This window comes from Halichoerus grypus, chromosome 7 (assembly GCF_964656455.1).
Source record: "Halichoerus grypus chromosome 7, mHalGry1.hap1.1, whole genome shotgun sequence".
Lineage (NCBI taxonomy): Eukaryota > Metazoa > Chordata > Mammalia > Carnivora > Phocidae > Halichoerus > Halichoerus grypus.
The window spans coordinates 42,942,982-43,015,070 of record NC_135718.1 but is presented as its reverse complement, the minus strand read 5'-3'; positions in this window follow the sequence as shown (position 1 = coordinate 43,015,070).

Here is a 72,089-nt window from a genome sequence, read left to right as displayed (position 1 = left end):
AAGGGGGAGAACTATGTTAACTGCTTGATATATGAGAGTTCATGAAGTCAGTTTTTGAATCATGAAACAACTCACTGTTATATTGCTCAATTTAGTGAAAACAACTTTTTAAATAATACTCATGGGAGAAAGAGAGACCGAATCGAAGAATGAAATACTGAGTGCCATCGCATGGAGAAGCCTGTTGGTATCACACCAGATTAGGTCATATCAGATTAGGTTCTCCCTTGGCCCCACACCAAACATTTTAGCCTCTCTCTCTCTCTCTCCCTCCCTCCCTCTCTGCTCAGGGAGTCTTTGCAAATTAGGAAACCTCCAGAGGCACCTGGGCCATTCACAGATTGGTGGTGTAGTAAGTAGATTGAGACAACAGGAGAGCTGATTGATTATTATGATATATGAGTTGTTACAGTGATGGTAGGGGGAGAGAATTGGGAGGAGAATAGAGATTTTGTTGCATTTTGACAGAGAGCCTAATTCCTACTGTCTCAGCTAAGCCTGGCACACCCCCAAGCTTGCTTCCCCATGTCGATGGGCTTAAACTAGGTGACAAGATACCCTAGTTCCTGATAGTCAAGATGACCTCTTTCTTTACTTCATTACCACAATGCCTCAAATGTCCACATCAAACTAGAGTAAGTACTGATGCTGGAGAAAAGTTCCTAAGGTCATGTGATTCTAGAAATTTTGCTGGGGATGTATGTGGCCACCCCACAAGCATCATAGAACACTTCTCTGGTTGGCAGATGGAAATGTTTTTTAGTTTTGAAATCTTTACTTTCTAGTACGGTCTCTCTTATTTTCCTCACTATTTTCTTCCTGTCGCAAGTCTCATAGCAGAGAGAGAGAAAATCAGCAAATACAGAAATGAATCTGCTCTTGAGTAGGTGAGATTGCGTGAGAGAAAGGAGTTTATTTTAATTGGGGTTAGCAGACACCAGGGTTTTGTTGTCAAATGTGAAATCATACAGTGGGTCAGCTGCTCAAGTGTGGGTCCCTCAACTGCACAGACCAGGCTGTCTACCTGGACATGGTGTGTGTATCTGGGGGTGTGAGTCAGAGAGAAGAGATGCATCAAAGTTTCAGGCATAAGCCTGTGGGTGTTGGAGCCTGAGCTCCAGCTGCCCTTCAGGTGTCACATTCTGTGCAGCTGGGATGGGACACTCTTTCTGGGCTGTTGTATAAGATCCACGGGAATCCTATAGGGGGTGAAAGACCTTTCCAAGAGAAATCATTCCTTCTTGGTGTTGGGGATTTGCCTGGAAGAGACTGAAAGACAGTTAATTTAGTAAAGGTTTCTAGCCATATCTCTCTGAGATGGGCTTTCTTCTTCTGTGGAAACACCATCCTGAGGACGTCCCCAGTAATGGGGAAATCTTAGCAGGCATGCAGAAAAACATCTTTCAAAATCTGAGGTAAGGAAACATTTCTTAGTTAGGGTACAAAGAACACAAACCATGAAAATAAAGTGATAATTTTGATAACATTATAATTACAGTTTGTTTATTAAGAAATTCACACATGCACAATGACAATTCAAGAACTGGAAGAAGGATACTTACAACACCTATAAACTCCTTATCCTCCAAACAAATCATATACAGAATAATACTAAAGTCTACAAAGCACTACGAAATCAAATAAGCTGGGCAGGGCTCTTATTCCCTTTCCTTTAGAGCAAAAGATCGCTTTCAGGAACATCCTCCACACTTTTCCCAAAGCTATAGAATCCAAAGATATAACAAGAAAACTGGGGGAACAAACAACAAATAAAAAACCCATTTCACACTGGGAAGACACTATGCCACAGCTAAGGGCTCCTGACCACCATATAAAGAGGACATTCGTTTTTGTCACGTGTGTGTTTAACCTTTTTATTAAATACCTTCGTTTCCCTCAGAAGGACTCTTCTTCCTCGGATCTCGAGCCATGTGTTTGCATAGACCTGTGTGGAGGGTCTGACCTAAGTCAAAGCTAGTTGCCAGGCTACAGTTACTGATTCAAGGATATGGTCTCATCAAAGTCAATGACATTCAAAAAACTTTGCAGGGAGTCATTGGAAAGGGACTCTTGCTTTTTTCTCTCTCACTAGCTGAGACCTAGAGAGAATGCAAGCTCCAAAGCTGCCTAAGCCTCTTTGTGACTAGAAGTCTCTCCAGCTAGTCTGGGGATGAAGGCTGTGAGGAGGAAATCTAAGTGAATAAGCAGAATGGGAGAAACTAGGTCCCAGATGATCTATCAGACCTTCCAATCAAGCTCTTTGACACCAGCCCCTCCTCTGAGCTCTTCAGAACTGAAGGTTAATACACCCACCTTATGAATACGATTTGAATTTTCCCTTTCTTGCAACCAAAATGATCCTAACTGATAAATCTTTCATTACTAATAAAATGTCAAGATGAACCCTCCTCTTAGCAATACAAGCAATCACAATTCTGGCTGAAAGGAGAACACTCTGCCCTCCATGCTTACCTAGCTCCCACCTGCCAGGTCCTCATTTCCCCTGAAAGCCTTTCCTAACCCCTTCAGCAGCTAATAAAGGAAGCACAGCTGGCTGCACTCCGATCCAATACCTAGTCCTTTTGTCATAGAATTGCCTAATCAAAACAACTAAAATTGCCTTCCCAGAAATTAAATCCTTCTTTTGACTGGAGACACTTATGCCAGCCAAAAACACTTGATGAAGACCCAGTGAGGGGGTCATTGTTATCCTCACTTTGAATATCTGAGAAAAATGAAGGGAAAGGAGAGGAGTCCATGAGGAGGTAATTTGTTTCTTCTGTCAGATGTTTCACAACACAGGTGATGGTCTAAATTTAAAGATTCTTTAAACAGCATGTACCCAGACTAATGAAAATCAAAGTTCAAGGGCTTATTTCAATTCTGATGAACAATCCGCCCATTTGTAAGGATTTATTGACTGGCTGGGGAATATTTAAAATTTGCATTTCACTTGCCACTTTAGATTTTTTTTCCAAGAGCATTTAATCTTCTTTCCTCTTTTTCTGTTCTTTAAAAGGTCTTGACTTGCTATTCTTAAATGAAATTATCCTTGTCTGCTTCCTCTTCAGTGAAATGAAACCAACTTTAAATAACTCACCTAGACAGCTGAGTTTTAAAACTTTTTGAACAAATACTTTCTCTCAAAGTCCCTACATGTTGTGATGTTCTATTCTATCCTATTCCATTCCATTCTATTTTAAAATGTCTTGGTCAAGATCCACTAAATTGGCTACTACTGAAATAACTTCTCTCTTCCAGAGTTGTTTGATATTTGTTTAGGAAAATCTTTTTTTTTTTTTTTTTTTGGTAGCTTCCTTCATGTTACTTCTAATCTAAGAATATTTTCAGTCAGTGAACGAAGGTAACGGGACGTGGGAGTCTTGTGAGTTCAATCAGTTTCCCTGCACCTGGCTTTAAAGGGATTTTTCCAGTCTTTTGCCTTTTGCATTTAGGTGCATTTACTATCCTTCTTCTGCTCTGCACAAAGAAGACTGGTTCTACATTTTTCAGACTCTTCTCAACTACCAGTTAGTTTTATCCAGAAGGATGCATTACCAAGGCAGGCAGAAAGTCACATTTGTTTCTTTCTTCTTGGCACTGGCTGCATCTCCCATGTGATCTCCACTCTTGTTGGAAGCCTCTGTTCTGATTCTGGTGTCTATCTGCTAGACTTGGCTCCTGGCCCCTGCAAATGTCTCCTCATATTGTTCTCCTGCTTTAGGAATAGAAGCAGTTTTCTGTTGTTGCTAATCTTTGGATTGCTTTCCCATCCCCTATTTTGCTTTATGAGATTACAGTAGCTTTGTTAACTATCTCATACTAAATTTCTTCCCTTGCATTATTGGATATTCACTTTTTCTTTAGTGAAAGAAATTCACTATATCAGGATTGGGTTACACTATTATTAATTTGACCCACATCTTGAATTTTAGTTCTGGGAATGGGTAAATTTTAGGGTCCAAAATCCTGGAGAAAGGGTTATCAGAAAGGTGAGCCCAACATTCTGCATGAAGTTTTCTCTTGAGGCATTTGCCAATTCCTAATGGACTGAGAAGCTGAACAGATATTAAAACATTAAAAAGGTACGAGATTTATGTAATCTCAGGGTGTGTGAGAGAGAGAGAGAGAAAAGAATTTTAAGGTCAGCCATCAATGAGGAATCTTGCAAGCAACACAGACATCTAGTTGAGGCCCCTGAATGCTTCCTCCTAGGAATAAGAGCAAACCAGCTCTCACAAAGAAGCAAGTCAAGCCTCACAAAGCCTGAAACAAAACCTTAAGCCATCTTAATTCCTAATTAAATCAAGGAAGTCTTCCCAAGGTAGCCTGTCAGAAGAAAATTAAATTCTGTCTGGAGGCATATAAATCATCCCAAACCTCTACATTTTAAAAATATAAAATAAAACTAACTAAACATGACAGAAAAAGTGGCCATATGGCTGCAAATCAAAAGAAAAAAAGAGAAAAGGAACAGAGTTATAATGTAATAAAACTCTGGATATACAATGTAACTCTAAAATTTAAAGTTATCAGCCAGATATTTTTAAGAAACCATAGTTCACTTGTTCAAGAAAATAGATAACAAATTTCAATGGAGAAGTGGAATCTATAAAAAGAGTAATCTATAGAAATTTTAGAACCGAAATAATTCCCATAGATGGGTTCAACAGAAGTTTGGTTACAACAGAACTGAGTAATAGTGAACTAAAATATGTAGTAGAAAAAAAAATGCAGATGGAATTATGTAAGGAAAAAAAGGGGGTCATGCCAAAAAGTCTAAATATGTGTAATTGACGTCTCAGGAGGGAAGGGGAGAGAGAGAGAGAGAAACAGGAAAGGCAGAAAAAAAGTTAGAAGAATTATAGGCTAAGAATTTTACAAAATCTAATGAAAGACCTCGAGACCAAGTTCAAGAGACTGCAAACCATAAGCAAAATGAATAAAAAGAGACCTACACTTGAACACAGTACAGTAAAAATGCTGTTACCAAAGTCAAAATGAAAATCTTGAAAGCAGCCAGATTGAGGGGAAAAAGGCTCATCAGCCTCAAAGGAGCAACAATAAGACCAACACACACAAAAAGTAAAACAAGAACACGTTCTGAAAGAAAGAGTTGCTAACTTAGAGTTCTATATTTCAAAAATGATGGTAAAACACATTTCTGATATATAAAAAGAATTTATTGCCAGTAGTCCCACACTGAAATAAAGAATATGTCATATTTAAAGGTCTTATTTGGAGTGCCTGGGTGGCTCAGTCGGTTGAACATCAGACTCTTGATCACAAGAAGTCAGGAAAAAAGATACAAAATATGTGAGTATTTTATTTGTAATACCTGAATAAAAATCAATAAAACCAAATATTATTTCCTCAAAAACACCATTTAGATATATATTCTTCTGGCAAGACCAAACAGAGTAGAGAAGAATTATATTACCAATATCAGGAATGAAAAAGAGTGTATTACTGTAGATTCCACAGCTATTAAAATGATAATAAGAAACACAATGTAAAGTTTTTTCCAAGGATGTCTGCTAACTTCACTTGTATTTTGCTAACGCAAAACCATTGTATTGAAGTTCCTAGCCAGTGCAGTAAGGGTAAAGGAAAACCAAAATGTATTTAAATAGAAAAAGAAGAAATGCGTTTGTCATTATTTCTGTACATATGGAAAATTCAAAATAATCTATAGATAAATTATTAAAATGTATAAATTTATCATCCAGGCTGTTGGACATAAAGGGCATATACAAACAGTCAATTTCTATATACTAATAAGAATGATTTGGAAGTAAAAATGTAAAATGTCATTTAGTATCAAAAATGTCAAACATCTAGGAATAAATGTTATAAACTATATGCAAAATCACTATACAAAAAACTAAAAACTGCTGAAAGAAATTAAATAAAACAAATAAGGGAGGAATATACCATGTTATAGAATGGAAGAATGTTATTTCCCCCAAATATACCTATAGAGTCTACCACTAAGCAATCAGTTAAAATCACCAAAATCATCAATCAAAATCACCAGTTGTTTTAATGGAAAGTGACAAGTTGATTCTATAACTGATAGGGGAATGTAAAGGAATGAAAATAGCAAAAGCTTTTCAAAAGAAACATAAAGCTGGGCCCTTTGTATTACCAGAAACCAAGTATGATTATAAGGCTACAATAATTAAAAACTGTAGTATTGCACAAGGATAGAGAAATGCACCAAAGGGACACAATGGAGAATTCAGATGTATGACTCTATTCCCTAAATGATGATGAAACAAATCAAGATCTAAATGCAAAAAAAATTAACCTCTCTTAGACCCATATAAAAATAATTATGGATGGATTATAGCCAAATATGAAAGGTAAAACAAGAAATCCTTTGGAAGATAACATAGAGATGTCTTCAGGACCATTAGGAAAGCCAGGATTTCTTAAACAGTATTTAGAAAGCACTTACCATGAAGGAAAAGATTCAAGTAGATAGATTCATTTAATTAGGAATTCTGGTTTACAAAATACACTATAAAGAAGAGAGTGAAAAACGCAAGGTAGCATAATATATTTGTTTTTTAATATATCTCCCACATGTTTCAGATAGATACATAGGTAGATAGATAGATATCTTTTAAAAGGGATAGATAGATGATAGATAGATGATAGATGATGGATGATAGAGTTTATATATATATGCATATATATGTGCAGATAGATAAATGATAGGTATATAAGATAGATATCTTTAAAAAGGGGTTGAATGCTATAAGCTTTAAAACAGCATGTTGGAAAGGGCTTCCAAACATCAATAAGTATAAGAAAAAGTGGTCAATATCATTAGTCATCAGGGAAATATAATTTTAGGCACCAACCTAAATGGGCAAATTTGTATATTATATGTGGTACCTGTGAATCAATAATAGGAAAATTAACTCATAGTACAAGTGCTAGTAAAATGTGAATACATTGCTGGTGGGCATAGATACCTGTAAAATACTTTAGGAAAATCTTCGATAAAATCTACTAAGGCTAAAGTTTTGTATACCCTTTGACCTAGACATTCCAATCTAGCTTTATATCCAACAAAAATGTGTATGTACCAGTATGCATGTAGACAATGAATAAGACATGAACGAGTGTTCCTAGCAACATTAATCACAATAGCCTCAAATGATAAAATGCAAATGTCCATTAATGGTGGAATAAATGAAGACTGTAGTATATATTTAAAAGATTTTATACAAATTACAACTACATAGTGTATCTGATAGACATTGAGTAAAAGAGGTCAGACACAACAGTGAATGTCATATGCTTCTTATTCATACAATGTGCAAAAAAACAAAAATAATCTATGGTGATAAAAGTCAAAATAGTCATTATTTTTGGAGGTGTAATGATGTGAGTGGCCATGAGGGGGATTTTTGAGGTGCTGGTAATATTCTATAATGGGTTGGCAACTTCTTCAGTAAAGGACCAGATAGTAAATATTTTAGGTTTTGAGAGTTATATGATCTCTGTTGCAACAGCTCAACTCAGCCCTTTAGTGTAATAGCAGCTATAGTCCATATATGTATAATGAGTATGAATATTTGTGAACATTAGAATTTGAATTGCATATAATTTTCCTGTGAATTTTGTGAAATGTAATTCTCTTTCTGATGTTCCCAACCATTTAAAAATGTTCCCAACCATTAAAAAATTTCTTAAATTGGGAGCCGTATAATAACAGGTGGCAGGTCAGATCTGACCCCAGGTTGCAGTCTGTTTTTTAAATCTAGTTTGTATGTAAGTGGATATGTTCACTCTGTACTAACTCATTAAGCTGAAAACTTAAGATTGGTGTACCTTAAGGCTGTATATTGTATTTCAATAAAACTCTTCATTAAAAAGTGCTGAGAAAATCTAGGTGACCTTGGGTTTGCTGATTAGTTTTTAGGTACAACTCCAAAAGCACTATCCTTGAAAGAAAAATATTTATAAGGTGGACTTTTGAAAAATTCAGATTTTCTGCTCTGTAAAAATCTTTCTTAAGAGAATGAAAAGACACACCAGACTGGAAGAAAATATTTGCAAAACATATCTGATAAAGAATGTGTGTCCAAAGTACACAAATAACTCTTGAACTCAACAATATGAAAACAAACAACTCATTTAAAAAATGGATAAAAGATCTGGACAGATACTAATCAGAGAAGATATACAGGTGGTAATTTAGCACATAAAAGTATGGTAAGTATTATGTTATTAGGGGATTGCAAATTAAAAGACCAATGAGGTGCCACTTACGCTATTAAGACGGCTAATATTAAAAAATCTGACAAAACCAAATGCAATTTCCTCTTTTTCTATTTAAATACATTTTGGTTTTTCCTTTACCTTATTGCACTGGCTAGGAACTTCAATACGATGGTGAATACAAGTGAAGTTAGCAGACATCCTTGGAAAAAACTTTACATTGTGTTTCTTATATTATTAATATATAATATTAATATATAATAAGAGCAACAGGAGCTCTTACTCATTGATGGGAGTGCAAAATGATATAACCACTCTGGGAGATAGTTGGGCAGTATCTTATAAAGCTAAGTATATTATTACTATATAATCCAGCAATCATGCTCCTAGATATTACCCAAATGTGCTAAAACCTTATGTCCACACACACAAAAATTCTGCATACAGATATTTTTAACAGCTTGATTCATAATCGCCCCAAACTGGAAGCAACCAAGATGTTCTTCAATAAGTGAATGGATAAACAGACTGTGGTACATTCACGCAATAGAATACTATTCAGTGATAAAAAATAAATGGGCTATCAAGCCATGCAAAACCATGAATGAATCTTAAATTCCTATTACTGAGTGAAAGAAGGAAGTTTGAAAAGGCTACATACCATACAATACCATTTGTATGACATCCTAGCAAAGGCAAAACCCTAGAGATGGCAAACAAATCAGTGGTTGCTAATGTTTTGGGGGTGAAGTACAGGGGAATTTATAAGATGGTGAAACTATTCTGTATGATACTATAATACCATCCTATTCTATAGGATATGTGACATTTGTTCAAACTCACAGAACTTTGCACCAAAAAGAATGAATCTTAAAGCATGCACACTTAAAAAAATTACTTAGGAGGTCATAGATGAGCATTCAGACTATGACAAAATAATCTAACTGTATTATAAATGCATGTAACAAACTCATCGTAACAAATGGAGGGGGGGAGTTCCTGACATAAGTAACTTGGGAAATGAGTGGAATCTGTAAGACCAAAGATAAAGGGAACTCTATATAAGCCCTGCACCCTAGTTGATAAAAATATTTCCCACAGGGGTATAATTTAATTAATATGCAAGTGCCCCACATGTATACTGGAATAGAATAATTAAGTAAATGGATGGCTAATGGTGCAAACCAGGTTTCTGACTGTTGGAGTGGGAAGTTCAGATAAGTAAGGGGAGAAGTCAAGGTAGGTCCTCAACCATGCTCCTTTGTTTCATGCTTCTGGGTGAATCATCATAGTGGGTCATGGGAGTATTCCTGGAAGTCATTTTGACACATGGTGGTGAGCAGTAGAATTTTACAAAGAATGGACTGTGAACAATGTAAATATTTCTGATTGAACTCAAATTAAAAGTATCCCTAATTCAATGTCTTTTGAGGGGGACTCTCAAAGAGATATAGGACATCTTCAATATCACCTGATCTAAAATCAAATGCCACTGAGATCAACAACAGAACACTTGGTCTTATGAATTTTACAAGAAGGCTTTTTCCTGCAAGCCTTGCCAGAGCCTTTCCTAAATCCTTGGAAAGGCTTGTAAAAGTGTAGCTAAACTTTAGTTTCATGGTAAATTTATCTCTGTTGCTACTTTTTCTTATTGTGTGGCTTGCCTTTTGACACCTATAATGCTATCTTAGGATGAATGGATTCTTAATTTTTATTTGCCCAAATTATCAATAATTTCCTCATTAGTTAATGCTTTTGTGTCCTGTTTAAAAAATATTTACCTCTCCAAAGTCATGAAAATATTTTCTTATATTCTTACAGAGGATTTATTTCCTTTAAATTTTTTTTCTTTAAAATTTTTTAATTTAAATTCAATTTAGTTAACATATAGTCCTTCCAGCAACCCTCAGTTTATTTCCTATAGTTGAGTCTCTTATGGTTTGCCTCCCTCTAGGTTTTTATCTTATTTCATTTTTCCTTCCCTTCCCCTATGTTCATCTGTTTAGTTTCTTAAATTCCACATATGAGTGAAATCATATGGTATTTGTCTTTCTCTGACTTACTTCATTTAGCATAATACCCTCTAGTTCCATCCATGTAATTGCAAATGGCAAGATTTGATTCTTTTTGATGGCTGAGTAATATTTCATATATATATGATGAGTAATATTCCATATATATAATATTCCACTTTATATATATCTATCTATATCTATATCTATATATAATCTTCTTTATCCACATCTTCTTTATCCATTCATCTGTTGATGGACATCTAGGCTCTTTCCATAGTTTTGCTATTGTGCACATTGCTGCTATAGATTTGTTCCTTTTATATTTTGGTCTACAATCTGTGTGAAATTAATTATTGTAAATTGTGTGAAATGGGGTCAAGATTCATTTTTATTTTTATTTATTTTTAAAAAGATATTTATTTATTTATTTATTTATTTATTTAGAGAGAGTGTGTGTGAGTGGGGAAGGAGCAGAGGGAGAGGGAGAGAGAATCTCAAGCAGACTCCACACTTAGCACGCAGAGGTCACACAGGGTTTGACCTCACAACCCTGAGATCATGACCTGAGCTGAAATCAAGAATTGGATGCTTAACTGACTGAGCCACCCAGGCACCACAAGATTCATTTTTTTTATAAAGATTTTATTTATTTATTCATAAAAGACAGAGAGAGAGAGGCAGGCTCCCCACTGAGCAGGGAGCCCGATGCGGGACTCGATCCCAGGACCCTGGGATCATGACCTGAGCCGAAGGCAGACGCTTAACCATCTGAGCCACCCAGGCACCCGCACAAGATTCATTTTTGATATATATATTTGAAATTGTAGGTATCATTCATTGAAATGCATATATTAAAACATGAATACAAAGCTGCATTAAAATATATATATTCATAAATGTATGTATTAGAATACACTAAAAGCACTTATTTCATGCATTTATAGCTATACATCATCCTATAATTGCAGGTTTTTAAAACCGTAAATATTAATACACCTACTTTTATTATCACTCAGTTTAAATTTTTTTTTTTAATTTTATTATGTTATGTTAGTCACCATACAATACATCATTGGTTTTTGATGTGGTGATCCACGATCCATTGTTGTCGTATAACACCCAGTGCTCCATGCAGTACGTGCCCTCCTTAATACCCATCACCGGGCTAACCAATCCCCTCTCCCCTCTCCCCTCTAAAACCCTGTTTGTTTCTCAGAGTCCATAGTCTCTCATGGTTCATCTCTCCCTCCAATTCCCCCCCCATTTTTCCCTTCCTTCCCCTAATGTCCTCCATGTTATTCCTTATGTTCCACAAATAAGTGAAACCATATGATAATTGACTTTCTCTGCTTGACTTATTTCACTTACCATAAGCTCCTCCAGTCCCATCCATGTTGATGTAAAAGTTGGGTATTTATCCTTTCTGATGGCTGAGTAATATTCCATTGTATATATGGACCATATCTTCTTTATCCATTCATCTGTTGAAGGGCATCTCAGCTCTTTCCACAGTTTGGCTATTGCGGACATTGCTGCTTGAACATTGGGGTGCATATGGCCCTTCTTTTCACTACATCTGTGTCTTTGGGGTAAATACCCAGTAGTGCAATTGCTGGGTCATAGGGTAGCTCTATTTTTAAATTTTTGAGGAACCTCCACACTGTTTTCCAAAGTGGCTATACCAACTTGCATTCCCACCAACAGTGTAAGAGGGTTCCCCTTTCTCCACAACCTCTCCAACATTTGTTGTTTCTTTCCCTGTCCATTTTTGCCATTCTAACTGGTGTAAAGTGGTATCTCAATGTGGTTTTGAAATGGATTTCCCTGATGGCTAATGATGATGAACATTTTTCCATGTGTCTGTTAGCCATTTGTATGTCTTCTTCGGAGAAGTGTCTTTTCATATCTTCTGCCCACTTTTTGACTTATTTGTTTTTTGGGTGTTGAGTTTGAGAAGTTCTTTATAGATCTTGGATACCAGCCCTTTATCTGTAGTGTCATTTGCAAATATCTTCTCCCATTCTGTGGGTTGCCTCTTTGTTTTGTTGACTGTTTCCTTTGCTGTGCAGAAGCTTTTTATCTTGATGAAGTCCCAAAAGTTCATTTCTGCTTTTGTTTCACTAGCTTTTGGAGATGTATCTTGAAAGAAGTTGCTGTGGCCAATGTCAAAGAGGTTACTGCCTATGTTCTCCTCTAGGATTTGGATGGATTCCTGTCTCACATTGAGGTCTTTCATCCACTTTGAGTTTATCTTTGTGAATGGTGTTAGAGAATGGTCGAGTTTCATTCTTCTGCATGTGGCTGTCCAATTTTCCCAGCACCATTTATTGAAGAGACTGTCTTTTTTCCATTGCGTGTTTTTTCCTGCTTTGTCAAAGATTATTTGACCATAAAGTTGAGGGTCCATATCTGGGTTCTCTATTCTGTTCCATTGGTCTATATGTCTGTTTTTGTGCCAGTACCATGCTGTCTTGGTGATCACAGCTTTGTAATATAGCTTGAAATCGGGCAACATGATGCCCCCAGCTTTGTTTTTCTTTTTCAACATTTCCTTGGCAATTCGGGGTCTTTTCTGATTCCATACAAATTTTAGGATTGTTTGTTCCAGCACTTTGAAAAATGTCATTGGAATTTTGATCGGGATGGCATTGAAGGTATAGATTGCTCTGGGTAGCATAGACATTGTAACAATGTTTATTCTTCCGATCCATGAGCATGGAATATTTTTCCATCTTTTTGTGTCTTCTTCAATTTCTTTCATGAGTGTTCTGTAGTTCCCAGAGTATAGATCCTTTATCTCTTTGGTTAGGTTTATTCTGAGGTATCTTATGGTTTTTGGTGCTATTGTAAATGGAATCATTTCTCTAATTTCTCTTTCTACAGTTGCGTTGTTAGTGTATAAGAAAGCAACTGATTTCTGTGCATTGATTTTGTATCCTGCCACATTACTGAATTGCTGTATGAGTTCTAGTAATTTGGGGTGGAGTCTTTTGGGTTTTCCACATAAAGTATCATGTCGTCTGTGAAAAGAGAGAGTTTGACTTCTTCTTTGCCAATTTGAATACGTTTCATTTCTTTTTGTTGTCTGATTGCTGTTGCTAGGACTTCTAGTACTATGTTGAACAATAGTGGTGAGAGTGGGCATCCTTGACGTGTTCCTGATCTTAAGGGAAAGGCTTTCAGCTTTTCCCCATTGAGGATGATATTCGCTGTGGGTTTTTCATAGATGGATTTTATGAACTTGAGGAATGTTCCCTCTATCCCTATACTCTGAAGAGTTTTAATCAGGAAAGGATGTTGTATTTTGTCAAATGCTTTTTCTGCATCAATTGAGAGGACCATATGGTTCTTCTCCCTCCTCTTATTAATGTGTTCTATCACATTGATTGATTTGCGAATATTGAACCATGCTTGCATCCCGGGGATAAATCCCACTTGGTCGTGGTGGATGATCCTTTTAATGTATTGTTGGATCCTATTAGCTAGGATTTTGTTGAGGACTTTCGAATCCATATTCATCAGGGATATTGGTCCGAAATTCTCCTTTTTGATGGGGTCTTTGCCTGGTTTGGGGATTAAGGTAATGCTGGCCTCATAGAATGAGTTTGGAAGTTTTCCTTCTGTTTCTATTTTTTGAAACAGCTTCAGTAGAATAGGTATTATTTCTTCTTTGAATGTTTGGTAGAATTCCCCAGGGAATCCATCAGGCCCTGGACTCTTGTTTTGGGAAGGTTTTTGATCACTGTTTCAATCTCGTTACTGGTTATTGGCCTATTCAGGTCGTCAATTTCTTCCTGTTTCAGTCTTGGCAGCTTATAGGTTTCCAGGAAGGCCTCCATTTCATCCAGATTGCTCAGTTTATTGGCATATAGTTGTTGATAATAATTTCTAATAATTGTTTCTATTTCCTTGGTGTTAGTCATGATCTCTCCGCTTTCATTTATAATTTTATTCATTTGGGTCCTTTCTCTTTTCTTTTGGATAAGTCTGGCCAGTGGTTTATTGATCTTATTAAATTTCTTTCAAAGAACCAACTTCTAGTTTCATTGATCTGATCTACTGTGCTTCTGGTTTCTAATTTATTGATTTCTGCTCTAATTTTAATTATTTCTCTTCTAATGTGTGGCTTAGGCATCATTTGTTGCTTTTTCTCTAGTTCTTTAAAGTGTAGAGTTAGTTGGTGAATTTGGGATTTTTCTATTTTTTGAGTGAGGCTTGGATGGCTATGTATTTCCCCCTTAGGACCACCTTTGCAGTGTCCCATAGGTTTTGGACCGATGTGTTTTCATTCTCATTGATTTCCATGAATTAAGTTCTTCTTTGATTTCCTGGTTGACCCAAACATTCTTGAGCAGAGTGGTCTTTAGCTTCCAAGTGTTTGAATTTCTGCCAAATTTTTTCTTGTGATTGAGTTCCAGTTTTAGAGCACTGTGGTCTGAGAATATGCAGGGAATAATCTCAATCTTTTGGTATCAGTTGAGACCTGATTTGTGACCCAGTATAGTGGTCTATTCTGGAGAAAGTTCCATGTGTGCTCAAGAAGAATGAGTATTCTGTTGTTTTAGGGTGGAATGTTCTGTAAATATCTATGAGGTCCATCTGGTCCAATGTATCATTCAAAGCTCTTGTTTCCTTGTTGATTTTCTGCTTAGGTGATCTGTCCATTGCTGAGAGTGGAGTATTGAGGTCTCCTACAATTAACGTATTGTTATCAATATGACTCTTTATTTTGGTTAACAGTTGGCTTCTGTAGATGGTTGCTCCCATGTTGGGGGCATAGATATTTACAATTGTTAGATCTTCTTATTGGATAGACCCTTTAAGAATGATATAGTGTCCTTCTATGTCTCTTATTATAGACTTTAGTTTAAAATCTAATTTGTCTGATATAAGAATTGCTACCCCAGCTTTCTTTTGAGGTCCGCTGGCATGGAAGATGGATCTCCATCCCTTCACTTTCAGTCTGGATGTATCTTTAGGTTCAAAATGAGTCTCTTGTAGGCAACATATGGATGGGTTCTGTCTTTTTATCCAATCTGCAACCCTGTGCCATTTTATGGGAGCGTTTAGGCCATTCACGTTGAGAGTGATTATTGAAAGATATGAATTAATTGTCATCATGTTGCCTGTGAAGACGTTGTTTTTATAGATTGTCCCTGTAAATTTCTGTTGTATATCACTCTTGGGGTCTTTCTCCTTTTATAGAACCCCCCTTAATATTTCTTGCAGGGCCGGCTTAGTGGTCACATATTCTTTCAGTTTCTGCCGGTCGTGGAAGCTCTGCATCTCTCCATCCATTCTAAATGACAGCCTTGCCGGATAAAGTATTCTTGGCTGCATGTTCTTCTCATTTAGTACCCTGAATATGTCTTGCCAGGCCTTTCTGGCTTGCCAGGTCTCTGTGGATAGGTCTGACATTATTCTGATGTTCCTCCCTCTGTACATAAGAAATCTCTCCCCGCTAACTGCCCTTAAGATGGTTTCCTTGGTTCTAAGATTTGCAAGTTTTACTATACATGCCGGGGTGTTGGCCTGTTTTCCTTGATCTTGGGAGGGGTCCTCTCTGCCTCTAGGATGCGAATGTTTGTTTCATTCCCCAGATTAGGGAAGTTCTCAGCTATGATTTGCTCAAATACATCTTCTAGTCCTCTGTCTCTCTCCACTCCCTCCGGGATTCCAATTATTCTGACATTGGAACACCTCATGGTGTCACTTATTTCTCTGATTCTATTTTCATGGATTCTGAGTTGTTTTTCCCTGGCCTCCTCTTTTCCCTTTTTATCTATTATATTGTCTTCCAGGTTGCTTATTCTCTCTTCTGTCTCAGTTATCCTAGCTGTTAGATTATCTAGATTGGATTGGATCTCATTGATAGCATTTTTAAGTTCTGCCAATTCACCTTTTATTTCTGCCCTTAGAGACTCTATGTTGCCATTAATTGATTTCTCCATTCTAGCCATTGTCTTCACAATTGCTAGCCTGAATTCCATCTCCGACATCTTGGTTATATCTGCATCCATTTGTAAATCCGCAGCATAAATCATAATCTCTGAGTCTTTTCTATTTTGGGGGCTCCTCCTCCTAGTCATTCTGTTGATGGGTGTTTGAGGGAATGAATAGAGTCCAAATTATTGACCAGAACCCAAGCAAGATGCACCTGTTTTCTCAGGACCTTAGGGTTGCTGGCCTCTTGTTTTCCCAGCCTGTCTTCTGGGGGAGGGGCCTGCCATGCTGTTACTCAGGCAACCCTGTTTGGGCGGAGTTGCCCTGCGCCCCTGTGGCGGGGGATGGGCTCAGCCGGAATCAGTCTTTGGGGCTTTTGTTCTCTGGCGGCTTTCCCTGGCAACTTTTGGCATCTCTTCCGCGAGTCAGAGCAGAAGAGACCGTTTCCAACCCTCTGTCTCAGAGCAGAGAGACAGCAGTCTGTTCAGTGAGCTCTCCAGGCCATACTCTCTCCGTTTCTGTCCGTGCTGCTATAAACTGCAGCGGCCTGGGTTGTGCACCCCTCCGCAGCGCTCCCAGTCCTGCCTCCAGGTCGGGGTACTTCTCTGCCCTTTGTGCTTCTAAAACTGCCAGCCGCTCCCAGTTCGCAAGCTCGACCCCGCCGCTCCGGGTTTCCGCCCCCCGGGGGCTGCAGTTCGCAGGCGCGACCGCCCCCCCCCCCCCCCCCCCCCCGGTTTCTGCCCCGGGGGCTGCCCTAAAGTCCTTTCCCCACTGCTACTGGTCTGCGAGTCTGTTCCTGTCCCCAGTGCGCGAGGCTGTCGCTCACCGCGGTGTAGGATCCCCACGGCCGGGCACCCTCCCACTGCCGTTTATCCTCCGATATCTGCCCGCAGAATCACGGCTCCCCGATTCGTACCTCGAAATCAACCGCCTGCGATATTCTGTTTGTAGAGATCCAGATCTTCTTACATCTCAGGCTGGTTTCGTGGGTGCTCAGAGTGGTCTGGTAGATATCCAGCTCAATTCCAGGGACCAGTTGAAATAGGGTCCCCTACTCCTCAGCCATCTTTTCAGTCTCCACTCAGTTTAAATTTTTAAAAAAATTTCTCCTCTGATTTCTTCTTTTGCCTTTGGGATATCTAGAAGAATATTACTGTATATTTGAAGTCAGCAGTCCTTCATATTTCATTCTGTTGAAAGTCCTTCTGTGGCTGATTTTAATCCTATTTTTCTCTGTTTTCAGTAGTTCTACTATCATGTGTTCCAGTATGGTTTTGTTTATGTTTATTCTGGTTATATTTGTCATGCTTTTTAAATCTATCACTTGATGTCTTTCATATATTTTAGAAAATTCTCAGCAATTAACCCTTTATATATGGCTACTGCCTCATTTTCTCTCATCTCTTTCTAGGATGACAATTACACCTATGTTAAACCTTTCCATTCTTACTATATGCTTCTTATTCTTTTTTTCCATGCTTTTAAATATTTGTGCATCATTATACTTTCTTTTGACCTATCTTCCTTTTCCCTAATTCTGTCTTTACTGTCTGACAGTAACCCTATTTGTTGCATTCATAACTTTTAGTTCATTTATTTCACTTCTGATTTTTATTTCTTGTTTTTTGCATTATCAATTTGTCAATATTCTCTATCTTGTGTTTTCATTTCTAGACCACATTAAGCACAATTAGTGTAAAATACTTATTTAACATTCATATTAGAATATCCTGAGTGTCTATTTATTCACCTGGTTTGGGTCATTTTTTTTTTTTTTTTTTTTAGATGCCAAGTTATTTTTCATATAGATTCAGTCATTATATATAAAAACTTGGAGAGGTAATGTGAGGATCTGGACAATATGTTCTTTTCCTCTATGTGCTTCTCTAGTCTCTAGATTGTTAAACTACAAAACATAATTGTCTTGGTAATTTTCTCATTCCACCGAGCTGATTCTTCCATATTTTGTCAAAATGTTTTAGTTGTTCTGGACGAGAAGATTGATCAAAATTCAGCTAATTCCTCATTGCTTGTAGTAGAAGTAAGTTGATCTACTTTTCAAAATTGGATCTAGTTCTGGATCCTGTATTCTTTACTGATTTAGGTTTTGTTATTTATAAAGAATAATATTATTTTAATTAATATTGCTTTATAATACACTTAGATGTAGATGGCAAAAATGGCCACAAATTTTCTTATCTCTGTAGTCATGATTTTTAAAAAAAATATATATATATATTAGTCAGAGAGAGAGAGAGAGAGCACAAGAAGGGAGAGGAAGCAGAGCAGGCAGGGGAGAAGCAGACTCTCTGCTGAGCAAGGAGCCCAATGCGGGACTTGGTCCCAGGGTCCTGGGATCATGACCTGAGCTGAAGGCAGATGCTTAACCAACTGAGCCACCCAGGTGTCCCATGTAGTCATGATTTTTTTTAGTGTGACTTTGAGGCTCTTCCCACCCAGAAATGAAACCTATTTCTGCATCCTTGAATCCAGGCTTGTCCGTATGAGTTTCTTTGGCTAATGGAACATTAAAAGACATGATACAAACAGAGATTTGGAAAGTACTTGTACACTGAAATGTCCTGTCTTGTGTAATTACCACTATTCACCATATGATTGAGCCTGGGGTATTTTGCTCAATGATGTGAGACATGGCAGTTATCACCCTAGGTGACATTGAGCCAGCCATCAGATATTTGTCCATGCAGTCCCAACTACCTAAGAAGAGAATCATGAAAAGAAATGCTTATTTGACGCTTTAGACCCTCGAGTTTCATTGTGGTTTATTATGTAACAAAAGCTAACTTTTACAATAATTAGTACCTAGAAGTAGGTGGCTACCATAATACAAACATAAAATATTTAGCATTGCTTTTGGGACTGGGTGATAGGTGGAAGCTCAACAAAGTGACATGAGACCAGATGGGGAAGGCTGGAGAAGTTGTGAACAAACCATTCAGTGGAGAATAGGAAATTTAATGACAGGAGGCTATAACAAGATGGAGTGAGGTCTTACATGTCATGTAGCAGCATAAAAATAGGCAAAACTATTGTTTTTGGTAATTAGAAGATAGAAAATACACTTAATGAAATTTAGGTAAGTGCTTTTAGCAAGGTAGAATGTAAAAAGTGTCAATTAGCTTATTTTAGCTGCATAAGTAAGTTATAGGAAGAGAGATGAGCTACGAAGCAAAGTAATCTACAAGCATTTAGAAGAAATGGAGAGCTCTTGCTGGTTTTTAAAATAAAACTGTTTCTGATTTCTAGTTTATTCAGGCAGCAAAATAAGTGAGGAAAGACCTCACTGTAAAGATCAAATAAATGATGTTAAGACCCTGTGTGAAGATCATAGATAGATAAGGTGGTGCCTAGTGATCCTCTCTGCGATACCAAAGAGCTTCCAAGATTTGCTACAGTGTTCTTATACAGTACTCCGACAAACCAAAGAAGAGAGAAGCCTATCTCAAAAATAATTCTGGGTGTGACTTCACTGAATGTAGTCAGATACATAGGAAACCCACAAAGTTGTCAAAATAGCTATAATGCCTCAAGCGCTGACAGTTTGAATTAAAAGGGATTGTGATCGTTCATATTGAAAAAAGGATTCTGAGCCCTCAACTTTCTACAGGTAACAAGAAGGTCAAAAACCTATTTACCTGCACAGAGAGGCTATAATATTTAGAAAAGGAAGATTTTTCATACCAGAGTCAAGAGTTAAGGAGAGCAATATACTTCTATGGTGAAATAGTGTATAATGGAATAGGGAAATACTGGCCCATTTCGGTTACTACTTCTTTTTTAGGGATCCACTAACTCCTCTGCTCTCATAATATCTCTTCCATCCCTCTCTAACTCCTAGCCACCCTTTGGCCTATGAGGCTTCTGGTAGGAGAATACTATCTCCCATCATGCTTCTTCCATATATGATGCTTATGGAGAGACTCTGCTACACCACCTAAGACTAATGTTATTGCAAACCAAAGCCAAGAATTTGGCCCTAACTCATTCCCACTTTGTCATCCCATCCCATTCTTTTCTCAACACAATGAATGCACAGTCTATCTGCTTGAATGAAGAGGGGAGGAAAAAGTGAATTACCTGGAGGAAAGAAAAATGATTAACATCTCATTAATAATCAAACTTGGCTTGACACTATCTCTTTTCAAGTCTTGTTTTATATCTCTATATATAACTAATATAGAGAGTTCATTAATTTTTTTATACTTTTAAATGGAGTTCCTGCTGTGCAGTTGATAGTAGAGTGTCCTTAATGTGATTGTGACTCAAGAACTTCTTAGATGAAGATGCCATGTGAAAACATTTGCCAGCAAGAGAATAGGATTTCGAGAGTCATATTTAAATATAAGTCAGGCCAGATATTTTTTTAATCATCCGTGAAATTCAAGATTTTGCTTGTTTGTTTGCTTCAGAAGATTTTATACATGTTTCAGTGGGATTTAAGGGGAAGATATTCAGGACATGTGTTAAATCCATGATTTCTGGTTGCTTTCCTAAATGGTATTGTCTCACTTCTCCACAATTAGGAAGCCTCAGTAGTAGTAAACTTCCCTACCAAGAAATAGTTTTCAAATGCCTTGAATGTAAAACATAAATCCTTACTCTGGCCTACCTCTGTTTATTTTTATAGAATTATTCTTTTATTGTGAGCTAATTAGAAATGTAATTTGAGTTTGTTGTTGCCATCTATGTATGCCCTAGGCCATATTCTCACTGATTGCATTGAGTACTTAATTTTATTGGAGCAGTAGGACACAATTCCTATTTTCTATCTCAGACTCCTAGTCTGTTTACTTTGGTCCTTAGAGTTAAGATGATATGGTGATTACAGTACGCAGATGGACATTAAATGTGCAGAAACTTTTATTCCCCATCTCTTACTTTTTCATCTTTCCCAGATGCCAGATAGCAGTCTGCACTTAGATGTGAGAGAGGCTCATGGGATCTGTCTGTCTTAGCCTGCAGATATAATGAATCAAAAAGCTGGGCTTCCTCCTTTTTCATCCAGAAACCTCTCTTTGGTGACATTCTATTTAGCTAAATAAGCTTCTGCTAATCTCTTCTTGTTAAGACTCTGCAAAGCCTAGAGATGTTTGAGTCTTCAAACCACCTTCCTCAACCTCCAAGGACTATGGCACGAATCTGAAGTGAGAAAGCCAAATAGTCTTCCCAATAAAGGAAAAAGCATCTGCTATCAAAAATGGATGGTAATATTCCTGACAAGCTATTGTCTAATCTACATTCCAATGCAATTTTACCATGGCTATACATGTTTCATATCTCCAATGGCAGCTCAGGTATGAAAATTTAATTCCAGGCACACAAGATGAAAGCTTCAAATGAGAATTCTATTGAAGTTTAGTTTTCCTTGGAGCATAGGACAAAAGAAATAGAGTTAATCCAGGTAAACAAATGTGCCAGGAAAATCTGCTTACTATGGTGCATCTAGAATTATTCTAGTTACTACAAATTACCCTAAAACTTAGTAACTTAAGACTACCTTTTTATTTTTCTCACAATCTTGTGGGTCAGATATTTGGAAGGGGCTCATATTAGGTTCTTTCTTCTAGGCACAGTCAAATGTTGACTGGTGCTGCAGAATTTGCTGGACCTGCAAAACAGCTTACTCACAAGACCGGTAGGTTATTGTTGGTTTTCTGCTGGGAGATCATTGAACTGGAGTGCCTACACCTGGTCCTTCCATTATGTTGCTCTCAGTGTAGGTGGATATTTTATACAAAGATTCAGGCTCCAAAAGTGAATGTCCCAGCTCATGAGATGGAGGCTACATCACCTTTTATGACTTAGAAGTCACACAGCATCACTTCTGCCACATTCTATTCATTCCATGTGAGCCATATTCTTGCCCAGATGTAAGGGAAGGGGAATTAGAATCTACCTCTTGAGAGTGAAAGGCAAGGTCAGAGAAAAGGATGTGGGATGAGAGCGTTGCAATCAACTTTGGGAAATATAATCTACCTGAGAGATAACACAAGATTGGAATCTCCAGGCAAGCCAGCAAGTGCAAGAAAAGCCACTGCTGAAAGTATAACTGAAGAAGGCCCCTGGGACTCCAAAAAACATACTCAGAGGCAAAATGGAAGCTGGACATGGAGTCAGGAGGATGGCTAAGGCTTCCATGTGGGTTTTTTCTCTTTCAGGAAGTACATGAGCACCAGCAGGTCAAGAAGTTCTCTTTGTCTCCCACTTTCAGTCACCCTTGAGGATCTAACCAGGAGGGCTTTATATCAGATATCAGAACGAAGGAGAAAGCACTCATTTTATCACCAGTAGATTAATAGGAAACATTGATGAAGGTTGGTACCTACAGACTACAGCAAAGATGATGTTTCCCTGAATATTCTGGGGAAAAATGGAGAGAACTGGGTAGATCCTTCATAAAGTAACCAGGAACATATCACTGTGAGTAGAGAGAGGGAAGATAAGGCTTGTGACAAAGTGGGATGATACGGTTTCATTGTATTTTATTTTCAGAGGTTGTCTTAGTAAGTAGTATTTAAACACTCTCTAAGTAGTATTTACAAACTCTCAATTTCTCTACAATGGGAAAGAATGTTTTCTGTAATGCCTTAGAGACCCTCCTCCATTGAGTCACTGCACAGGCAGGAATAGAAATTTCCTGAAGACTTCTACTCCTACAACTGGAGATGAAGAGTGAGCTTTAAAGACTATAGAAGGAGTGAAATTAATGTCTTCTTGAGTGAGATACTGTTTCGGATGTCCTACTATCTCTTTTTATCTTCAAAACAATCCTAAATGTTAATAGTATTATTCTCCCTTGACAGATGAATATATACTCATCTTTCAAGGATAAATTTTGAGTAAGCTCCTCACAGTTAGTACACTGAGTCATAATTTTAAAAAGGTATGTCAAATGCCAAAGCTCTGGTCTCCATACTGCTCTTCAGTGCTTTTTAAGATCCTAGTGAAATTCTGAGGAAGTTATTTGCCATTAATATTTTTGTTGTTCTTGGTCTTCTCTAAAGTGCTATTTTTATTTTCTCCAACCTACAGAAGAAACCTCAACATAAAGAAAAACCAAGCCTGTGGCAGAAGGGAAGCTATAGACATTTCCCCTTGGAATCATTCTGAGATCCAAAGCTGGGCAGCCAATCCCAGTAGTCAAAAGTATCTTAAGACCGTTTGAATGAGATAGCGCTACAGTTGTACTTGTAAGACTCCAGTTGAGAGACAAAAGAGAAGGGCCTAAGGCCTTCTCCTTCACAGACATTACTCCTGTGTAGATGAAAACAAGTGACAACACAGACAAATGGGACTAACAGAAAGCTCAGTAGACAAAATAATTTTAGGCCTGAAAATGGCAGAGAATGAAAAGAAAACATTCTAGGATTCTCCGCATCTGTACTCATATATCAATTTATGGTATCTATAAAATTAAATATCAGAAAATGAAATTTGATTTAGCCCTACCAGTCATTTTATTCATTTACTAATTTGTTCATATATCCAAAAATGTGTACTGAGCTTCTACTATGTGCCAGGCAATGAAGATATATTGGTACACGAAGAAGGTGTGATCTCTGTCTTCATGGATAGTCTAGTTGGGAAAACATACAATACACAATTGAAAAAAAAATTACTGTGAAGTTACCAATTCCAGTAATAGAAAAACTCATAGAGTGCAATGATGGGGATTAATATGACCTATTACAAGAGGATCAGCAGAAAATATCTTGCTATGAGGCTGAGAACTGAGTGATACTAAGAGCCATGAGAATAGAGATCTAGGCAGATACAAGGTCTATGGGGATGGAAAGTCCAGAAGAGGGAAAATATGTATTGCCTTTTAAGGGCTAGAAGAGAGTGATTGTACTGGATCGTGGAGCTCAAGAAGGAACGTGGCAAGGGTGCGCTGGAGGAGATAAATCAGGCCCAGAGCATGCAGCGCCTGTGGGCCATGTGCAAAGTTTTGATTATACTCTCAGTGCAGCAGGTAGCTGATACAGACTCTTTGAAAAAGAGTGATAAGATCTGATTTACATTTAAATAGTCATTTGTGGATAAGATGGGTGTTTGAGCCTCAGCACTTTTCTGAAGGCTTAAATAATAATGAAATGTACGGTTACTCTTTCCCAGGGAGCCAATAATGGAGTAATCACCTATTATTCCAATAATGGAATATCACCTATTTCCTTCTTCTACATTTCTTTTTTCTACACTTATCAGAATCTCTGATGAGCAAGGTAACAGGAAAAGGAGTTCTTGGGAACCAATCCACTCAAATTCTGAAACACAGTCCTGCTGTAACCAGGGCTAGCCCAACCAGATGGCATGATGGAGTCTCCTCAAAACAGAAGGTAGTGAGCTGGGCTCAGAGGGGTAGAGACTGAAAGAAAGAAACCAGGAGTTGGAGAAGAGGGAACATCCAAATCCCAGTTGAAGATTCAGTGACATTGGGGTTAATATACCAGAAGTTATCATCTATAGGGGCAGTCACTTGTTCAATACAGGAGCAGATCTGTGTTGGGTAGAATTCCAAGACCATAGAGAATTGTCTACTTTGATGCATTGGGGTCAGATGTGAAACCCATTCCAGGTGGCAGTAGCTGGCCAAGTCAAGGCTGCCGCTGGCTAGATGAGTGTTAGGTCAAGACTTTTAGCCCAGTGAGTGCTGCTGTGAGCAGAGGAGCAGGGCAGGGGGCCATTCTGGTGGCTGAATCCCTCCTGTCATGGTTTTGGTTTTGAGGCAGCAACACCATCAAGTCCAAGTGGACATTGCTCCTTGGACCAAACAGTAATGGATGCGGAGGTTGAAGACTATTTTCTGTCCCACTGGGTGGTGGGGAGAGAGCTCTCCATTTACTTCTAAGCTAGGATCTGCTTGGCTCAAGGTTGGGTCCAGACTGAGCCTGCATAGAGTGAGGTCAGGCTTGCTGGCAGCCGGGTGGGGCTGGCAAGAGTTGAGAGTGGTCCTCAACCTTTGTCTTTCTGAAATGATCTTCCTTAGAAGATAATAATACTAATTCTTCTTATTGTTTTCCTTTTCCTTCTTCTCCTCCTCCTCTCTTTTTCCTCCCTACCTCTCTCTCTTCTTTTTCTTCCCTTCCTCCATTCTAATTTTACTCCCCTAGCCCTCCTCCCCTTTCTCCCCCTCCTTTTTCTTCTTCCTCAGTAGTATGCTCCTTGTCCCAAATAAATGAGGGTAACAAAAGATGATTCATTATATAGATATATATGCTCTTTATTTGGAGAATTTACTCTGTTAATTTTTTTTATCAATGTTAAAAATGGATGTTTTAAGAGAAGATATTAGGCTAAAGATGGCTCCTAGGAGCAGAGTTTACCATTGGCTCAGAGAACCATCTTGCACTTGCCAGCTAGATAAAGCCCTAGGATCTGCAGGAAGTCTATGGGACTGCAAGTGAAGTCAGAATTAGGGTCTCTTCTAGGTTAAAGTTCAGCTAGATTTTGGGTTAGAGACCAGTTAGTGTCTGGGTTAGTGATCAAGTTGTGGGCAGGATTAGGAAATACTTCAGATCCAGGGTTAGCTATCCTGTGGTTTGCTGGGATTCATTCTCTTTGGACATTTCCTCAGTATGTTGTAAATGTGAGCAGTTAGCCTGGGCTAGAATCTTCAAGTTGTAGGGCCAGTGACTTCTGACAATAGGATAGCACTGATGTTTTCCACTCTGACCTTGGGAGGAGATGCAGTGCTTGCTTTTGCTTACCTAATACATTTCAAAGTGTCAGGTGAAAATGTCTCAGAGGGCAAGAGAGTGATGACAGCTTTTTTTTTTTTTTCTTTTTCCCATAATGGTGCAGGGGTCAGGGCAGGGGGGTGAATAATAATCCTGGGTGTGTTCAGCAAAATGTGGATATCTGGTAGACTATTTCCAGCTGGTGCTTTTTGCCATAAGGTGCATATAGATGCCACTGCTCTCTATGTTTGGGTAAAGCCTGAAATGGAGAACAGCATGATGCTGAGGTGTCATGGGACACCCCAATTCTCCAGCAGGGATCTCCCTGTTCAAGAGAAGAGAGCTAGTCATTCACAGGTGGGATATGATGTTATGTGGGACAATCACTGAAATAATCAACCAGACTGCTGCATTTCCTTCTTGAAATGCTGCAGATGGGACTGCCCACTACTCAAAGAAAGAGGACGCAACTATAATCATAAGTACCATAGGAAAGAGGTTTGTAACAATCAAAGTCTTCACTGGGGTAACAAAAAGATAATCTGATCTGCAGTACCAGTTTCTGGGGTGATGATGGCACAGCACAGAGGGGGAAGATGGTGACTGCATCCTGACCATGGCTCAACATGCCTTGCATCCCACCTGATGGGAGAAAGCTTAGATATTAAATAGAGCTTATTCCTGAGTATCTTCAGCTAGCCATTGTATCACAAAACAAGTTTTCAAGGTCACAGACTCAAATGACCCCAAGAGATGGGATGAGAATAATATACTAGGGAGTGGTGACAACTTTGCTCAACCGAAGAACACATGTTAGTTTGAAGCCCAACAATGAGCAGTTCTGGCAAACTGTGGCCATGTTTAAAATGCATAGCCAGTATTACCGTATCTTTCAAGGTTTAAGAATAGCCTTGCAGAGGCACCTGGATAGCCCAGTGGGTTAAGCGTCCGATGCTTGATTTTGGCTCAGGTCATGATCTCAGGGTTATGAGATTGAGCGCTGCACGGGGCTCCATGCTGGTTGGTGGAGCTTGTTTAAGATTCTCTCTTGATTCTCTCTCTTCCTCTGCACCCCACCCCCACTCATGAACCTCTCTCTCTCTAAAAAAAAAAAAAAAAAAAAGCCATGTATCCAGAATTTAAACTGCATATCCTGTTTTTAAGGGTGACTGGGTGATGGACACTGGGGAGGGTATGTGTTCTGGTAAGCGCTGTGAATTGTGCAAGACTGTTGAATCTCAGATCTGTACCTCTGAAACAAATAATGCAATATATGTTAAGAAAGAAAAAAAGAAGAAGAAGAATGTAGCAGGAGGGGAAGAATGAAGGGGGGGAAATCGGAGGGGGAGAAGAACCATGAGAGACGATGGACTCTGAAAAACAAACTGAGGGTTCTAGAGGGGAGGGGGTTGGGAGGATGGGTTAGCCTGGTGATGGGTATTGAGGAGGGCACGTTCTGCATGGAGCACTGGGTGTTATGCACAAACAATGAATCATGGAACACTATATCTAAAACTAATGATGTAATGTATGGGGATTAACATAACAATAAAAAATTAAAAAAAAAATTATTGTGTAATTTTGTTGAAAACATTGTGTGGACAGAACCTAACACATCTGCAGTGCTATACCTGTCCTTGGGGCTATCATTTGTAACTTGGAGCTTTGCAAAGATAATGGTTCTGTGTCGTGGTTTTCCTGCTCACTCTAATCCAATCCAATTCTCTGTGGGTCTCTAGGTTGGCTGGTAAGAATAGCCACAAAGTGAGTTTTATGCACAGCAAATGAGATTGTGAATAGATGACCTGGCTGTAAGCTCCTTAGATACTAGAATAATGTGACAGATTCTCATCCCTGGAGATAGTTCTGTGTGACTAAGGGGTCTCATCCTTGGGGCATCAGGAACCAACCCATCTTGCAAGGTCTGAGCATGCATTGGGTCTTTGCTTCAGAATTTACAAAACAGCCCATGTATGTATGATGGGCACAATCTAGTATGTTCTCCGTAATCTCAGCGTGATCTGATCAAATCCCTTACGTCCTCAGGCCAGGGTTGTAATTGCAACAGACAGGTGATCCAACCGTAAAGACAGGAGATTTTACAGCCTAGAGAGGACAGAGCTGAAGCTCCACGCAGAGAGGGCAGCACAGGAGGCAAAGGTTAAACATCATGCCTAGGCCCCAGCTGTCGGTTTCAGTCTCTGTGGGCTCTGGAAAACAGCTCTTGATTTTACCCATTCATTACGGCCTACTACCTTGGGAAAATGCCTCTAAATATTTCATGGGCAGCTTGGCCCCTCTCAGAGCCTCCACAGGAAGCTCAAGTCCTCTTCCTTGTCTCATTAATTCACAAAATGTACTTGGTTTCACTTGATGGAAAATTCCTTTGTTGGAAAAGAAGAAGAGGCATTGTTGTGTCGAGAATGAAATGCTGAGCATCGCCCCAGCATCTGTCTGAGGCTGGCCAGACCTCAGGGAATGGCAAGAGAGATTGTGGGCTGCACTAGTCGGGCCGGTGGCCTTGCAGCTCAGCCTCTGTAGTCCAAAAGGAGTTGGGGGGATGGGTGGACATTCTCTAAGACAGAGAGCCCTGATATCCCATGGGGTTTGAATTGGAGCTGTTGAAATCTCAGGTCTAAATCCTGGAAGTCTGCATTTTGAGGAAGCTCAGGCAAGAGGGACATGCACACGCACACACACACACACACACACACACACAGCCAGAGCCCAGGATTTGGAGTACTGCCTTGGGGAGGTTGTGCTCTGTTCAGTGTCCGGAAGGATATATCCTTCCGTCATGAAATAGCAGACGGGTGAGATCCATGACTGCCATGCCATCTGGCATCAACTCTAGTTATCACTCCTTTCTTGTGCAGCTCAGAAGTTGATGGACGCATCTCCCATTCTGCTCTGAATCCCCAACAGAGGCCCTGGGCCCAGGCAGAGGGCATGGAGCTTGGCCACCAGCTCTTCCTTTCTCCCCATTTTTCTCAGAATGAGAAAGGGCTAGCAGCAGTTTTGGAAATTCTAGCCGATGCATTTTGAATGTGTGTCCACATCACTGACCCAGATTCACATCGTGGAAAAGTCAAGGAGCCATACTATACCTGTATAGTGTCGCTAAGGTCCCAGAGAAGCCCCTAGACCTGTCCCCTTCACATTGGAGAAATGGCAGATTATCCCCAAAGAATTCCTAACCAGGACAGGCACACTTATTCCAGAGAGCACACACTCACGAAGGCAAGAACATATCACAGAAACATCCATGCACCGGTGAACATCCCTTTTCCTCTACCTCTGTCAGCCAAGTGGAGGCTGCCTTATGCTGCTCCGTAACAGGCCCCATTTCTCAGTGACTTACAGCACAAAACCTTTGTTTTTCATTCATACCCCAGTGTCTTTAATGGATAGAGTGTGGCTGTGTCCCACATTTTCTTTGTTCCAGGGCCCAATGAGGAAGCTCTTCATTTTTATTGCAATGAGCTATTGAGGGTTCATTATGAGGCATGCGGATCCACACCATGGCTCCTGACATTTCAGCTTATGAGTGGTATCACTTACTTTTTATCCTCATCTCTTATTGGCCAGGCAAGTCACCAGGCCAAGTTGGAGTTACTGGGGAAGAGAAACACAATACTCTTGCATACAGGAATAGTGAATACTTGGGAAGGATAGCACTATCTCACGCCCCTATTTATTGCAGGGTATATCCTGCCTTGTGAGAAGGAAGCATAAGCCTCAGAAAAGAATCTATTTATTAACTTAACCGATATTAATTGACTATGTACCATATATCAGACATATATCAGTCTAGGCATAGGGAGTCAGACAAAACAGGATGTATTCCTATGCTTATATTCTAAGAGGAGACAAAATACAGAAATGTGAATATATAGTATATTTTTGATTGGTGCAATGGAAAATAATACAACAAAAGTAAGAGGGAAAGAAAGTTCTGGCATATGTGTATGTGCATCTATGATGTTTATTTAAGGCTGGGAAGCTGTTGGATGGTTTTAAGCGGTGGTCTGGCATGATCCTACTGACACGAATTCAGGCTAGATTTGGTGGTGGTTTGGACCAAGGTGGTGGTGGTGGTGGTGAGGGGGTGTAAGAAGTAGTCAGGTTCTGAGAATATTTTGAAAACAGACAATGGATTTGTTTGGGTTTTTTAAAATTGTTTTTTTAAAGATTTTATTTATTTATTTGCCAGAGAGAGAGGGCACAAGCAATGGGTAGTGACAGGCAGAGGGAGAAGCAGGTTCCCTGCTGAGCCAGGAGCCCGATGTGGGACTCGATCCCAGGACCTGGGGATTATGACCTGAGCCAAAGGCAGACACTCAACCAACTGAGCCACCCAGGCATCCCAGCATTGGATTTGTTGATGGATTGGTTTTGAGGCTGGCAGGAACAGAGCATGGCCACTGCATGAAGCCAAAGTTGGCAGAGGAAAAGTGCCCTGTGCAGAGGGTCTCTAGGGGGAAGAGGAGCACAAGGTCCCTGCCTTTCTCAACACTCTCAGTTACAGGCACTGAGGATTCTCAGAGGGAGCACATCCAAGCCACTGCTGGCCCAGAATTGCAGGCTATCAGCTGGCAGAGACTCTACATGTGGGGTCCGGAGGCCCGTTTGGACCGCTGGGTCTCAGGCTCTCGCTAACACTCTGAGCAATGTTTGCTTAATCACACATGATCCTTATAAAACTGGCCCAAATACAAGGGGTTGCATTCAGAAGTGAAGTTAGTAAGACATCCAAACAGCCCTGAGAAGCAATTGAATTCTTTATTGACAGCTCTTTAAGAAGCACTAAATGGGGATTACTTGCTAACCCAAATCCAAAATTCTGAAATCTCTTTCCTCAGTCTCTCTCTTACCCTTTCATGTAGAAGGAGCTGTAGCAGCCTCTCAAGCTCTCCTCTCACTGCTACAAACTCCCATAATAAACCCTTGGTTAACATGGCCCAGGCTGGTTCTTGACCCACTCCCCTTCTCCTGCCTCTTTGGGTCTACGGTGGATTTTATTTCTTTATTTTCCTATCATGCATAGCTTTCTGCCCTGTCCATGGTAGATTAACTTAGCCTTTCTGGTGGTCTTTCAGTTTTCTTCTGTACCATTGTCCAGATCAGTAAAGCAAAGACCAGAGAGTTGGCCAGGCAAATACCGAAATCTCCTCAAAAAGGGTAAAAGAGGCAGAAAAAGGGTGCATGGTTATCCATACATATGCCTGTTTACTCTACTAAAATTTGTATGTGCCCTCAACTCTCTTCCTATGCCAGGAGCCACCCAGGAGCCCACACACCCTTCTCTGGGTCCTCACATCTGCCTGGGTCCATAGAGGGGTCTCTCGTCAAAAGTGTGCCCCCCCCCCCCACTTAAGCTCTGTCCACTGCTAAGGAATTAGACTTTGCTTCTGTTTTAACCTATTCCTCCTCCTTTCTGGGACGAGTGGGTTGATTTTCCCCTTTGAGGATTTGCCAAAAGCAAAAAAAAATCTCAACTGCCTGTCACTTAAACAAGAGGAGGTTTATTAGATTTATCAGAAAGCACTGAGTGTGAAAAAGATAAAAACACAAGGTTAACTTCAGGCCAAGGAGTCTCAACTCCTGTCCCGTCAGTCCTCCCCAGGCAATCATTTCTTGGCCCCACGGCAGTCTTGCTGGGCCCAGCCCGGACCCCCAGAGAGCATCCAGGAAAAGGAATCCCAGGCTCCCGAGGTGCCAGAGCTGCAGCCTGGGGGGCTCACCTAGTTCTGTGGGTCGAAGTTTACTTCAGAGCTTCAGTGGGATGAGGGGCTGTGATTTGACATTGTTGCTGCCTTCTCCCACCTGTGTTTTGTGCTGTCTGTTCAGGGGTGTGGGGGGGCTGGTTACCCCCACCCCTGCTGTTAGCTACAAGGGCACGGAGGGCAGAAGTCAGCTTTCAACTGGACTTAAGGATGTGGAGGGGCAGGGTCTGTCACCGCCGCCACTTTAGTCCCCCGGGAGCACTGATGGTAGCAAAGTGCGGTAGCAAAGAGATGAAGCTGAAAGTTCTATACAAGTAGCAATCAAAGCTTATTTAGTATCTCCTTAAACACACAGCCCTAGATCCCCTTGGGCTGAAAAACAACAGCCATTTCCATGGTTACAGAGACCCATTTTCAAGGAAAAAATACAAAAATGTTTCAAAATGAGTGGTCAGAAGAGGAAAGGCTGTTTGTGCATGTACGTATGATGTGTGTGTGTGTGTGTGTATGTGTGTGTGTGTTTATCTTGCTATGTGCCCTGATCCTTTCCAGTGTCCTGTTCCAAAGCAGAATTATATATTGCACTTATAAGACAGCCAGCTCTGTGATAACAGGCGTCATGTTTATTATGCTCATTTCTGTACCCTCTGAAGGGATCCTGCCAGAGTTAGGTGTGTTGAATTGATGGAAGCAGAGAGAATCATCAGGGTCACTATAGTTCCATCTGTTTGAATGAACACTTGCACGCTCCCTGGCTGTGCATTACCTACAGTATTAGATGTCCACAGATGATCTAATGCCAGAACGGAATTTGAGTTTGTCACGCCTCCTGAGATGTTTGGATTTGGACCACGGCCCTGACCCAACAAAGGATAGGCTGAAAGCAAGCCTCGGCTCATGACCCACATATTTCCACCTTCATCCCTCTTCTCCCTCAGCAATAGTTCAAGCAAGAAGTACAAAAAACGTAACAGTGGAAAAGTGTCACTTAAAAAAGAAAAGCACCCTGAAGATCTCAGTGTCCAAGATAAAGGATGACTCTTCTGGATCTTGGGCCTCACCTTCCTATGATAACCATTCAACAGCCCCCACAAAGCTGGTCCTTACTTTATTTCTTGGTACAATATGGACTGGGATGGGGCAGAAGCCAGGGCATGAGAGAGCAAGATGTTTGCCAGGAACAGGTCACGTGGCTACTTGCTTGTGTGAGATGCAGTGTTGCTGGAAAGAGGGATGGATGGCAAGACATACTCACCAGGGGGCATGGAGGAACTTCCCCCAGAATGTCAAAGCATGTCCCTGAGGGGTGTGACCAAATACAAAAGGATTGTAGAGTATCAGGAATACAGAGGCAAGGACTAAGCTGTTCAACAAGGAATTCTGCTGGCCACTCTGGTCTGTTTTTATGGAGCATAGTTTACATGCTTTGCCCTATACTGTCCTCAATATTTTAAGCAGATATATAGTTTTCGATTGTGTGATTATACTTTGCGTCACTATACTCATCCCTTATTAATGGGCATTTAGACTCTTATCCTTTGTTGTTGTTAGAAACGGTGCTCTCAGGGGCACCTGGACAGCTCAGTTGGTTAAGCTTCTGCCTTCGGCTCGGGTCACAGTCCTGGGGTCCTGGGGTTGAGCCCCGAGTTGGGCTCCCTGCTCAGTGGGGAGTCTGCTTCTCCTTCTCCCTCTCCCCCCTGCTCATGCTCTCTCTCTCTCAAATAAATAAATAAAATCTAAAAAAAAAAAAGAAAAGAAACAGCACTCTCATATGCATCTAGCATTACAACTTGTACTATTATTTCTTAGCATAGATTTCTAAAATTTGAATCATCAGGTCATCAGTGAAGGCATTTTTAATTAAAGTAGATATTGCAAAGTTACAACCTGGAAATTTTATAGCAATTTAAACTCTCATCAGCCAGTACATGAAAAACCCTCATTGTACTTCCAATAGCAGTCATTATAATTCTTTCATAGTTTTGCTTATCTGATATGTGACAATCAATATCTAAATATTTTGTGTTTATTTTTTAATAAATTAAGTGCACTATTTTTTCATAATTTATAAATTCTTGATATATCTTTTTATGGAACTTTTAGTAAAATTGCTTACCCTTTTTTCTTATTGAATTGGTATTGGTACTTTTTCTATTTGCAAGAATGTTTTGCATATAATGGAGAAGGAATTTGTGTCTGTTATTCATGTTGCAAAATTTTTCTAAGAAACCATGTTCATTTTTCACATTATAGTTTTTGTATCATTTCACACAGTGCTTGGCCCAGAGTGGGCACTCAAAAAATATGTGTTAAAGGGATGAACAGATGTACCACACTATGGAGGTTATGAATGCAAAGACCCCGTTTAACTTGCAGCCTTTTGGCATTGACTTACTGACTACTATCAACCCCCCTTCCACCTGAGCCTGAGTATATCTTTTTCCATCCTTAGACCAAGACAGTTCTTCCTTGGTAAAAGTCCAGTCTTTCCTGGGTGTGTTCCTCTTAGATCATCTATGAACTTCTTACTGATGTGAGCACTTATCCCCTCCAGCTTATTGATTGGAAATGATGATTGCCCAAGGAGTGATCTCCAGTGATGAAATGCAGGGTTCCTTGCATATGTCAGCTTTGTTCTGTTAGCAATGACTTTATCATTGAATAAGATATTCAGTATTATTTCTTTGGGGCTTAGCTGATCATTTGTGGCCTCTGGCAATTATTTGTACATTGGCTCCTTCAAGTGAAACATCCCCTTCATACAGAGGGAAGATTTTTCAAAAGTTGATTTAACCTCAATATAATACAGTAATCACAACATATGTATGATAATTCTTTTGTGTTAACCACCCAAACTACTAAGAAAGACCATAATACAAACAAATGTCAAACTACATCTTCTTCAGTGGGAGAACTCACACAATCTTTAAAGACAATCTTAGCCTCATTTTAACATTCCTGGGAAAAGCCAGAATTATATCATCTTTTGTCCAAAGACATGGAACATCTTGGTACTGATAGAAGGAGAGCTATGAATACTGCTGGATACTTGGAATTTAACAGCATACCTATGCTGTCATTTTTAAAGCACTGAGCTGGACACTGGATCGATCGCCTTAGTGCTAGTTCCCCTTCTGGAGGACTCATAGCAGATGAGCCCAGCCTTCTTCTCCCCCCACCCCAAATAATTTGCCAAACCCCCAACCTATATGGGCCCCATGAGACAGGAAGAAAAACACAAATAAATTTCTAGGGATGCATGCCTTTAGAGCAGGAGGCTTGTTAAAGAGGAAAAGATTCTGATTAATTTCTTCATATCACATATACCATACTCAGTGTCAAAGGGTTGAGGGTGGGAAATCCTTAATGGATCAGGAAAGTGAAAATTGTTGGTATACCAGTACACATTTTCTTCCTATTAAAGCAAAACACACACACAGCACCACCACCACCACCACTACCACCAAACTTCTGTAGAAGAGGTCAAATATATTCATAAAGATTCTGTTTATTTTGATTCACCCAGAAATTCTTACATACCCAGTATGTGCCTAGAACTGCACAGGATGAAGGAAAAGATAGATTTTTCTGCCTTGGGAAAACTGGAATCTGACTGATGAGTGGAGGCTTGCACATTACAATTAGAATATTACATTAAAAAGCATGTAAAACATGGTGCTAGTTTCAATTCCATTGAACTTGAGAACCAAATTTTAGCGCAAAATGCCTGCAGAGTACTGTAGAATATAAAATAAAATAAGTGCCTGTACCCTGGAAGTTTACCATTAAATTGCAAAGTGTGTACACAGACAGTAAATGCTTAGGAAGTTCATGAACATAATAAGCTCCATCAGCAAGGAGGGAATGATAACAGAATGGGACTCTCTCCATGGGCGTTAGTGAGGATAAGTGTTCCAAAACACATTTTTAAACTCTGTATGCCTCAGTTTCCTTAGCTGGAATGGTCTCTCCCATTGACAAAGTGAACCAGTGGGCATGAAAACATCATGTCACTGCCCAGAGCAAGCTGTTGGGATACTGTAAGAGTCCCTGCAATGTTAATCTCTTAGAGGTAAGAACGGGGATGAGTAGGAGGGGACAGAGTGGATACGTTCTTTACTACTCTTAGATTAAGGACAATAGCTCCTATTTTACTCAACCACCTAATCTCTCAGGGTCTATCCTACCTTTCAGTCTACTATTGATCTTATTTGGGGAACTAGCTCTCTTTGTGACCTGAACCAAGAAAATGCAGACAACCAGGGACAGCAGAATCTCAGCCTGACAAACAAGGACAGGAGATACGCAACATGTGAGGTGAGAAAAGCCGTGAGCAGAGGCTCTTCCAGCATCCGTACATTGAACAGAAGTGGATGTCAGGACCTTTGGGGAAACTGACAGACTGAAGGAGATCAGAACTACAGTTATATTTTCCAGGTATTACCATGAACTCTATTTTTTTTTCCTAAATCTATCCTTGCTTTAGTTTGTTTTGACCTAACAACAAAAGGGGGTGGGGATAGCATGAAAGTGGTATTCTTGAAAAGACAAAGAGTATTAAGAATGTTTGTTTTCTATTTGAACCCAGATAGAATCTGATACTATGAAATATTTTACTTCAAACAAATAACCATACCCATCAAATAGCCATATAAAAAGTTGACTTCCAGGAAAGCAAGCCACTAAAGTCAAGTAAGAATCCCTTTAAAACATCTCACCAGGTTAAGTGCATGGCTCAGAATTCAGGCTGGACAGGAGCCTGGGAGACATAGACCCATATGAACTGTGGGAGAATCTAGCTGGGTAGGGTATTGTCCTACATCTTGGAAGCTGTGCAAGAGACACATGGTTACTTCCTTGCTCTGACTTCTGATCTTGCCACATGGAATTTGCCTTTCATCCTCCTGATTCTGGCAAGATGATTTTTAAGCTGATATTAAAGTATGGACAAAGGCAGTGGGAAAATCTGCAGTCACAGCATATTTATAATTTAGGGACATCCATGTATTATGCAAAATGGTTCTTTTTTTTTCCAAACCAAAGATGATGAGTGACAACAGAAGGCTTCCCTGTGGTTCTGCTGGGGAAGAGAAAAGAGAATCATTTAGGACAGCTGACAGGGAGGGATATAAACCCCATCCCCAAGCTTCTGCCACTCATTTTCTTGTCTGTCTACCATCTCCTCAGTGGAAAGCCAGACAAGAGGTGGGCTTGGCCAGTTGGACCCTGGAGTCGTATAGGAAATGGCATATCTTTCAAGGACCGGAAGGCAAATACAAAATTTATGTTGTTTGAAGGTGGTGTGGTTTAATCCAGATAGGCAGTTCTAAACACGGCTATCAGACAAGGGGGTGGGGATAGCATGAAAGTGGTATTCTTGGAAAAATATTAGAAACCTAGTAGGGTGAAAGGGGATCTTAGAGAAGTAAGAATATTAGTACTAAGGGCGATAGATTTAGGGTAGAAATTCCATTGTCTACAGTCCCATGTACCTGGCTGATTTGTGATTGCAGGGGTTTGTAGGAGTTTAGTAGGACGATTCAAAGGACTGGGCCAGAGAGCTCCTTCCTTCCCACAATTAAAGACCCATGTCTTCCTTGCCCCATGGTGTCAAATGGAGGTTTTAGCTGTCATTTTCTAGGAGGAAGTTAAGGCTGGTTGGGAGGAAACCCAATAATTACACACAAAACCCAAGTTCACTGAAAAAGAGAGTAAAGGCCCTACCAGTCTGTGATAACCTCTGACCTCCCAATAATTTATATTTAGAGATATGAGTTGTGTGTTTGTCTGTCTACTTGTCTGTCTAGCTTGGCTACTGCCACTGTTAGAGTGAACCCTGAACACCCGTAACCTTCAGTGTTCTTGGGGCAGGCACAGACAGATTCCTTTGGATGTTAATTCAGTGAAGAGGAAACAAGCACAAAAACTCCAAAGAGTGGAATGATAGGAGGCTTAAAATGATATGTTATTCATGGTAAGAACTGTGTTCTATCCTGGAGGTTCCTAGTATACCTGCAAACCACGTGGTCCTCAGACCATTCCTCAACCTGGATTCTCAGACCCCACCATTTAGGCAGCTTTAGGTGAGCACTGTTTCGAGGTCTCTGGGGTCCTGCGTTCATGCTTCCTTCTAGCTGGGACACTCAAGATCTTCACTCTGGCAGGCACTGTCTCCAATGCAGACTTTAGGCTTTGTCAACCTTTTGGAGTACCTGTGCCTGACCGTGACCCTAAGTACTAGTCCTTTCCCTGTGACCTATTGGGCTCAGCTGAAGTGTACTCAGCCACACTTGGTGGTAAGGCTATGATCCTCTTCACAGACTTCTGCTTTTGCATGTGAGCCTAGACAGACATCTGGGAAAGAGCAACCCATGCGTTTGAAAATACCATAAATCTCTCTTCCATTTGGTTAGCAATCAATGTGTTGCTCCTTTCTCTCCTTTCTAGAAGAGCTATCTGCTCTGACTACTGTTGTCCCTTCCCTCCCATTTCCTCTATGGCCCACTGTGGTCCAGCTTCCTTTCCCAGCACCTCGCAGAAAACTGCTCTCTGGCTCCTGACCCCATCCACAGGTATCTGAGACTTCTCTACCACGTTTGACACAGCAGTCCGCTCTCCAGTGAAATCCTCTCATCATTTGCTTTTCTTAACATTACACTCTTCGGGGGTTTCCTCTGTGGCCCCCATTGGTCTCTCTTTCTCCACCTGTCCCACAAACTGCTTGGGTATAAGTCCCAGCTCAGCCACTTCCATTCCTGGACAAGTTTTTAAACTCTTTGCAAGCCAGTTTCCTGCACAGCAGAGAAACAATCACGGCACCTAACTTACAGGAGTGTTGTAGGAATTAAATAAATGGTCATATGTTAGGTGGTCACACAGGGAGCATCTATCTACATCTATGTATCTACATTACACGTATCCTGTTTTGATTATTAGTCTCTCCTCCTCTCTACGAGCTTGAACTACTGGCTCAAGAGTCTCAAATCTATTTCGGTAACTTAAAACTCACCTCTAAGCCTTAGACCCCTATTTCCATTTTTCTGCATTCCCAGATATACCAGAAGAACATACAAATCAGCATGTCCAAAGCGAAACTCATTATCTCCTTCCTAAAACCAGCTCTTACCCCTGCGTTCCATATCTGGGTTAATGATGCTGCCATCCACTGGCTTGTCATAATTAGAATTGTCAGAGTCCTTATCTATCACTCCTTCTCTCACCTTCCACAGTCAATTGTGAACCAAGCCCTGACTATTTATCTTTCAAAATATTTCTTAAATCTTTTCATAATCCTTCCTTAACCATCAAAGCTCCAGTTCAGTCCCTCATCATCTCTTACTTGGACTCTTACAATAATTTCCTTTCTCTATTTTTACTCCTTTCTTCAAATCTTTTTTTTTTTTTTAACAATAATGTGTTTCATTCCTGTTCTTAAAAAATAAAATAAACAAAACAACAGCCACAACTGGAGTACCTTCCTGGAGTCTCTGGTACCTAAAGGAGGCAGGACTGTGCAGCCCCATCTTCTCAGCCCCGAAAACTGCCCCTAATGCCTCTGAACTCGCATTTACCACTTTGCACCGGAAGTATCTAAATCTCTGGGACTGACGAAGGAAAAAAAAAAAATTTGTGATTTACAGACAAGTCACGCCCTTTCACCTGTCTTGATTATGGTTTTCCCCTTTCCTCTGACAAAAATCTTACTCGGATTTAAGGTCTAAATAATACAGCATTCCACAAGTATATAAATACACTGGGTGTCTGCAACTTTTTCTACATTTATATATTTTTTTAGTTAAGTCCAATTTAATTACGATTTTGTATAATTGACATTATATTTTATACAATTGATGTACAAGAAACTGCACATAATATAATTTTATTGAACACTTTGTGTATTATATTTTTGTATAATTGACATATAATAAATTGTACATAAGTATATAATTTGATAAGTTTCAGAGATGTATATACACCCATGAAATTATCAAAAGAATCAACAGAATAAACATCCATCATTGCCCCTAAAAAAACATTTTCTCATGGCCCTAATCCCTCCCTGATATTCCTCCAGGCCTTTCCTCCCCATCCCCAGGCAATCACTGATTGAGTTTCTGTCATTATAGATTAGCGTGGATTTTCTAGAGCTATATATAAATGGAATCATACAGCATGTAATTTTTATATCAAGCTTCCTTCAGCATAATTATTTAAAAACTGCTGTTTGTTGAAATTGTCCATTCCTTTTTACTGCTGAGTAGTATACCATTGTTTAGATATATGGCTATATATATTATCCATTGATCTGTTGATGTACATTTAGATTCTTTCCAGATTTGGCTATTTCAAGTAAATGAATGAACATTCAGAAACAAATTCTTATTGTTTATATGCTTTCATGTATCTTGGATAAATACCTAGAGATGAGATGACTGAATTATAAATTGGTATATGTTAACTTTCTAGGAAAATGTAAAAATGTTTTCCAAAATGTGCCATTTCTACATTCTCACCAGCTGTGTATAAGAGTTCCAGTTGCTCCACATCCTTGCCAACACGTGGTATGACCAGTCTTTCAAATTTTACCTATCCTAACAGATGTGAAGTGGTATCTCATTGTAGTTTTAATGTACAATTCCTAGAGACTAATGATGTTGAACATCTTTTCAATGGCTTACTTGCCATCATACATTTTTTTTTTCCTGAAACATTTTGCCCATTTTCTTGTTGGGCTGTTTGTTTTCTTGTCATTGAATTTTGGGACTTCTTTATATATTCTGGATATGATTCACTTATCATGTATATAGTTTGCAAATATTTTCTCCCAATCTGTGCTTGTTGCTTCATTCTGTTAACAAATACGTTTGAAGAGCAGAAATTCTTAATTTTGATGACATCTGATTTATCGTGATTTTTAAACATTTTATGGACTATATTTATGATGTTTGTATTAGTTTCCTAGGGCTTCTGTAACAAAGTGCCACAAACTGGGTGCCTTCAAATAATAGAAATTTATCGTCTCATTACTCTGGAGCCTTGAAGACTGCAATCAGAGTGTTAGTGGGGTTGCTTCCTTTGGACAGCTGTTAGGGAGAATCACTTCCATGCATCTCTCCTAGCTTCTGGTGGTTTTCTGGCAGTCTCTGGCAATCCTTAGCTTATAGCTCTATCACTCCAGTCCTCTCCTTTCACCTGGCATTCTCCCTGTGTCTCTTCTCCAAGGCTTCCCTCTTTGCATATCTGTCTATGTGTCCACATTTCTCCTTTTTATAAAGACACCGGTCATATTGTAGTAGGGCCCACCTTAATTATCTCATTTTAGCTCAACTAACACTGTAAAGACCCTATTTCTAAATAAGGTCATGTGCTGGGGATTGGGATTTCAACATATCTTTTTGGGGGGTGGGTGGGGAGAGGGAGGCACAATTAAATCCTTAACAGTATTGTATTTAAGATAGTTTCCCCTAGGCTCTGCCAGTTGAACATCTGACTCTTGATCTTGGCTCAGGTCTTGATCTCATGGTTGTGAGTTTGAGTCCGCACTGGGCTCCGTGCTGAGCATGGAGCCTACTTAAAAAAAATAAAATAATAAAAAATAAAAGATACTTTCACCTAACCTAAGTCACAAAGATTTGTCCCAATATTTTTTTCTAGAAGTTTTACAGTTTTATGTTTTAAATTATACACTTATGATCCATTTGATCTTTGTGTATGGTTGGGAAGTATGCACTAAAGTTCTTATTCTTATTTTTTGCATAGATTATCCAATTGTTCCACCACCACTTTTTGAAAAGACTATCCTTTCTCCGTTAAATTGCCTTTGCATTGTTGTCAAAAATCAGTTGTCCATATTTGTGTGGGTCTGTTCCTTGACTCTTGATTTTGTCTCTCTTTACATCAATCTCACACTGTCTTGACTGCTGTAGCTTTCCTTTCAAATAGATTCTCTCTATCAGTATCTCTCATTTTCTCTGAAACTCCAACGGATCTTATGTTAGACCTTTTAATTTTGTATGTTTATCAAATTTCTCCCCAAATGTCTGTGTCTTTGTTATTATTCTTCATTCCTTCTCATTTTGTTTGATCCCACCCTTTAATTATTTGACTCTTCAGCATTGTTGAATGAGCTGTTGAACTGAGATATTGCATTTTTAACTTTAATTACTAATTTTGTTCTACTTCTCAAATTTCAATTTGATAATTCAAAATATCTATTTTAGTTATATTTTCTTGTTCCTTAGTTTCATTTTCTTTTTCTTTTTCAAGCTTAGATTTTGAATTGATAATTCCCATATTGGGCATTTTGTAGATCTTATTTCTTCTATGCTTCAATCATGGTGTCTTTTTTTTTTTCTTTGCCATTTTTTTTAAGATTAGCTATCATTATTTATTCATTTTTTAGAATTTGAGTGTAGTTGACATAATGTTATATTAGTTTCAGGTGTGCAACATAGTGATTTAACATCTCTATATGTTATGCTACATTCATCAAAAGTATAGCTACCATCTGTCACCATACAATGCTATTACAATATCATTGACTCTATTCCCTATGCTGTGCCTTTTATTCCCATGAATTATTCATCCCATAACTGGAAGCCTGTACCTCCCACTGCCCTTCACCCTCATTTTGCCCATCACCCTACCCCCTTCCCTCTGGCAACCATCAGTTCTCTGTATTTATGGGTCTGATTCTGCTTTGTGTTTGTTTGTTTTTTCATTTGTTTTCTTTTTTAGATTCCACATATGAGTGAAATCATATGTTATTTGTCTTTCTCAGTCTGACTTATTTCAATTAGCATAATACCCTCTAGGTCCACCCATGTTGTCACAAATGGCAAGATGTCTTTTGTTTTCATCTTGAACCAGGAAGTCTCATTCTTTATATAATGAAATTCTTTTACATTTATTTTGAATTTTCTCTGTTTCAGGGCAGATTTGCCATTTTTTTCTATAAGACTTGAGGTTTTCTGTTTTTTTTTTTTTTTTCATTTTTAAAAAAAATTTAAATTTTTAAAAAGATTTTATTTGTTTTTTTGATAGAGAGAGAGAGAGGGAGTGCACGTGAGGGAGAGCACAAGCAAAGGGAGTGGCAGAGATAGAGGGAGAAGCAGGTTCCTGGCTGAGCAGGGAGCCCAAAGCGGGGCTTGATCCCAGGACCGTGGGATCATGACCTGAGCTCAAGGCAGACACTTAATGACTGAGCCACCCAGGCATCCCTTTTTTTTTTTCATTTTTTAAACCAACATCATTGATACATGTAAGAAGAATTTTTGCTGTATTCACTAATAACTTTTACTAGTTTTCAGCAGTTAGGTTCATTAGGCCATCTACTTCTTAGACCATCCAAAATAGAAACATCTAGGCTTTTGTTTTTTATGTAACAATTTGCCTGATGACTCATGTGCCAAGAATGCAATGATATAGTTAAGACCTCACTGAATACGCACATATTTAAGCCTCTGTCTTCACTAAATGTTGTCTTATGTTTATCACTGATGTTGCTCTATACCCTGTAAATATCAACTCAGTTTTTTTCATGATAAATATAGCAATAATTTAATATTAATATTTTCCAAATCATTATTGGCCTTTAATTTAAGTTTTTATTGTACATGTGATATTTATTTTGGGGTAATCAAAATTGTCTTTTTTTTTCCTCTTTCCTCCCTGCAGAAGTTGAAGAACTATACAGTTCTATTTTTTTAGAGAGCTATTGTTTTATTTTTTAAATATTTAACTACTCAGCTATCAGGAACTCATCTTTTTGTGTTAGGTGAGTGAGCAAACCCCTGTTTACAGCCTCCTGAGGTAGGAGCCATAGTGATTCAGCCCATTTCTTCACTCTTCATGTCCTGATTATTCATTCTCCTCAAGGTTCAACAGAAAGTAAGACAAATGTGCACTCTGAGATAATTGTTTTGCTCATTATTGAAAGATAATGCCACTTTTCGTACATTTACTTTACTTCCTCTAAATACCTACAATCTTGATTATTACATTGAAATTTGCTTTTGGTTTGAAATGTTTAAAAATAGGCTAGATGGAAAAAAATACACCTAAAAGACTACAAAAAAGGAGGTTCTCACTAGCTGTTTTAAAATCAGCCTATCATATAGGAAATAAATTTGATGCACAGGCATCTCAAATGAAAGTCTCATTCAACAACTATTACTAGAATTTAGTAGAACTTGTAGAGGCAAATTGACCTGGAGCCTGAATTCTCAGCGACTCCCAGGGTCCACAAATACTCTTTGACTTTTCCCTCAGGAAATGGTTTTGCTAAGTCTGATCTCCATGAATTTCCTTTTAAAATCTCTGTGGCCTGCAAAGTCTTTGTCCCCTCTAGTAGGAGGCTGGTCATCCCACGGTCTGCACTGATGCTACACCTGTGTGTACAGGCTTTGGCATCCATCTCTGAGAACACTAGTTCAATCTTTGATGCAGAGAGCATTTTTAAATACAAGTTGCCTAACAGATTTTTATTAATAATAATGAAAACTATCCATATGTTGATAATAGTTTCATGGAAAGTTTCCAGATCCCCTAAATCAAAGTAGGTTAAATTATTTCATCGGAAGTTGCTAGTGTTAATCATTTTGAATAATGTCTAATTTTATGATATGGTTTTCTTTATTTACTAAAATGAGAATTAGGAATTGCTCATTTAGTTCAATTCAGTCCATACCTCTCCAGCTATATAGGCTAATGTAAAGGCTCTGGTTGTTAGCTTTGAGGCCTGTGGCCCTAGCCTGACAACTCTGTGGACAAGGTCACTGGTTGCAGGAGAGGCTGTCTGATGCCTGGGGAATGGATGCTGCTGCCACCAGGGGGAACATCTTTTCTTCCTGCCTCACGTGGCTTGGCCCATTGGTGGCTGGGCCCTTGTGCTGGGGCTTCGCTATTATGTGGCTCTAGGTTCATTAGGAAACTCCTCCTTTACCTATACAGAGATTTTGTTTTCTAACTTTCTTTATTCAAACATGAAGGGGTTTTTACCCCCTAAATAGCTCTCTTGTCTGTCTACTGCCATTGATGCCCATCACTTCTGTCTTGGTTCAGGTCTTATCACAGGAACTTCTTTCTTTGGGCTCTAGTTTACTGGTCTCACCCCTGACCTGTTTATCCCACTTGGACTTGAATGAGTCTCTCTAAGTCAAAAATGTGCCTGTGGCCTTCTGCTACTGCGTTCTGGAAAAAGTCAGATGCTTACATAGTGTCCATATCTTTTGGGACCTAGACTATGCTTACCTCACCAGCCACTCTTCTTCCTGCTGTTTTTCATAATCCATGCTCTAGTTAGCAAGACCAAACTGTTCCTGTTTTCTGATGTTCTCATACTTTTGTGAAAGGAGCCCCACCAGATCCTCTCTTCAGTGACTCTCATTTATTAAACCTCAACCAAACATTGCATCTTTGGGAAACCTCTTTTGCCCAAGGTGGCCTTTGTCTCTGTTTGGTGACCTTTGTTGTGTGTGCCTTAGTCATGCATCTGCCAATGTTGTCTTTCTTTGCCTTGTGCCCATCCCCTGGCATGGTGTGGGGTAGTGGTTAGGAAAGGGAGATTTAGAGCCAGTCTGAATTTCATCCTCATTGTGCTATGTACTGGCCATGCCATCTTGAGCAGATTGTGCACTCTCAGCTTCTGCCTCAACTTCCTCATCTGTACAACAGGGATACTGATGCAGGCAACTCAGGGACATCACCTGCTCATTACTTAGAAAGCAGATAAAGTACTGCAAAGTCTCAAAACAGAGTAAACACCCAATAGTTGCTAGATTTTGTTAATATCAAGAACGTTATTGAATGAATTAGATATACATTCTGTGTAAGACGATATAAATGGCTAGCACGTGACTGAACAATGCCACTGTGGCAGAGAATATAACAATTTATCCAGTTAATTTTCACAGCAGAATTGTGAGGGAAGTGCTGTTATTATTACCATTCCCATTTACATACGAAGAGATAAGGCCTAGAGAGAGGTTAATAAAAATGTTCCAAGTCATAAGACAAATCCATGGTGAAGTGGGATTTGATGCCAAGCAGTTTGACTCCAGAGCTTTCACTCTTAATCACTATTCCAAACCCTCCCCCAAAGCGCTATGTTGTTTCCCCAATATATATATTTCTTGAATTAATGAAATTTAAAAATAATATGTAGATTGCCTCTCTGTAGATTATATAGATCTAGATATATACAGTGTGAGAGATTATAGGAATGTCCTGACCCAAAAGATCATTAGAACTTTGCAATTTCTGAAATTCATTGTGTTGGGTACAGAAAATGTCATAGTCGTGGATATGGAGTAATGGTTTGGGCATACCATAGACAGAAAGATGTGCATTATAAAGTAATATTCCTGGAGAAGGGTCATATGCCCTGGGAAGAGAGACAGAGAAATGCTAACAGGAGAGTCAGGAGGCCACATGTGTAGGGAAGCCAGACCTAGGGATAAGGCAGATGTCTTTCTCATTCTGTTTCTGCCAACTATTAGCTGGCTCATTCAGTCAATAGTTTATCCATATCTGTTCAATGTTTGTTACACTCCTGGTGTGTTCCAGGAACTGCTATTTCCTTCTTAAAAAAAAAATTATTTATTTATTTGAGAGAGAGAGAGCGTGTGCGCAAGTTGGGGGAGGGGAAGAGAGGAGAGAATCTCAAGCAGACTCCCTGCTGAGCAGGGAGCTGAACTTCAACTTGCTCTTAAATAAAATTATCATGGTAGTTACTACCGTGAAAGATGTTTGAGAAAAGTCAGTAGGAAATATGGAAAGGTGTGACCCAGGGAACTTCTGTGTGTGGCTTTCTAACCTTTTACCAGGCTATCCCTAGCCAGGGGCCAGAGGATGGGCTCATTCATATCGGAGGTGTCAGAAGAGTTATGATAAACCCCAGTAGGAGAAAGGAGTAGATCATCGGAGGTAGGTACAGGGTAAAGTTTGGGGCAAGTTGGTGGGACCAAAGACAGATATCTAAGTCAGGTCAGGAAGCCAGGGATTTGAGGTCTGGCACCAAAGGAAAGTATGTTGAGATCAAGTTAAGGGATGGGGCAGGACATATTCCTAATTGATCACTTGCTAGTGTTTGAGGTTCATGTCTGGCTAGAGTCTGGCTAGAGTCTGAGAATGTATACTGTTAGAAGAGAGAGACTGTCCTTCACTCATGGTATCTTTGAGGGAATTTTCCCCCAAGGATGCTCTTGGCCTACTGTCCCACCTTTTACTCATACCTATTAAGATGGAATGAGTTATTTGGGAAGGTGATAACAACCACCAGTCCACCTTTCTCAATAGATAATCTGCTCAATCGATAATCTATTAAAGATTCTAAGCACGAGGTGTGGGTTTTTGTTCTTCCTTCTCTCCCAGGAGCAGTGGGAGACAGTGACCTGTGCAGATGCATCTACTTTACAGACTCATATTTGCCTCAGATATGCGGCTTGCAAGTTTAGACCAAGGTTTCTCACCCTTGGCGCTATTGATGTTTTGGGCCAGATGATTCTTTGCTGGGGGCAGAGTACAGTTTGAGAGCTCTCCTGCACATTGTAGAATATTTAACAGCATCCCCGCCCTCCCGCCCACTTGATGCCTATAGCATCCCCACAGTTATACTAACCTAAAATGTCTCCAGGCATTGCAAAACTGCATCCTTCCCTCCTTAAGAACCACTGCTCTAGAAAAATGTGGGGAGTTGGCAGACTATTTGACCTGACACCAAATTGTGTCCTCTAATTTAGCTTCAACACCAAAGCTGATATTTTGGGCTCCATTTTTACTCTTCCTTTAAACAATTTACAACTTATTCAGAACCAAGATGAAGGTTTCTTCAGAGAGCTCAGGGAGCTGCTTAGGGTGGGTGCGCAGATCCCAGTTGGAGTAGACTTCTGTCCCATGAGTGCTTCAAGCCTAGAATAATTATTCCTCTCACAGACAGTGTTTGGTCAGTTATAAATAGAAAGGGCCCTGAGCCCTACCACTGACCCAACATTTATGGCTAAAGTTCAAGGGGAGACTCCATTCATTTTCCTGAATATCCAACTCTCATGGGTCATGTAGCTTCAAAAGCTGGGTCAACGGCAGGTACTGACCCCTTAGCAAGTTAGCAGCCTCATCTCAGTAGCCAGCTGGTAGGTAGACTAGTTGGCTCTGGTCCCAGTTACATTTTCTGGAAAGGCAGAGATAAATTTTTTTTTTTGATGTGGAAGAAGTTCTCCGTGAGGCTTCTGTGAGCAGTCAAAAGGCAAGGCTGGGCCTGTGAAGTTTGGATTGGACATTCCAGAGGCCGTTTGCCAAACTTGGGCCATGTGCCCAGCTGAGCATCACCCATGGGCACTGTGCCCCAGGCAAGCCCAATCCACACAGCAGAAAAGCTTCGTTTTCAGCTCTATAGAGGCAGCAGCCCTTAGGCTAATTAATAAATCATCAACGCATTTGTGGTGTGAAAAATGAAATATTTATGCTTGCCAGAGTAATATTTCTGTCTTGCAGCCCCATGCTCTGTTGATGCCTGATGGAGGATGAAGTAAATACCAGCTGGTATAGAATGAGTGGAATATAATTACTCTCCACAAAGTTAAGTGAATATTAAAACACAGAAGTCACAGGCACTGGCACTCATCCCTCCTCAGCTCCACTGCCCAGTAAATAGCATCCTGACCTGATGTTGGCTTCACTACAGCTTCCAGCAGGGATCTCAGTACTGGGCTTGCTTTTCAGCAGTGTGGAAGCAGCTGAAACACAGGCTGCTGAGAAAGGCAGGAAGTCGACCACCGTCCAGGAGCAGGGGGAGATTTCCCTGATGCCTGAAAAGCAGTGTGATATCGTGAGAAAAATGTGGCTCTGGAGCTGGAAAGACCAAGTTCTGTGTCTGAAATTTACAAGCCATGTGATCTTGGTCAAGGTCTTTCACTTCTCTGTACCTCAGTTTACTTACCTAGAAAACAAGGACAACACTGCACTCTGTGATGAGAGAACTGTGCTTCAGAAGTTGATGGACAAAGTTTTTCATGGTGACATGGAGGTAAAGATGGAATGTGAACTATAAGGAGATTGGGTAAGTAACCCATAGACCTTGAGGTGATGGTGGTAGAAATGCAAAGAGAGGACCACCTGTGCAAGGCAAGATTGGTAGGTGATTTTATGACTGGAGAGTTGAAGGAGACTCAAGAGCTAGTGAACCCATGGGGCGCCTGGGTGGCAAAGTTGGTTAAGAGTGTAACTCCTGATTTCTGCTCAGGTCATGATCTCAGGGTCATGATATGGAGCCCTGTGTTGGGCTCCATGCTCAGCGTGGAGATTTTTCCTCTCCCTCTGTCCCTCCCCCTGCTCTTGCTCTAAATAAATAAATAAATAAATAAATAAATAAATAAATAAATAAAATCTAAAAAAGAGCTTATGAACCTAAGAGCAGGGAAAATGGAGATAGCCTTCACAGAGACCAGGAAGTCCAGAAGGAGAGTGTGCTTTCTGAGGGCAGGGTGTGGAGATGTGGTCTGTGTTTGGGGTGGGATTGACGTGGACAGTCTAAGAGGAGAAAGTAATCAGTGGGATTCCTCCAGCCTAGGTATTTGTGCAGTGGTGTGTGTATGTTTGTGTGTGTGTGTGTGTGTGTGTGTGTATGCATACATGTGCCAGGGTTTTCTGGTCCCCTCCATAATTCCCCATGACACATAAATGCAACCTCCACTCAGCAAAATTTCCACCATGCAAAGACTACAGGGTTCTCCCTGTTCCTTTCTGAACTCCTCTTTGTCCTTCATTTCCCGTGTTTAGTGTCTCATAACCAATCCAGCTACTGCGGATTAGGCCTATTGATGTTTTGAGGGACTCACTTCCACAATAGTAATTCTTGGGCCTCACTTCAAAGGTCCATCCTCACCTCTGTCTAGCATCACTGTGTCATCAGCCTTGCCCAGTGTCCAGGGCAGAAGGTACGTGATGTCCAATGAGTGTGGATGTGGTATAAAAGATACCCATACTTTATATGAAATCCCACAGGATCCCAAAGTCCCTGCCCTTGAAAAGCAGGAGCTCTCCTTAGGGTACAACATGACATCCATGGAACAACTAAAGAACCACATATGTGCACTTGAATGTTCTCATATTCAATAGGCTGTGGGCATCCTAGGAAGAGGAAGAGAATCCACTTTACTTAGCACCTACTGTATGCAATCACCTAAGAATATAACCTAAATGATCTCGTTTAATCCTACAGCCATTTTGTAAGATTGGCATTCTATAATTGGGAAAGCAGCCTCAAAGAAACTAATTTGCTTTCCATCAAAAAGCATGGAAGTGATGATAGCAAGATTCAGACCCACACCTGTTGTCTTCAAGCTCTGTGGCCATTCCATCTTTTCTTCTATACTCATCCCTTTCCCCCCTCCCTTCTTTCCATTCCCCTACTTCTTACCTTTCCTTTTTCTTTATTTTGAAAGCATTTCACATGTGGCATTGTTGTTAGCTGTCTATCATTGTTTGTATTCAAGTTGGTAAGATGCCAGCTTAAAACAAACCTAGTGATTCCAAGGGGCACCTGCACCCCAATGTTGATAGCAGCAATGTTCACAATAGCCAAACTGTGGAAAGAGCCTAGATGTCCATCAACAGATGAATGGATAAAGAAGATGTGATATATATATACAATGGAATATTACTCAGCCATCAAATAGAGTGAAATCTTGCCATTTACAGTGACATTAATGGAACTAGCGGGTATTAAGCTAAGTGAAATAAGTCAGAGAAAGACAAATACCATATGATTTCACTCATATGTGGAATTTAAGAAACAAAACAGATGAACATAGGGGAAGGGAAAGAAAAATAAAATAAGATGAAAACAGGGAGACCAACCATAAGAGACTCTTAACTCTAGGAAACAAACAGGGCTGCTGGAGGGGAGGTGGGGGGTGGATAGGGTAACTAGGTGATGGACATTAAGGAGGGCGCTTGATGTAATGAGCACTGGGTATTATATGCAACTGATGAGTCACTAAATTCTATCTCTGAAACTAGTAATACAGTATGTATTAATTAAATTGAATAAAAATTTTAAAAAATAGATTCCTTTTGGTTGGATGTGGCTATGTGACATAGTTCTGGTCAATGACGTGTAATTGGAGAGGATGGGCTCAGCTTACCTGGTACTTGGGTCCTTCCCCTTCTTGGAAGGAAGACTTGATGGTCCAAGTAGAGCACCCATTCCATGAGCACTAGGTGATGGGCACATAAGACTATCTAAGATCAAATACACGACCTTAGTCTTGGAAGACATAGTGGACCTGCGATCCTAGCCCTGGACTGCCTGTCTTTGGACTTGCTCAAATTACCAATTTCAAGACTTTGTTACTTGTAGTAGAATGCAATTTCTAACTTCCTTTAGTTAGATGCACTAAAGCATTAAAAAAAAGAAAAAAAAAAAGCTGCCAAACTCCTATTCTCCACTCAGAGGAAACCACTGCCAATTGGAGATTGGTGTACATCTTCCTACACTCACTTTATGCTTGCCTCATTTGCAAACATATATATGTTCATCTCTGTCTTTTTAGTACATGAATGATGTGCTCTATTTTTCTGTAACATGCTATTTTCACTTGTGTGAAATTTTTATTTGGAACCCTAGTATTTAAAACACTGATATTTACTAGGTGCTTTCCTTTTTCTATTGTGGAACTGTGATTTTTAAATGGGGATAATTTTGCCCCAGCGCCACAGGCTGTCTTTTGGCTTCCATGTCTAGAAGCATGTTGTAATTTGGCAATGCCTGGAAACATGCTGTCATTTGGCAATGTCAGGAAGCATGTTTAGTTGTCACAACTGTGGGAAAGGGGGAGCCAAGAAGGATAGAAGCCAGAGATGCTGCTAGACATCCTATAATGCACAGGACCACCTCCCACAATAAAGAATTATCCAGTTCAAAGGCATTTCAGACTGCAATGTCAATGCTGAGATTGAGAGCCCTTGCTAAGGACTATTCCATAATATAATTGTAGCATAATTTGTTTAAACAGCCCCTACTAATCCAAACTAAGATTGTTCCTAAAATGCCGAAAAGACCATGATTGCCCCATATATATTTGAAATTATATATTAGTATTTTTTATTTTTTTTTAAGATTTTATTTATTTATTTGACAGAGAGAGAGACAGCGAGAGAGGGAATACAAGCAGGGGGAATGGAAGAGGGAGAAGCAGGCTTCCCGCGGAAGAGGGAGCCCGATGTGGGACTCGATCCCAGGACCCTGAGATCATGACCTGAGCCGAAGACAGATGATTAACTGACTGAGCCACCCAGGCGCCCTGTATTAGTATTTTTTAAATAAATTTTTATGCATGGGATTACTTAGCAAAGGAGATGCGCAGTTAATGTTTAGATGCCACTGTGAAATCACTTACCAAGAAAGGCTTCCTTAATTTACACACTCATTGAAAGTGTAACAGACAGTGACTGTTTCCCTGAACCTTCACTAACATTAGATATCATCAATCTTTTTAATCTTGTGAACCAATGAAATTATTGTTGTTTAATTTGCATTCTCTGATATGAATAAGGTTGAGCATCATTTTGGCTGTTAATTGGCTGCTTTATTTCCTTTTATGTGAAATGTTTTATCTGTATTCTTATTCTATTTTCTTTCTGATTCTTGGCTTTTTTCCTTATTGTTGTAGGAACTCCTCTTATCTATGAAAATTGGTTTTTTTTTTTTGGATCGAATATGTGAGAGCCCTGTTTTGCCTAAATTTTCTGCTACCTAACCATTTAAGGAAGAGAGAAAAAAATGAAGGTTGTAGAAGTTAGGAAACATTTCATTCATCATTAATTAAACCTGATTTATCTGGGTGCCTCCTATGGGTCATGTACATACTGTGGGAAATGCAGTAAGAGAAGAGCCCATCTCTGTCCTCAGGTGGCTCAGTCTAGATGTGGATGACAAAACATGCCCATATTGCCTTTACTTTAATCCCAGTTAAGAAGTAAGTGCCTAATAAAGCATCTCACCTTCATGCACAATTAACTGAATCTACTGAATATTAAGAAAAACAATTAGCAGAAGGGATATCAAAACTGCCCTCTTTTGCCTAAGAGGAAGAGAGAGGCTCTGAGTTATAGGCATGCACTTTATTGTTTTCATCTTTACCAATAAAATAAGTTACTCTAGGGGCACCTGGGTGGCTCAGTTGGTTAAGCATCTGCCTTCGGCTCAAGTCATGATCCCAGGGTCCTGGGTTCGAGCCCCACATTGGGCAGGGAGTCTGCTTCTCCTTCTCCCTCTGCGCCCCCCCCCCCCGCTCCTTCTCTCTCCTTCTTTGCCTCCCCCCACACACTCTCTTTCTCTGTCAAATAAATAAATAAAATCTTTTTTAAAAAGATTTTATTTATTTATTTGAGAGAGAGAGAGCACAAGTAGGCAGAGCAGCAGGGCAGAGGGAGAGGGAGAAGCAGGCTCCCCGCTGAGCAGAGAGCCTGACATGGGGGCTCGATCCCAGGACCCTGGAATCATGACCTGAGCCGAAGGCAGATGCTTAACCAACTGAGCCACCCAGGTGCCCCTGTAAATAAAGTCTTAAAAAAAAGATAAGTTACTCCATACACCATGGGGGAAGAGTAAGTGAGGTTGCAGAGAGAGGCCTGAAGTGTTCTGTTAACGATGACCTTCTACGTGGAAAGAAGAGGACGGGTGGGGAATAAATGCTGGCTGCTTCTCCGTCATAGAAAACTCCCCTGAGACCCTTCACTTCCTCCACCATTTTGTTTTCAAATGATTCCTCTGAGAGTGTGTCAAGTTTTTCATATCACCTCTGCTGTTCAGCATATCTCATTTTCTTTCTTCCTCCCCTTTGCCCTGGTCATTGACCCTGATGCAGTAGCAGCTTTCTTCGAGTTCCAAGTTCTCACATTTCCAGATATGGCTTTCCCTATTACCCCCTGTCTTCCGCCTTTAGCCTTCTGGCTGAGATATTTCTGTACCCACAGGTATTTAGGATAGCTTACTAAGAAGACCCTTGTGACTTTGTTTTGCTCATGGTTTATTATACTTCCTTTGATTCCATGCCCATTCCTCCCTCCATGTTCTAAGGGACATTTTCTTTATTGTCTATTCACCATTTATTCTAGGCATTTTGTCATAATTCTTCTTCCTTTACCCTCTCCTTGCTCCCTGTCACTATATAAAATGTTGGTATTCTCCAGAGCACCACCCTCAGCTCTTTCCCATTCTCTGTCCCTTGTAAATGAGTGATTTTAGCAGTCATTATATAATAACAATTTCAAAATTTATATCTTCTTTTTAAAAAAGATTTTATTTATTTATTTCTCAGAGAGAGAACAAGAGAGAGTACAAGCAGGGGGAGCTGCAGGCAGAGGGAGAAGAAGTCTCCCTGTTGAGCAAGGAGCCTGATGTGGGACTCCATCCCAGGACCCTGGATCATGATCCGAGCCGAGGGCAGACGCTTAACCACCTGAGCCACCCAGGCATCCCTCAAAATTTATATCTTCTAACTTGCGCTACACACACACACACACACACACACACACACACCTACTTGTGTTTCCACTGCCTCGTGCATATTTATACCTGGCTGTCATGCTGTTATTTCAAACTCGACAAGACCCAATCCCATTTTTCTTTCTATATTTGTCTCCATTAATATCATTAGCATCTGTTCAATTAAAAATTTCGGTATCATTTGCAATGCAACTTTACCTATCTTATATATCAGAGGTTTTATCATAATTTGATTAAAACTTTTTAAGGGTTCTGTATGACCCAAAAGATAAAAACAAAATCCTTGAAACTTCAAACACATCTCTTTACTTTATGGACCTCTGATAGTTAATTTTATATGTCACCGAGGCTGGCCACGGTGCCTAGACATTTGGTGAAACATTATTCTGAATATTTCTGTGAAGGGGGTTTTTGATGAGATTCACATTGAAATTGATGAAATTTGTGTAAAGCAGATTATCCCCTCTAGCATGGATGGGCATCATCTAATAAATTGAAAGCCTGATTGGAACAAAAACCCAGCAAGAAGGAATTCTGCCAGTAGACAGCCTTGGGTCTTGAATTGCAGCCTGGGTTTTTCTCTGGGTCTCCAGCCTGCCTGCCTACCCTGCAGATTTTGGATTTACCAAACCTTCACAATTGCATTTGCCAATTCCTTAAAATAAATCTCCCTCCCTCCCTTACTGTCTCTCTCTCTCTCTCTCTCTCTCAGTTCTGTTTCTCTGGAGAACCCTAATATGGTATCTGATCCACTACCTTTAAATGAGTACACTCACATTTTGAATATTTATTGAAGAAAGGAAAAATCAATAAGATAAACAATAGAATAAAAATAACCAAACCAAAAACCAACAAATAGAAAAACAATTCAAAAGAACCACCAACACAAACCTGTGGTATAACCATATCAAAGCCTCCATCATTCTGGATACATGAGACATTTTTTTAATGCCTTTGTGCCGGAGTACATGTTGGTGTCTCATCTTGGAAAACTCTTCCATTTATCTTTGCCTTACTTGTCTCAGTCACTCTGGGTAGATTTAGATGTGACTTCTGTGCTCTCATAACACTTGGTCCCTATTTTATTTGGGCAGTTCCCACACTGAGTGGTAATTATTTACATCTGCCTTTCTCACTGGAGTTCACAACCCTAGCACCCAGTGGGTCCTCAATGAATCTTTGTGGAACGGAGTATCTTTAACCTACAGCTAACTTCTCTGCATTTAATCCTTTCTGTATGCAGTAGATGTAATCAATTCCTCAAAAAGAAATCAAGTCTGGGGCGCCTGGGTGGCTCAGTCGTTGGGCGTCTGCCTTCGGCTCGGGTCGTGATCCCGGGGGTCCAGGGATCGAGTCCCACATCGGGCTCCTTGCTCTGCGGAAGGCCTGCTTCTCCCTCTCCTACTCCCCCTGCTTGTGTTCCCTCTCTCACTGTGTCTTTCTCTGTCAAATAAGTAAATAAAATCTTTAAAAAAAAAAAGAAAGAAAAGAAATCAAGTCCTGCACCCTCCCCACTGATTATTATGACCTTAGCAATTCCTTCTGCATTTAGAGTGTTGTCCTCACTTCCAGCATGAAGTCCAGGAGACAGAGATGGCTCCCTTGGCACCCAAGATCATGCAGCCCATGGCCATCTCTTGAGGACACATGATCCACAATAGCAACAACTCGTGTTGAGCACAGGCTTGAGTGATTTCGGAGGAGGCTGCCGCTTTTTGCTGGCTTGAGAAACAAGTACAGAGATCATCACACTAAGACAATTCCTGACTTTCTGTACATGGTGGAGAAGTGGCCAACTCTCTTAATTTTAGACTGGGGGCTCCTTGAGGGCAAAGGCTGTTCTCTCTACTCTCATGACTCCCTACTATGTACAAAAATAAACAGATGCATAAGTGTTTCTTAGTAGCTGTCTGTAAATATTGCCTTGAGTTGATATGGTGCAGGCATCTTAGTCTAGGAGGCTGGTTATTGAAGTAAAGTAAACATAGTGATGAGTTTTGAGGCAAGTTAGGAAGGACCTTTTCCTTCCTCAAAGCTGCATCTATAAAATTGCAAATTATTACCTCATCAGATTTCATAGGAGTTAGCCTGAGAAATATTAATTTAAATTTTGACTTTAGCATTACTATGTGGCATTGGGCAATTATTTTACCTCTCTGCTCTCAATTTCCTCATCTGTAAATTTGGTCTCATAAATCCCTCTTCACAGCATTATTGTGAAGAGTATTTGAATTAAAATACGTCAAAGTGCTGATCACCAGAAATCCCTCAATAAAACGGCTGTTGAATCTGAGTCTTCGCCACCCTCTTTATTATAGGCAATCACGGCTCTTTTTTTCCCCCCTCACTCTCTGTGCTGTAAACCTTGCCAAAACACTCAGACTATATGAACCCTGCAGTAATAAAGAAAAACAGCAAGCTAATTTGGGAAATTTCCAATAGCAAAAATGTCTATTAAGATTTGAAAATGGTATAAAAACTATATGACCACAATGGCCTCTTTCTGTCTTGCTTGGGAACCAGAGGTGAACATCCTATTTCCAGTTCCTGCCTTTTGTCACCTGCTTCCAGAAAAAACAATTTAAGTGCCTGTTATTAGAGCCTGTCAATAAATTTCGGAAGTGAAGCAAATCTCACTGAACTGACTGACAGCTACAAATTAATTTTGCTTTCTTTAAACAAAGAACCAGCCTAATGTTTGTGCAACTGACTGTGTGTGAGCCCACTCTGTGTGGTTTCTTGGCCCAGCGCAGCATGGTCTGGAGGGCAAATTACTTTGCCTTCACTCAGTTTCTTAATGGGGAAGACAGTGCAGTTTATGAACAGACATGGAGGCGATAGAGGATGATGGTTAGGGTCCTGCCTGTTGAGAAGTACACAGGCGTGCTAGGTGACATTTACAGCAGGAATGGCCCCACACGCACAGGGGGCCCACTCATTTCTATTTGTGATTCTTATTATATTCATTCAGCAACATTTGACTGAATTCTGTGTTAAGTGCTGGGGATGAAAAGAAAATGCCACTCAATCCCTTTTTATAAAGATGCCACAGGCTAAGAGCAAAAGAGACGCCAGTAAGAACCATCTGTTAAAGCTATAGCTGTAAGAGGCCATAGGAACATGAAGAAGAGAGTTGTTTGTTTTATGGGCAGAGGTTGGGATGTGGTGACCAGTTGAACGTAAGAAGAGCTTCCCCCAAATGTCACTTACCTGTTGGTGTTTGTTTCCTTTTTAAGTGAGGCGTAACAGACACATCTTCATTGGCCAGTTCAGTGCATTTTTATACATGTATATGCCCATGTAATTACCATCCGGATTTGTGTGTGTATGTGCCCGTGTGGTTACCACCCAGATCAAAGTCTGGGATGAGGCATTTCTATCTCCCAAGTAGGCTTCTTTGTGCCCCTTCCGAGTTAACTGTCTTGCACCTCTAAGAGGTGACTATGATTTTATCACTATGGACTTATTTTGCCTGGTTTTGAGTTTCATAGAAGTGGATTTTATGTGATACATTCTCTTTTGTAACATTTTTCTTTAGCTCAGTATTTGTCTGTGAGATCCGTCCATGTACAGTGTGTACCTGTAGCTCTTTGTATCACTCTGAAGTCTTCCATGATAAACATTGGTATTTGAAGAGTGGATACAAGTTGCTCCCTGGTGGACAACTGGGAGGAGGCATGGCACACGTTTACGCACGGTATATTTGGAGGGTAGCTGTAATGACATTGTAGGGATTTGGGGGTTCATAGAGGAGATTGTGCTAAAAAAAAAGACCAGAGCTACACTGGGAAGGATATAGATTGTACTGTTTTTGTAGATCACCCCCAACAGATTCGGAGGTAAGAAGGAGGTGTGTTTATGACCAGACCTGTGTTGGACCCATTATTCTGATGTAAACATGATGAGTGCATGGAAGCAATGAGAAACCAGCCTTAAGGAACTAGAGGAGAGGCCGTCAGAGTAATCCAGGGAGCTTGATTTGGGGTCAAGGGAAGGAGAGAAGTGGAATAATCAGAGGCAGATGGAAATACTCACAGGTGGGTAGGAGGGGGAGGGGGGGCTCAAATGCTGAGCTGTGGCGTGTGAGACAGAAGCGGCTGAGGAAACAAGTAATTAGCTCCCACTCTTGATGTTCATTTGAAATTGGGGTGTGAGTGAGGGTGTCCAGGGTCTGCGGGGACACCTTCTGTCCTTACCCTCCCTGCACCTGAGGGACACCTCCCCTGACCACCCTTACTTTAGCAGCACAGCCCTTAAGAGAAGACGGATCAAAACACCCCAAGAAATTATGCACATTTAATTTGCATCTGGGTCTGAATTCCCGTGCCTGCTTTTCTGTCATTTTGCCATTTCAAAGAATAACATACCGGGGCTTTTTATTCCAGCCCTGCGGAGGTGCCCTTTTTGAGAGAATAAATCCCAAGTAGTGGTGCCAAGAGCCAGTGACATTTGCCATGTTTGAAAAGGCCTTATTTTGAAGAATGCTTATTGATTCTTTTTCACATTTCAGATCATTCCTTTGCTGCTGCCTTTCGCTGGCCCTGGTGAGCAACCCTCAGCTGTGGTCGCGGCTCTTTGACATAGCAGTTCACCCAGAAAGAACGCAGTGTTCTTCCAAGTGGTACTCACCCTGAGCCCGACCACCGCAACAGGCAGTTTCTCTGAATATTTTATCACATAGAGGAACTTGTCTGAGCCTCAGCAAGGTTGTTGAAAATATGTAGATATGCTTATAAATAAGCACGGGTAATGATGGGGTGTGTGCAGGGAGGGGTCAGATCTAGCAGGGCATTCAGTGGAATGAGTGATGGCAACTTTGGGACAACGTTTTTGCTGTGGGGCTGCAATTTCCAGAGAGAAGTTGAATTGGAAAGAGAGGGTAACAAAAGGGAGTAGTGGACCAGGAAAAAATGATAAATAATCCACTGAAATTGTGCACAAAATATTGACCCCCTAAAGAATAAATATTTACCATTGGATGTCCCTGCAACAGAAGAAGGCCTTGACTTCTGGATTTTAGAATCAGAAAGCCACTAATCCACGTAGCTTAGGAATCTTGACATCACCTAGGAGTGTTAGAAGGGAAACCTCACATTCAAAGGCAGTGGTTTTGTGAGCCTAACAGGAGCAGTAAAAAGAAAGAATGAGGCTTTGAGTCCGGATATGTACTCTGCATATTGTTTATTCTCTATTACATATGCCCCTTGGTATTATATTGCTTTTAGGATGTTGGCAAGGAGAATGGACAGGATGCTGCATGTCAATGAACTTCTGGGACTAGGAAAGAACTTTCATCAAATATTGATTTAATTCATCTATGGAAGGATAGGGCTAACATCCCAGATACTCAAAATATATATCAATATATATGGTATAAATGTATATGTTAAATTACATATATGGAATACTTACCTTTTGGAAGGTAACATCTTGCATTGTGGATGACATATTCAGCATAATGCATAGAACAAGGTGATTTTTTTTTTAAGATTTTATTTATTTGTTTGTCAGAGAGAGAGAGCACAAGCAGGGGGAGCGGCAGGCAGAGGGAGAGGGAGAAGCAGGCTCCCCGCTGAGCAGAAAGCCTGATGTGGGACTCCATCCCAGGACCCTGGGACCAGGACCTGAGCCGAAGGCAGACACTTAACCGACTGAGTCACCCAGGCGTCCCTAGAGCAAGGTAATTATTACCCCACCTTTTCCTTTAGACCAATTCTCTATAGTGGGTATGGATGCTTGTGTTTTAGACCTGAAGTTCCAAATCTATACTCTTAATGACTCTACTGCTCCACTACACTAGGTTTTTTTTAAATTTTTTTTAAGATTTTATTTATTTATTTGCCAGAGAGAGAGAGAGAGAGAGCAAGCACAAGCAGGGGGAGCGGCAGGCAGAGGGAGAAGCAGGCTCCTCTGCTGAGCAGGGAGCCTGATGTGGGACTCAATCCCTGGACCCTGGGATCATGACCTGAGCCGAAGGCAGACACTTAACCGACCGAGCCACCCAGGCGTCCCTACACTAGGGTTTTTAAGTAGAGAGTTTATGAAACCAATTTAGCATTGGGTTGAAATGTGTCCACAAAGGATGGACAACCCTATGTCACTCCATCCTTCTCTGGATATCCTCTTTCCTTATGCCAGCGCCATCATGGATCCTGATACTGCTTCAGAGTTCAGTCTCTCCCTTACAGAAATTCATTCACCTATTTAAGAGCCTACAGTGGCGTGTGCTGTCTCCATGGGGCTGAGGTACCCGGGCAAGACTCTATGGTAGAAGGACAGGACCTATAATTCAGGTAACTTCTAGCAGATGATATGATATGTGTTTTTCCTCTTTAAAAAGCTGTATCTTTCCATTTCTTATTTAATGTTACAACAAAATACTTCCATTTACGTTTTTGTATCAATCTTTATACTACCTTTTCATGGCTGCTTATGTATTATAACTTACAGCTTAATATAGTAGTTCTCAAGTATTAATGTATATTATAAGGAAATTGGTCTAACGTGCAGTTAACCCCAGCCCAGCTCCAGAGACCCAAACAGAGTCTCTAGATGATGTAAAAAAAATAACAATAATTCTGATTCTGATGACCACCATTGTCTTAATCAACTTGAACCTTACCTTCAGTCTTGGAACCAGGCACATCCTATGAGTGGACAAGGATCTGGTTCTCCAAGTTCTTGCTGCTTCTGAGAGTTGGTAAGGGCTTTGCCTGCCTGCAGTTCATCTGCTTCATAGATTTTGGATGGTTAGAGGTATGACTTTCTGGCCTGTCTCTCAGCAAAAGTGCTGACTGTTGCCTATATCATACCTTCTAGGCACTGGGGAAGAAATAATGAACTCACACATGATGACTCTCTGGTCCCCAATTTCCTTTACAGGGGCCAGAGAGTCAAGTAGCCAAATGTCAAAAACGGGGAAGGGTCACAAATTAGTAATTGATAATATTACAGAAATAGTTATTTGAATTCCAAAGTGTGGCAAAGTCGAAAACACCAGAGAAATTATGTGAGTAGAACAAACATGTGCCCATGATCAATCTTGTCATATATTAAACAAAGAGCTGCCACTTTACAGGATTTGGATCCCACTCACCCTGTCAGATTTCTTAGATGACTTCAAGTTCCCAAGAACCTTTTAAAAAATGTATGACTTTCTTTCCTTTTAAAAGAAGATACTAATTGGGACAATGTTAACTGCTGTGATAATTACTCATAAAATTTCAATGCCTTTAGACAAGAGAAATGTATTTCTTATGATGAAACAGAACAGTGTGGATGTTCCTGGTCAACAAGTGGCTTTTCTCCAGACACTGATTATGGAATCCAGACTCCTTCCAACTGTGGTTTCCTCAAACCCTCAGGTTCCTCACAAAATAGCCAACAGATGGGGAAATAGAGGATGAAGACAGCATCCTCACTTCTTAAATATTTCTGCCCCAAAGTAACAAGGACTACTTCTGCTCATTTATCCTTGATGAGGCTTGGTCATCACATAACCTCGTCTAGATTCAAGAGGCCAGAGAGTTGGCAACTGTAATCCCTGACTGGGGATCGACCTTCTAGCATCAACTCTATGGCAAAACTGGTTTTTTTTTACTCCTTGTTAGGTAGTTCCAAATCTTGAGACTAGCTTCAATGTGAAATTCCATTTTGTATGCATATAATGTGTTTGTTCTCAATAATGATGGAAATTGGCCAAGAAGTTCTTTCCCCTAAACCATCTCTTATCTGAATGAATCCTGCCTTGTCTTCATAACTAGTTAGCCATGGTTTTCTCTCAGCTGTACTGCTTGAAATTTTATTATAAAATGAATTCATGTAGTAATAATAGTTGACTCCATGAACATTTCATTTTTAACTTGCTTTTTCCTACGAAGTTTTTCAGAGATTGTATTCTAAAGGGAACAGTGCTCTCCCTGGTACAACATAATCTTCAACAAGGTTTAATCAGAAATGAAAAGTGATTAAATAGACTTTTAGAAAAGATTTTGTTTTGCAAGTGTAGAGGACAAACCATCTGAAACGGAAATGTTGGAGAGGCTGGGTTCTAAGGAGCTAGATATTCATGGGTTCTACTAGACTGTGTGGACTCCTGGGGGTGGCAGAGTGCGACGTGTTGTAAATTTAGATGTGAAGTCTAAGTGTCTGCCCAGACCACATGTTGCTGGAATATGCTGTTTCTTTCATTATGCTGGCTAGTAACTAGAAGTTGCTAAAGTGATGATTATCAGATCCTGCTGAGCACTCCCAGAAGGAAAGACACTATCCATTATTTTAAACAATGTAATTGAGGATCAGATTTTGGCTCCATTTGGAAAGCCAGCAGCTCTCCTGGGAGAAGCTGTGTGATGCCGCAACCCAAATGATAACTTGTCTCTCAGACTAAGTGAAGAGGCCGCAGAAGTTCTTCCTGTGCCTTCGTGGGATCAGCATACTCTTGATCAGCTTTGAGAAAGACTTGAGCTGCCATTGCCGTTGGCTCTCCTGTAACATCAGCTGTTCGGGTTTTAGTGACACAGGCAAGGCGTAGGTCACAGTCATAGTTAGATTTCTCTTTTACTTCACTGGCAATAGGAGTAACCCTTGAGCACTGACAAACTTTTGAGTGCTTACTATGTACCAGGCACGGTAATAAGGATTTGTGAACGTGACGCAACCTAATTTATATCTTACAATTAACTTGGGAGAGGATAAAATAATATCTCTATATTACAGAAGAGAAAACATCAAGGCTTAGGGATGTTCAGTTTCTTGCTCAGAGCCACAGGACAATGACATAGCAAAGATGTGTTTGTATCCCAAGCCTGAGCCACAGCCTCAAGGTGAATCAGCTTTGGCTTCTCATACCTGCTCCCTCACTTATTTACCCAATTCAAAAATATTTATTGAATAGGTACTGGGCTAAATGCTGAGAATAATAGAGCAGTAAACCAAAAGATACGGTGTCTCTCAGTATGAAAAGTACATGTTAATAGGGATGGCTGCCACTAAGTTAAAATTATATAAATAACCACTTACAGTTGACCCTTGAACAACATGGGTTTGCACCGCACAATTTCACTTGTTTGTGGCTTTTTCACAGTCACGGTATGGTACTGTAAATGTATTTTCTCTTTCTTATGATTTACTTAACATTTTCTTTTATCTGGCTTGCTTTATTGTAAGAATACAGTCTATAATACATATAACATACAAAATAGGGGTTAATCAACTGTTTATGTTTTTGGTAAGGTTTCCCATCAACAGTAGGCTATTAGTAATTAAGTTTCTGGGGAGTCAGAAGTTATACATGGGTTTTCAACTGGGCAGAGGATCGGTGCTCCTGTCCCCTCATGTTGTTCAAGGGTCAACCGTAAGTGCATTTGTGATAAGGGCTATGATGAAAAGCACAGGGTGCTATAAAAAGATTTAGGAGGGGAATATGGTATTAGAGGCACTCAAGTTGGGACCTAAACCCAGGTAGACATTAGCTTCAAAAGAAGGGAAAAGAGTGGGCCAGGCAGAGATCCAGAAACCAGGAGTGAGGAAGGCCGATGTCGCTGGACTGTGGAGAACCAGGCAGAGTGGTGAGAGAGGAGGTTGATAAGCAGGGAGGCTGCACTCATGAAAAGCCCAAAGTCCACACAGATGGAGAAAAACTCAGACAAGTTCCAGACCATGTGTATTCTCAGAGATTCTGGGAGGTCGAAAGCTGCGGAGGTTTTTTTCTTTGTGTGTGTGTGTGTGTGTGTGTGTTTTAAGATTTATTTATTAGAGAGAGTGCGAGCACAGGGAAGAGGGGCAGAGGGAGAGGGAGAGAGCAAGAGAGTCTTAAGCAGACTCCACGCTGAGCGTGGAGCCTGATGCAGGGCTCAATCTCAGGACCCTGAGGTCATGACCTGAGCCAAAACCAAGAGTCGGATGCTTAACCGACTATGCCCCCCCAGATGCCCCTTGTTTGTTTTTTAAAACAACTTTATAAACATAGGCATTGACAGTGCCTTAAATCTTTGTGACAAGGCATTTTACATAGGACTAGTCCATTTTATTCTTTCATATAGATGTTTAGCGAGAATAAAGTGCTCAAAATGTCATCAATAGTCAGAAAATCAATTAAGGCAGATTTCCCAGAATACTGAGTTAAGAAATGTGTGATATTGTGATTTATAAGAAATATATAATTGGTCATTTGGATGACCAAAATATATGAATTTCTCAAATATATTTGGGGTTTGACCACAGTTCTTGGCTGGCTCACAGCTCCTAAAACCCTTGGAATTTCCTAAGTGTTGAGAGTTATAAAATTGTCTTTTGTTATGTTGATGAGGTGACTTTTAGAAATCACCAGGAGACCCAACCAAGTGATTGGAGGGTTGGAACTTTCAGTCCCCCTGCAGACCTCCTGGGAGGGGAGAAGGCCTGGAGGTTGAATCAATTACCAATGGCCAAGGATCTAACAAAGAGTGCCTCTTTAATGAAGCTTCCATAAAACTGCAAAAGGAGAGGTTTGGAGAACTCCCAGGTTGGTGAACACCTGAAGATGTGGGGAGAGTGGTGGGCTTGGAGAGGGCCTGGGAGCTCCACAACCCTTCCCCACCTACCTTGCCCTATACAGCTCTTCCATCTGGGCCTTTCCTGAGTTATATCCTTTTACAATAATCTGGTGATCTAGTATGTAACATGTTTCTTTGAGTTCTGTGAGCTGTTGCTGTAGCAAATTAATTGAGCCTGAGGAAGTTATGGGACCCTCTGATTTATGCCAGTTGTCAGGAGCCTGAAGTGCAGCTAACAGTCTGGGCTTGCCACTGCCACATGAAGTGTGTAGGGGTGTGTGTGTGTGTGTGTGTGTGTGTGTGTGTGCACCTGCGCCCGTGCACATGCATCCCATCTTGTAGGACTGAGCCCTTTACCTGTGGGATCTGATGCCATCTCTGGGTAGTGTCAGGATTGAGCTGAATTTTCAGACTGGTATCCTAAGAATTAGGTGTTGGTGGTGTGGGGGGAACCCCCCTACCCATGTTGGAAATTGCGTGCTCAGAACACCAAAGAGAAAATATCATTTGTGGATTATTAACTATATTGGATAGATGAGCTATGCCATTTTTGGATGATCAAATTGCACATAATTAAAATATAATACTTAAAAAATTAAAACCATAGTAACATAATTTCTCTGAGGCTCCAGTTAAATACAGCATTTGCTAGATAGTATATAGCTTTCTGTAGGTCAACTTCTCCCAGCTTCCCACCCAAACCACAACTGATGACATAAGAAAACAAAACATATCAAACAAATACAAAAGTTACCTAAAATTAAAAACAAATTTCTGGAAATCCTGAAATCTGCAAACCCTCCACATAATAATTGTCCATTGAACACCTACTAGGTACTGGTTAAGCACTTCCTATGTTAAGTATTTCATATGCTTTATAATGCCAGTAACCCTATCAGCTAGGACTTTGAATTTTTAAATTTTACATGATAAAACCAAATGTTAATAATTTAAATAGCTTGTTCAAGATCACAGGTGGTAAGGGGTGGAACTGAACTCTGTAGCCTGTGCCTTTAACCATCACTCCTTGCTTCTCCCACTGACAGATCTAAGGTGTCAGGGCAAATCCCCCCAAACAGAGGTAATAAGGCATTTTTTTTGCCGGGCTTGCCAATCTCACCTCTTTCTAGTGGGTACTATTGTCACTGATCCCTAGGTAAATGCCAGCTTGCTCTTCAAAAGTCAGAGTTGTGTCACTTATGAGCACAGACTATTGCTAACCTGCCTTTTGCTTTTCTTTCCTCCACCCCACCATTTCTAGAAAGAACTGGCCCACCTTCTCCTCTGCAGGGCTGACGCCCAAATGTGGCCAGCAGCCTTCCCAGCTGAGGCTCAGGCATTTCCCCTCAAGTGTCCTGGTTTCATGTATAACATTCCCCTGTGCTGAGCCAAAATGCCAGGAAATCCCATCTGTTCTTGTAGCTCTTGGTCACCTTTTTTTTTTTTTTTTTAAAGATTTTATTTATTTATTTGAGAGAGACAAAACATGAGTGAGGGCAGGGGCAGAGGGAGAAGGAGAGGGACAAGCAGACTCTGCACTGAGCATGGAACCCAATGTGGGGCTTGACCCCACGGCCCTGAAATCATGACCTGAGTCAAAGTCAGACAGATGCTTTAACCAACTGAGTCACCCCGGCGCCCCATCTTGGTCACCTTTCTTCAGTGGAATGGAGCACAGTGGGTGGGGCTGAGTCCTCATCTGTCTCAGCCAGTAACCAAAGCAAGCTGGAGGATCCAGGGGGTGTTACAGGTGTTGAAGAAAAGCTCAGCATGGCAGACAGAATCTGAGATGGTTCCTGGCAGGTGCTTGGAGCCAAGGCATCTTATTTAGGTGTATTCATGCCACAGGTATTTCCTGTAAGTGTGCAAACACCTGTATGGCAGCAAGTTAGGGGAGAAGAGCAGTGCTATCCGTGCCCCACCCCACACCCCACACCCGAGCTTCTGTAATGCACTGCTTCCTTCTGGTCGGTGTAGCAGTGGGGGCGTCCGGCAGGCGAGTGCATGAACCATCCTGATATAGTGCCTCTGTTGGATCAGGGGCATCCAGAGATGCAGAATTAGGATGAAAGAAAAGTATTAACGCTCTGGGTAACTCCAGAAAACCTCCACAAAGGAAAGTGTTAGAGGAGAGAGGGCTTTTTTTTTTTTTTTTTTTTTTTTTTTTGTCAGACTGATGGAGGAAGGAGGCTACGGATGGAGGGAAAAAGTTTTATAACCGTAAAGGAATATGCCTCGCTCAGGGAATTGAACAAACATGACATTGTTAGTATAAATGACCTTACTGGTACGGATATTGTGAGAAATTTTGTGGCGAGCGTTCCTTATTCCTTGTGGTCACTGCATATGTTCTTTGGATTGCAAAGGGATGTGCTTTCCTAAGAGCCCGTGGGAATTCCTGAATCCCCGAAATGCAAGGAGTGTTGTCCTCTCCCCAGTATCAGCTCAGGGTCTCTTCTATTTCCTGTCTCAGACGAGGGATTGTAAAGTCAAGAGATTATTAGCCTCTGACCATGGTCATGCTATAGCAAGAAAACAAATGAACTCGATAGCATTCTTGTCAAACCTTCACATGCTCCTTCTGCCTGGGTTAATAGCATTCTCGCCCCCTCGGATATGGTCAGCTCGGTCTCCCTCACTCCGGGCTCAACCCACTGCATTCTAACTTGTTCCCCATGGGTCACCTAAACCTTCTTGCCAAGGTCACTTGTGACTGCCTCACCACTCAATCCAACGACTCCCGTCAACCCTGCGTACCCTGCAGGCTTTGTCACCATTAACAATTGCCATCTTTCGTGAAAGGATCCCGGTATTTTCCTTCCTTTGGCTTTCATGGCACTCTATTTCCTGGCTTCTCTCTGTGGCGGGCACCTACCTGATACGTTCTTCCACTACCCTCTTTTCCCGGGAACAGACCTTCCTTTCCAAACCCCACCAGCACGGCTACAGTGGGCGCCGTGAGGTTGCGGAGTGTCTGTAGCCCTGGCTGGCTGGCCCAGTGGCAGGAGTCTGACCCCAGGGGGCAGTCATTGTCTTTGGCGTTGGAGCGAGCACAGGCACTGAGGGAAGGAGTTTTGGAGGTGGCTTTGATAAAACGTCTCTCATTCGCTATCTGAACTGACAAATACAAACTGCAAGACCCACAGCCGGTTTCTCACGTGCCCTGCAGAAACATGTCCTCTCAGGAAGACCGTGAAAGACAGAGCAGACACAGGGACAGGAGAGAGAAGAGACAGAAAATGACTGTTTGGGCAATTGGGGGGGTGTGGGGGGAGCCTAGGGTCCCTGCAGCCATATTACCTAAGGACTGGGGGAGGAGACCCTTGAAGGCAAGTTGAGGTATTCTTTGCAGAAAAGGCAGAATGAACCCTACACGATGGGAAGAGCAGATGTCTCCCACACAGGGGCCTCACTCAGAGTTTTTTTTTTTTTTTTTTTTAGCTTTCACAGAAATTCCATAATATCGGTGTAGATGAATAGATTGGGAGCCATACACATTATGCCAAGGATGCATGTCCACATAGATAATTGGAGGTGGAAGAGATTTCAGACTGAAGCTGCTTCCTACACTGCCTGGGCCTCCAACACAACAGGGATGTCCCAATGCCTCTATTTCCCCTTTATCACTGTTTTCTTTTCCTTCCTCCTCTTTGCTCCTCCTCCTCCTTCTTCTTCTTCCTCCTCTTTCACCTTCTCTTCTTCCTTGACAGAACAATCTTTGTTTTTGTCTTTTAATGAACTCTTATCCAGAGATTTAACATATACTCAGATCTCTTCTAGTAGAACTGCGAATGGAAGCCAAAGGCTTACTTACTTCTCCGGCGAGTTCTTGGTCTTGGTTAGTAGAAAATACCACATAAGCTGCTTTCTAATCAATTGTTAATCAATCAGTATTACTTCTCTTGTATTCTGATTACCAAAATGAAGCGTCATTATAAAATTCAAATATATAAATACCCAACTCTGAATAGAACCAAACCTCCTGGTCTTTACCAAATAGATAGGCATGAAATGCAAATTTTCGATTTGCATTTTTAAATTATCAGTATGGGAGAACAGAATTTAGTATATTTCTGGGCATTTATATAGTTTAAGTTGTCCGTTTCTGTCATTTACTTTTTTTTCTGTCTGTTTGCCTTTTATCTTGGTACAAAGGAGCACATTATAGAGTGTAGGCTCAGGAATGCTTTGTAGATTGCATGTGTTGCAAATCATTTACTTCAAACTGTGATGTCTTTTAAACTTGTTTATAGACTCTTTTAAACTCCCTTGAATAAACAGGGAGAGGTCAGGTAGACAGGGTAGAAATATCAGTTTTTATGTCAGAGGGTAGGGTAGAAATGCCACTGTTTTACATAAATGTCAGAGGAAGATCTGGATTTGAATCCTGACTCCTCTGCTCACTGACATTCTGGAAGTTGTCTAATTCTCTCTCAGCTTTTATTTCTCTTAGATAAAGAAGGTCGATATTATTGGACTAATAGTTTTGAGAGGATTAAATGAGATAACACAACTGAAAGCTCTGTGCAGATATCAAAGCACCATTCAAATTTAAGGGGCCCCTTGTGATTACACAGTTTTCAATAGGGCCTGGTGTGTTTCTCAGCCTGAAATAGACACAACGATTGTCTTTCATGTAAGCAAAATGTTCCACATTTGAAACATGGATGATCTCAAGCACTAAACCTGGGGTCATTGTTCTTAATCTTGTCTTTTTCCGTAACTGATAGTATTGATACAGATCCGAGTGGCCCGGTTAGCTTTTCCCTTTTGTGGAATGTCAGTAAGAGTTGCCTTTTGTGTGAATTGACCTGCTCATTTAATGAACTCCATTCTTCAGTCTAGAACGAGCTCTGCCCCACTCTATTTGTCTATTTGTTATCAAATCCATTCCTCTTATTCCCCCTGCTCTGTATTTCAGAGGACTATATTTCCCCGGCTTCCTTGCCTGCTGGTTTTGTTTATGAAATCTTCTGAAAAAAAAAGAAAAAAAAATACTAAAAATGTATATAATCAAAGTTGTCAATCATTTACTTTGTAGCTGCTGGAATTTTTTTTTATATTGATTAGGAAAGATCTTACCTTATATAAGAATGTGAGAATATTCTCTGATGCGTTTTATAGTGTATTTTATAGCATTAAAAAAGGAAAGTTATTGTATCTATCTAGAATCTGTTTCTGTGAATGGTGTGAGGTATTTATATCTTGTTCCCAAATGAATGAGTTGTTCCAATGCCATTTATTGAATAATTGAATCATCTATTCCTTTCTCACTGATTTGAAAAAAACCCCTTCTGCATGTATTTAATTGGCATATATACCTAGGCTCTCTTGTTCTGTTTCAATGACTTATTCATCTATTTCTATACATTTTTGTACCTTTTATGTTACAAATAAATTAGAATTCTTTTTGATGCTCCGAGGCACCTTAAATAATACAATAAGACTTGTTCCATCATCAAGTGCCACCATCAAAACTTTGGCACCCTTACCAGTGCAGTATTAGCAGTCCAGTTTGGTTACGACATAACTATAATAACTCCTAATATTTACTAGAACCTGTGTGCCTTCACCCACTTCACACATGGCCAGAAAGAAGAATGAAAATCACTCCAAGGAATGTTCCCCACAGACAAGGAGGTGGTTTTCACAAAGCCTGCGCAGTCAGATTTTATTAGTCCTATGAACAAGTGACTCACCTTTTCACAATGAGTTTATTATGGATACTGTGTGCCTTCTCCACCTTTGCATATAAGAGAGAGCATATAACATATTATTTTTATTCATAGATCACTGGCCCATGCGGAGCTACAAACAAAGCTGGTGGGAGGAATGAGAATCATCTGGAAATACTCAACTTCGAACCAGATTCAAGGACTGGGTAGGCATTTGGGTTATCTCTTTGCACAGGGGAAGGATAAAATGAATATTTCATGGTGAGAAAGGTAAGGTGTATCAGATAAAGTGCTATGCATTCATCAATGTCCTTTTCTTACTTCTCCTGGCTGCAAAGCTACACTGCATTTCCCATCTTTCTTTGGAATTTGTTGTGTGTTTTCTAGCTAAAAGAATATGAGCAGAAATGATAGATGGCACTCAATAATCACCATTCTCATTTTGGATTTTATAAGAGAAAGAAAGAAACTTTTATCAGGTTTGAGTCATTAAAAATTTTAGGGTTTGTTACAGTAGCTAACACTCAGATATCATTTTCTTTCTATTTTTCCTGATTAGGATTTGCTTTACTTCTAAGATCTGAAGAGCAAGGTATTTGATTCTAGAATTAACTCCTAATATATTGTTTTTCCTTCACTCTCTCTATTTTTTTCTAGACCCCAGTTGCATGTAGTTGGTCCTTATCAGTCTATCCACCATTGTCTTTCAACCTGTCTTTCATAGGTTTAATTTCTATGCTACCTCCTCGGTAATTTCTTGAGATCACTCTCTTACTTGACTATTTCTCTATCCAGTTATCTATTCTGCTTTTTTAACCTCTTCACTGAATTTTTATTTAAGTGACTATAAGTTTTAATTTCCAGAAGTTCAATTTGGCTTACTTTTCAAATACTCATGCTCTTCATAAATAGTATCTTCTTTTGCATATTTTAGATTCTCTTTTATTTCTTTAAACCATTTAAGTAAAGGTTTTATGTTCTGTATCTAATAATTCCTCTGTGTGAACTCCTTGAAGATTTAATTCTCTTGATTATTGTTTTGGCTCACTTTAGCTCACAGTGACTTTCTATGTGAGAACTCATTTTTACCAGGTATTTATTTCTGACAAAGTTGAGAAGGCTGCCTTCTTTTTTCTCCTGAAAAGGATTTCAAGGACCTAGAACCATTTCAAGTTCATATCCAGAATTTTTACTTTCTGGAACATTTGAATAAATTTAAACCCCTTACCTGTGTATGGACGAGACTGGCAATTATAACTTTTTGGAAGGGACTGTTTTATTTACCCAGCACCATGATCAAGGCAATCAAAATTTCTTGTTATTTGTCTTTCAAAACAGGTAACTTTCTCTGAAGGTGTAATGGTCTGAGGGATTCACACGTTAGATTCAGTCTCACCCTCACCTATATGCACTGCAGACATTTTCTCCTGAGGTTAAGGGTCAAACCTGGGTTTATTATTACTGAAACATGCCCTTAGAACAGCCAGGCCTTCAGTCACTTATGATCCCTTTAATAGTTTTCCTCTTAGATGTTAGACTATGAAAATTTCTCTAACATTCTTGAGAATTCAGCTAAGCAAGTAAAAGAAATTTTATTGCATTTTATCTGATATTTCCAGGTGGTTTTAAATGAGAGTACTTTCATCAAATATAATCAACAATATTTCTGGATGCAGGATATGTTTCTTCTTTATCAGGTTTTATTTCATTAAGTTACAATGGATTCTTGTTCCTCCACCTGAGTTTTATCAGGTT